General features: G+C 40.8%; 3 protein-coding genes and 1 long non-coding RNA gene across 5 annotated transcripts in view; 3 read left to right on the forward strand and 1 right to left on the reverse strand.

Moving 5' to 3' along the window:
* adora1b (adenosine A1 receptor b) overlaps nucleotides 1-4,456 on the forward strand; it is a 9,437-nt gene extending 4,981 nt beyond the window's left edge. Inside the window, exon 2 of the mRNA XM_086034583.1 lies at nucleotides 1-4,456. This exon is cut by the window's left edge and continues 501 nt beyond it. Within this exon, the coding sequence (XP_085890709.1) occupies nucleotides 1-271 (271 nt within the window). The 3' untranslated portion in view covers nucleotides 272-4,456.
* Nucleotides 1-12,888, reverse strand: part of LOC147153690 (uncharacterized) — an 18,483-nt gene extending 5,595 nt beyond the window's left edge. Inside the window, exons 1-3 of the long non-coding RNA XR_015087300.1 lie at nucleotides 12,682-12,888; nucleotides 8,637-8,736; nucleotides 8,485-8,571 (exon numbers count right to left, since the gene is read on the reverse strand). This is a non-coding gene — a long non-coding RNA (uncharacterized LOC147153690). The remainder of the gene's footprint in view (nucleotides 1-8,484; nucleotides 8,572-8,636; nucleotides 8,737-12,681) is intronic.
* A 10,783-nt stretch (nucleotides 12,889-23,671) lies between these two features.
* On the forward strand, nucleotides 23,672-32,172 carry mmp9 (matrix metallopeptidase 9). The gene is made up of 13 exons (XM_086034604.1): nucleotides 23,672-23,911; nucleotides 25,421-25,659; nucleotides 25,895-26,043; nucleotides 27,110-27,238; nucleotides 27,317-27,490; nucleotides 27,584-27,757; nucleotides 27,895-28,068; nucleotides 29,104-29,259; nucleotides 29,344-29,548; nucleotides 29,630-29,772; nucleotides 29,983-30,133; nucleotides 30,252-30,355; nucleotides 31,559-32,172. Exons 1-13 carry the CDS (start codon nucleotides 23,771-23,773, stop codon nucleotides 31,666-31,668), a joined length of 2,049 nt encoding a protein of 682 aa, XP_085890730.1. The 5' UTR covers nucleotides 23,672-23,770; the 3' UTR covers nucleotides 31,669-32,172.
* A 3,919-nt stretch (nucleotides 32,173-36,091) lies between these two features.
* On the forward strand, nucleotides 36,092-59,927 carry kcnc4 (potassium voltage-gated channel, Shaw-related subfamily, member 4). Of its 2 annotated transcripts, XR_015087306.1 has the most exons (5): nucleotides 36,092-37,061; nucleotides 48,961-49,885; nucleotides 51,568-51,744; nucleotides 55,398-55,580; nucleotides 59,643-59,927. XR_015087306.1 is itself a non-coding variant. In XM_086034615.1 (4 exons), the coding sequence occupies exons 1-4, from the start codon at nucleotides 36,429-36,431 to the stop codon at nucleotides 55,469-55,471; spliced, it is 1,809 nt and encodes a 602-aa protein (XP_085890741.1). In that variant the 5' UTR covers nucleotides 36,092-36,428; the 3' UTR covers nucleotides 55,472-57,868. The 2 variants fall into 2 exon arrangements, 1 of the variants encoding a protein (XP_085890741.1); XM_086034615.1 differs by lacking the exon at nucleotides 59,643-59,927 and having other exon boundaries at nucleotides 55,398-57,868.
* Nucleotides 59,928-72,089: the final 12,162 nt, after the last annotated feature.

Genomic DNA, 72,089 nt, shown 5'->3' on the forward strand with positions numbered 1-72,089 from the left:
CAACCCCATCGTCTACGCCTTCCGCATCAAGAAGTTCCGCGTGGCCTTTCGCAAGATCTGGCAGCAGTATTTCTGCTGCAAGGACACTCCGGCTCTGGAGATGCAACCCAGTGACAGGAAGTGGCAAGGAGTCAATCCCGAGCCGGGTCAGTCGTCGGCCCCGAGGCAAGAGGGCAACCGGATGCCTGACACCATGCAACCTCAGAATGAGAGCAGCGAACCCCTTCAACTGAAAGAACACCCACCCTTATTGGAGCAGAATGCCATTTAGCAAAAGGAATGCGAACCTTTTGGGAGTTAACCTTCAAAGCACAAGAACCCTGGTGCTGAATGTGGTCGACCGCCTCCTATTAGGTGTTCCTGGGAGGTGACCGAGACTGTCCGTCCAAACCGTAGCAAAAGGACTAGTCATTACTCAGAAGGAGCACGCTGATATGCACCTTCTGACCATGATGTCAGAGGTACTTCTGAGTGGCAAAAGGTCAAGCGATATACGATGGCACCACTTGTAAACACACATGTCATTTGACCAAGGCGGAGCGATTGAGGAAACAGGGTAAATGGCTTGAATGATAATTTTATTCTTTTTTTTTTTTAAATTACTGTAGCATAAATGTGGGAAGTGTCAGTCATAAAGATGACGCTACATGTGATAGACTGCTTAAAAGGGAGACCCAACTGTGGAAGAACTTTAGATTTCAATGGCAAGTTGATTAAAAAATACACCTGGAGGAAACTCAGACACAATCATTGAAGGACTGGCTAATCAACGGACTTTTATTGCTCGGATTACTGGCACAAACTTGCTCTTTTGACAGGGGTATGGATCACTCTGTAGCGCTGATGTTAGCTAGCAAATTAGCCACGATGTTTTGCTACATTACCCAAGGACAACCCAATCAAACATTTTTTACATACCTGTGAAAAATTGTACTCCATAAACCTGATGACGAGGTCTATCCCTTTAGACGTGGCTACTACGTCATCAGGCAGTCTTGCCATCTTCTCAGTACAACAATTTATAAGAATTTGATTTCTCCTCTTCAAAGTTTCCGTTAGATTATTTATTATTATTTTTTTTTGAAGGACATTTAATTTCTATCTACCGAATATCTGAACCTTAAGGGGTTTATTTGGCAGTGTAACAAGTTTTTCAGCATCAGAATCGCCTATACAGTATTATTATCATTGTATACAATACAACTAAATTTGTAAACAAAATGTATTGTTTTCAGTTCAAGGCAGCGGTATCGCGTTTCTGCAATCCGCAAGTACCCTGGCGCCTACGTTTACAAACATTATGTAAAGGTCTATGAACTTGCAATAATTTCATAACATGATGACTGTGACCTGGGGTCCATTTCACAAAGCAGGTTTAATGAAAACTCAGAATCTGCTAACTCTGAAATGAGGGAAATTCTGACTTTTCCATTTCAAAAAGGGAGATGAGGGGGAACTCTAGAGACTGGTAACTTAATCTCCCGGTCAGTTACTGCAGTAAGGGACTCTCTGAAAGTAACCTGGTCGGGAGCAGGTTTATCTCAGTGAACCTCGAGTTTCGCTTTGTCTCCGCCTTTTTTCTGAGCCACACACTCCTTTTCATTTCCTCATTCCTTCAGTTTGCCCAGGCGAGTTTTGTCTTAGCGTAGTTCTGCTGTCTGTCATAAAAAAAAATCGGAGTCAATATATGAGAAGTCCATTAGGCACAATATCAACTGAAAAAGGTTTCTGTTGAATTTACTCAATTTTATTTTGTCAAGTGGTTGCACGAAATATAATCATCTGGATTAAGATAATTTTTTTAAGTAGACTATACATCTACTAAATAAATGTATCTGGACCCCGATGATTTTATTTTGTGCAATCGCTTAATGAAATAAAAGTGATCATTTTCAGTGGAGGCGCGGACAAACGTGACATGTCCTTATGATAATGATCCCGCACGTCGATGAAGGTGCAGCATTACTATGCAGAGAATTAAATATTCGTCAGGAGATCAGACCGTGCAGAGATATTTTAGCATTTCCAGAAAGTTATCTGTTTGAGCCGTACCGTTTCACATCCATCATCTACATACACTGAAATAAGTTTCAATTGAATATTTCGTCAATTTTGTTCCTTTAACATGGTTGCCCGAAATATAATCATCTGAATCCAGATACCATTTTTTAAGGAGACTAAACATCTATTTAAAAAATGTATCTGGCTCCAGATGATTTTATTTTGTGCAACCACCTGACGAAATATAATTGAGTAAATTCAACCATCCTTTTTTTCAGTGTACCCCCATAAGATTATGCTGAGGTCTTAACTGTTTGAACATCCATCCATCCATTCATTATCCAATCCGCTTATCCTCACAATGGTCGCTGGCGACTCAGAGTTTGATGAACCTTCTTTGTGAAATAGACCCCTGGTGTCAGTCGTAGTGCTTAAGTCAGGGGTTCTCAAACCTTTTGGTTACGTTGACACCTTACAGAATTTAAAAAATGCTTATTTTCAGGGGAAAATAAGTCTTAATGGTACTTTCTTTTTTTTAAAGAAGGAAAGTAGTGATGGGATGAGAATTAAGTCATTTTTTCAAGAACAAAGACTCTTGTAATATTTCATTTTCTATTCTGGAAAAGACACCTTTATCCTTTAAAAAAATAAGAGTATGTTCTCTGAAAAACATATCTTTTGTTCTTGAAAAGAAAATGACTTTAATCCTTTTGTTAAAAAACAACCGAAGCAACAGTTTTTTTTTATGATTAATGCTCCTGTGATGATATCTATGAATCATATCAGAGCTTTTAATTGACCCAAGCTAGGGTAATGAGAAGTAATTGCTTTATCGTGTTTGATTTTTTTGGCACGCCGGCCTCCATATTTTAATGACACAACATAAGTTATTGCAAAATATTTTTCGGACTCTCTTGCGCACCCTAGTTTGAGAACCACTGGCGTAGAGACATGAAGCTTGAAGCTGTTTATTTCATTTTTGCTGCATCATTTGGTGTAGAATGTGGAATTAAGAAGAACGAAATCAAGGGGAAATGTTCTTCTTCTGTGTATCAGGCTGGATTTACACTGCATCTATCATGTGTAACAATTCAGCTTTGCATCAAGGCAGAACAAAATGCAAATCAGATATCCTCAGGGTTGAAGAGACGTTTACATTGACTGAAAACCTGAAACAGGGGCGTCACACCCGTGGGGGACGTTGACGTTTCAGCGCCCACATTTTTGCCCAATGGGTGTCAAACCAGTGAGGATGTAAGCGTTGTTGTGCGTCAGTCCAAGTGTAATTATTTTGAATAGTGTTGGAAATTGAAAGACTGTGAAGATAATTGAGAGATTTGTTTCTAAATACATAATGCATGTTTGACGGGAATAGCTGACAACGTGTGCAAAGACACAGAACGACTGAATTGTGGCAATACCGCGTTAAACTGTTTTTCACCATTTTTTGGGGGCGGGGGGCGTACCTAAAAAAGATCCCATGGCTTGAGACGTCACTTCCCCACCATACAAAAACTTGAGCACCTTCTGTCCACCATCACCATCGGTTATCCGGGGGAATAGCGCTAGCTATGCCCATACCATAAAATGCATCTTTCCTCCATATAGTCGGCTGGCGTGGTCACTTTAGGGCGCCTCGTTGTCTGCCGCGAGTGTGTGGATGTCAAGTAGGCAGTCGAGCAAGGGCGGGAGAATTGTTTTTTTTAAGTCCGACTTGGCAACCCAGCATGTGGACCGGGGCTTCGGGATGGTATGGCTGCTTTAGAACGCCTTGTTGTAAAAAAAAAAAGCCCTATGATGACACAGTGGGATATACTCCGGCCGCCAGAGACTTTAAAGGTGAAGTCAACACAAACATTTTTTTTCAAGAATATGTTCTATTTAAGCTGTGGCATCACAAGGGGGCGTGTAGCGGAGGGACGCTACCTTCCATTTGAGAGGCCGCTGCCACACGCTAAAATGGCCGACAGTGCAGGCACTACGTTTCCCAGCATGCCTCACAACTCTAACAGGTGTGGCTGCTTAAGCCACTTGATTAAAGCTGGTGTGGCTGGATGGCAGGGAGCAGATATAAAAACCAAGGAGCCGAGAAAATCGGAGAGAAAGAACAGAGAAAGAAGCACGAGGGAGGAACTTACTCAACGTGGAGGAAAGTGAACTTTTGACCTTTGAGAACAGACTTTAGTTGGAACTCTTTGTAATTTATGAAAACCTAAGTTGATACCTTTGCCAACTTGACTTTGTCCACGCACTGGCACGTGACAAAGATAATAAACATTCATTTTGTTGAAACTCTGGTGTAAAAAGACGCCTCTTGCCCTGGTGGACCCTTCGTGCTGTCACAAAGCCCGCTAGTTGAAACTGGGCATTCTGATAAATATTGCGTTCGTGGAATAAGTGTTAATCCATTCGTTTTGAAGCCATCTCTGGGGGCGGCCATTTTGTCTTCTGTCAACTGAAAATGACATCACAACGACCAATCACGGCTCAGACTCAGAAAACAGATCAGCCGTGATTGGTCGTTGCGAGCAGTTGTGATGTCATTTTCAGTCGACAGAAGACAAAATGGCCGCCTCGAAGACATGGCTAAAAACGAGTGCATTTTGCTGATTAACTTACCGGTATAGTCCACAAACGCAATATTAATCAAAATGCAGTGTTTCCACTAGTGGGACTGCTGGGAACATATTCTTGAAAATAATATGTTTGGGTTGACTTCCGCTTTAAGGCAAGGGTGTCCAACTCCAGTCCTCCAACTCACCTCATTCAAATCATCAGCTCGTCAGCAAGCTCTGCAGAAATATGATAATGATGCTGATCATTTGAATCAGGTGTGATGCAGGAGGGAAAATTTCTTCAACATTCAGGACAGGACCGGAGTTGGACACCCCTGCTTTAAGGATATATTTTCATGCCGCCAACATTTTAAGTTCATTTCGAGGATTGGTCTCGAAAAAGAGGGTGGGGTTATTTCTTTGTTTCTTTATGCTGTTCATTTTTATGTTGTCGCTGCCTCAAATTGTCTCGTGTAGTTGTTCATGACTTGAAAACACACTGACCTGCTATGTAAATCCAGCCTTTAATGATCTTTTGACACTGATATATGAATGTAATATAACTGTAAATACCATATGAGGGCAGCTCAGCTATTACACGTCGTGAATCTAAAACAAACACAGCTTTACCTGAAGTCTGCTTAGCTTAATGCTAACAATGCAAAATGCCATACAGGGGCTAACAAATAGCATCTATGTGGTGGTGTTTTAACCAGAGATTGGGGAACTCAAGTCATATCACGTGACTCAAATCATTCTTAGGACCAAATTGCTTGCAAAGAACTTGGGAAAGACTTGACTACTTGGAACTTGGTATTTCAGTGATTCAACTTCACTTAGTCTTGACCTACATGACTTGACAAATCATCTTGTTTATAGTGTGAGATCTGCATTTTAACACAGTTTGCCTTTTAATTAAATTCCGGTAGCGTTTCTAACCAACTATCACCACTAGCACGCCGACCCCCAAACCACCACCCCCACCCCATTGGGCCAAAAATGGGCCTATTTTTTTACGTTTTAAGTGGGCATCCGTCATAGGCGGATAGGCAGTCACATTGGCAGTATGCCCAGCTCTGGTTATTTCTTGGTATAAAGTGGCTACCTAAACACCTAAAGCGATAGGAGCAGCTCCAAAGATCATTAATGTGAATTAGTGGATTATGTTGTCGGTGTCATTGGCAAAAATTGGATGGCAAAATGCATGGTTTACAACTCACAGAATGAAGACAACAACGACTATGTCTAACTTCATTCGTCACTACAAAATAACATCACAGTTTAGCTAGCACTATGAGGACTGGTATTGGAGTGCGTGGTTATAAACATATAACCAAGTAACCGTTTATTACGACTGTTGCAGTTTCGTTCGCAATCTACCCCTCATTTTAAAAAGGTGAAGCGATGTTGGAGGTTGGAAGGTTGGATGAAGACACTTGAGAGTGAAAGTGAAGACACGACATGACTACGCCAGTTTCACTGAAGGCATTTTCTGACTAGGACCTGTGAGGACCCCTGAGCTCCTTCACCTGCCTGCATCGGATCCTAAGCATACAGAATTTGTATACTAGGCATTTTCTGACTAGGACCTGTGAGGACCCCTGAGCTCCTTCACCTGCCTGCATCGGATCTTAAGTATACAGAATTTCTGTCCAACACAAATTGAGCAACATGTAATAATTACAAAAATAAAAACATAGAACCATTTAAGTGGGCTTGGGCGGTCTTTTATAAATCGGCAAAATGTACACAGTGCCCTGATTTACAAGTTTACACATTCAGCAAATTTCAATATTTATCATCATATTAACTGTGTGGCACTCATATATATGTTAGTAAAAAAGCCCCCAAAACATGCATTCTTCTAAATAAAATCAAGTGTATACATTTATAGATATATTCCTAGTGTGCAGCCTTACACACTCATATATATTCGAGTTTTTCGTTAATTTTTAGAGATGTAAATGTTCATTTGAATTTTAGAGGTAATGTATTTTTTGGTGTTAAGATCAGTGAAGTTTTTTTTTTTTTAATCACTCCAGTATATGTTGTGATTGAGCAAGATTTTATGACTTAACCAACTAATGACTTAAATGGACTTTATTGGAATCTCGTGGCGACTCGACTTGACTTGCTTAATTTTTTTCCCCATGTAATTTGGGACTTGCTAGAGTTTACGATTTGAGACTTAAACTTTTGTGATTTACCCCCACCTCTGGTATAATGTTTTTAATAACAGATATTTGAAAACAAACTGTGCAACAACAGGAACAGACAGCCCAAGGCAATGTAGGGCAAATATTTTTTATCTGTATGTATGGCTGTATTTTTCATTTTTATCTTTTGATGAATACTTTTTAAAAATCGGCGATGCACTGAGGCGGCGAAACTCGAACCGCGAAGTGGGGAGGGATTAACTGCATATATATATGTCAATGTAGACAAATCTAAACATTTGAGGTGAGTGTCACTGGTGGGTTGAAAATTATTACTTATGGGTGGTTAACAGCAAAAAAATCTCACACCAAAGGTGTGTAATTTCCTACAGTTGCCACAAGATGGCAGTAAAGCACTTTCCCAATTCGACAAAGCTATGACCTGACTAAATGAAACTCCTCTTCTCAGTTCAACATAGATGCTTGGCGGCAAGATGCAACCAAATGGCGACAAAGCAATATTTTTAGATAAGACATGGCTTTGACAGATAGGTTTCACCAAATACAGTATGCGCGGGTTCACTGTATTATGTTAAAAACCCAAACACCCAATGACGCCTTGAAACACAACTGACCTGACGATGTGACTCACTGGTGGCATTTTCACTTCCATCCCCACTCGGGAAAATTCCTCCAACCTAGTCAAGGTCTGGTGTTGACTAGATACGGGATTGCAGCGCACCTCGATGGACCTTTGCTTTGTGCACACTGGGGACTTTCTTTCTTCCTTAAACATGTCGCAAAAAGTCACAATTGCACAATCATCCAAAAAGACATGCGGAAGGAAGCATTAAGAGTCAGGTCTCAATAATGGATGAGGAGGTGCATCTTCCTGACTTTTGTCATCGTGTCACCAGATGAAAATGTGAGTGTCCTAACTACTCTGTAAAATTAATATTGTGCGTCAGGTTGCATTCAATTATGTTCAATCACACACGAAACAAAAAAATTCACATGTGACCATTGTCGTTTATCTGCATGGGCCTTGGTTGAGGTTGTTCAGGCGCTGAAAACTTAATTAGCTTTAGAGTCTAAACCGAAAACCTATGAAACTAAAACACCAGCTCTGCTTTTAGGACCGCCTCCTTCACTATCCTTGGAAGATGCCGTGGACTGGCTTTGCGTGTCTCCGTCGCTTGGGATGAGCAGGCTTGCCTGGCGCTTAGGTTATTTCATATTCCCCAAAAATGTAATTTTACTGAAAATTGTAACAATTACAACGAGAAAATAACAAAATCAAATGCTGAAAAACAAGTATTACTTTCAAACCTATGAAGAATGAAATAAAGTTTGAATTAAAAGACACAACTTGGACTTTAAGAACTTCAGTATTTGTTGCCCTTTGAGATCATTGGCTGTCCAACTTTTTACACCAAGTACCATGTAAAAATACAAAGCTCTCCAATCACCACCATCATGACCAATATTGAATTACAGTAGCATAGTAAGCCTAAGTGTTCATCAAACGCAAGACAGCAATTTTATATCAAAAACCCTCTATTGTAGTATTATTATAAGCCACTGTAACATGAACACTACGCTTAAATATAGGAAAATGAAAAAAAGTCAAATTAAATATTATTATAGTATTTTCTGTTTAGAATTGCACATGAAAAAAAAAGTACCTTAAAAAGTTTTAAAACAAACAGTTGCTAAAGATTGCATGCAAATATATTGCACTAAAAATTTAAATACAACTAAACTGTACTTACTGTTGATCAAACAGAAGAAACCGAGATTCTCCACCCATGACTTGATGAAGAGCCACTATTTCAAAGAGACTCGAAGGAAGCACTTCACTGTCAAAGGTAAGAAGAGCTGCAGTGTGGGCGTATAATAGCATTAGCTAACAGCAGACACATACCCTGGTGTTGGGCAAAGTTGTCGACATAGGGTTGGGGAGGCGCCGTGTTAGTGTTTGGGGATTGCAGTTGGGTGGCTTGGGGGTGAAGTGCTGCCTCCACCTGAGAAAATAAAATCTTGATGACACTCGCCTACGGGTAGCAGGCAGGTATGGTTAAATTATCGAATGGTTGCAGTATGGGTGCAGAGTGGTGAACATCTCCTGCTCCATCAACATCACAAAAACTCACTCCATTTGTTGCCAATATGTTTTTTGAAAAATAATCGCTAAAGCGTTCGAAACAGTGGCTAAATATAGCCAAAGAGTTGATAACCTGCACATACTCCACTGTCTGACTCAACAACGCTAAGTATAATTAGGCTGCTTGAGGATGAAGTAATGCCTCTACAAGGGAAAATACAATCCAATCGTCATGAGCGCTCAGTTTATGGGGGGGATATGGTTCAATATACAAATAAACACTGAGTCGCCCAAGCGTTACCCGGTCGTCATGGTAACGAAAGCCTAACTTAGATGAGACAGAACCAGTGTTCCAAGTGGATGTTAACTGCACAGTGATTTTTCATCCTTTGTAGAATTTGACCAATCAATGTCAGAGAGCTTTTATTTGGATACGTGGGGACCTGTAAAGATAAAAAGGAGGGGGGGGGGCACCCTTTAATGTTTCTGAGTACCCAGATCGCAAAAGATGTTAAATCAATGTTGAATTAGGGTTAAGAAGGTTGATTTTTGGTTTTAGTTGAAGACTGATGTTTAATCAATGTTGGTTCAACAATATTTTGTCAGCATTGACCTTTGTGATTCAAAGATGCTGTTGAATCCACATTGTACTTTGGTTGAATTAAAAAATTTGAAAGGTCAATGTTTAATTAATGTTAAATCTCTGATATCTACGTTTGCCCTTCTATATTTTTCTACTTCAGCGGAGGGAGGTGGGAAGGGGGCATATTCTGAGGGGGACAGGCCTTTTTCAACCTCAAAAAGTGTGTGTACTGTATCTCTCTCACACTCTCACTCGCTCTCCATATATATATATATATATATTTTATTTTTTATTTTTTTTTTAAACCACTTTTTGCTGACAGTATTCTGATTTCTTCTAATAAATTTTTGAATATTACACATGTTTTCTGTCATAGTTTTTTCTTATATTTGGGTTTATTTTGTTAACAATTTGACGAGGCAGTAAGGGAAAAGCTAACATTTTGTAGTGGACTAAGCCAATGTTTTTGTTGCAGTGGGGTGCCATGGCTCAGTGGTAGAGTGGTGGTTTCCCAACCCGGAGGTTGTGGGTTCAATCCCCAGCCATGGCTACCATGTCAAAGTATCTTGAGCAAGATACTGAACCCTCAGTTGCTCCTGATGCTGCGTCATCAGTAGGTAGATGAGGTACAGTGTAAAGCGCTTTGAGCGCGTTTGTGGAATACAAATTAAGCATCAAAATAATGCATTAACAATGATTGGTCAATATTTGAGTCCTTAGGCACTGTGATGTTTTCAGTCAACAGGAAATGGCAAAATGGCCGCCCCCTGCAGTGGATAAAAACGGGTGGATTTTTGCTGATGAATTCATATTCCACAAAAGTGATGTTAATCAGAATGGTGTGTTAAGACCAGTGGGGGCACATAGAACATATTATTGTAAAGACAATTTGGGGGTTGGTCAATTAACGTAAGTTGGTGAACTCATTAATATTTTTGGCAAATGTTAACTGAACATAGTCTATTTCTGTCGGATGAACGGATTTATGGCAGTTCATTTTTTCAAGGTTTGCCAGGTTTGTCATTCCGTTGCAAGTAAACCAATGTGAATTGATCGTGGTTGAATGTGGTGAAGTTTATGGCACCACTGCATTATGTGCCATTTCAACACTGAGTCTGTTTTTTTCCTATCAGTAGAGGAAGCCATGTTCCACTAGTGGTACACAAACCATACGTTGTGAATTACTGTCTTAACACTCTGCCTTCACAGTTTTCCGAGCTTTTATGATGGGTTTGACCGTATTATTCCGAATCGCCCTCAATAGGAAATGCTATTTGTAAAGTGGCCCAGCGATTGGGCATGTACTGTATGTCAGAGGTGAGGCAGTTAATCCCAGACTGGCATAGTTTTTGCATGTCATCCCACAGAGAAGCAATCAATGATTTTAAAAAAAAAAAAAAAAATGAGGTCATGGAGGCTGACAGCCCGTGCGTTGCATCTTTTGTGAAATGTGACAACCTTGCTGGCACTGACACTAAGATTCCATCTGATTAGCATAGAAACAAGTGAGAGTGACATTTGCATCCGATGGAAAATGTGGACGCAGTGAAGTCGACCTATTAAGATCAAATGTTATGCACCATAATTGCAATTAATGAACACTTGAACTCGTTGCAACTGTTTTCTGTGTCCAGGAAGCTACGCTGGCTTTCTCCAATTACATTTTAGAGTTGTCTGTTCATTAAGGATTCAAAGGTGTCCATAAGTGTCTATACAGTGTCCTGACAGTGACTAATCAATTGTGTTAGTGAATTATAGAGGTGCCATGATTAATGGACAGCTAATATTTGATCATATTCATTTATCAATAATTATTTTTGATAATCGGTTCATCGTTTGATTGTCGAAATCCTCTGAATTTCAGCTTCTCAAAAGTAAATATTTTCAGATTTCTGGAGTCCTTCATGAAAGCAGACCGATTATCTTTGTGTTTTATCAAAATAAGACATTTGGAAAGCACTGTTTCTTTTTTACTTTGTAAAACATTGATCAACACTTTTGCCTGTTTTCCGACATGTTACGGACCAAACCAGCAACTGAATCTTAAAAATCTTTGTACATTTGCTTCCCTGTCAATCTGAAATAATGTCCTGTTTTTTAATAGATAGTCTTAAAACATATTTTTTGTGTCTGATTCATGAAGTAATTCATTAAATAATCGACAGATTAATAGATTATTAAAATAATTGTTACTTGCAACCTTAGTTAGTCTTTTATCGCCGCTTATTCAGTATTTGTTTTTCCCCACTGCAAAAATAAAGGAATGGTGATGGTCCACTGTGTATGTGACCTGACATTAACCGATGACCACTCCAGTTGCGACTACTCCAGAGATGTACAGTATTAGGAATATTCTGAGCAATCAATCGAAACGGGATCTAATGAATACAGTAAAGGACACTCAACCCTGGAGCTTAAAGATCTGCTTCAAATATCAGGTCAAAAAATGACCCGATATTTCCAAATGAGTGGTTCACCCCTGGGGACTGGCTTATTAAAATTCATATTTGCATACCACTTGATAATTTAATGAGTGGCCTCTTGAATATACTAAATATTATTATCATTATTATTATGTGAAATTGATATATATATATATATATATATATATATATATATATATATATATATAAATTACTATTTAAGAAATCTTTCACTGTACGTTCTTTAGTCATTTTAATAAGGTATGTTTTATTTACGTATTTTGTTTTCTTTGTTTTGTTTTTTCTGTTTCTTTTGGTTTTATATTTTGTACTTTAAGTCACGTAAAACACATTGAGCTATTTTGTGTACGAAATGTGCTATATAACTAAAGCTGCCTTCCTTGCCTTTGGTCTTGCTGCCATGCCACTTTTGCTCATACATTTGTAAATCTGTCTCTAATGTCAGTGCAAAGGTGAACCAGGCGTGACCCTCATCACACAACACTTTTCTAAAACAGTTTCTCAACTGGTGGGTCACGGACCACTTTTGGTGGGTCCCAGACAGCTAGTAAAAAAAAGACATGGATTTGTATTCTGAGTTTGTTGAGAACAGTACAGAGGTGTACCAAGTTCTAACAGAGAACATACAATATTGGGTAAGCGCCGGGAAATGCTACTCACTTAATTGTGCTCTAGTAGTCACTAGCTACTCCGTAAATGAACAGAGTGCCGCTCAGCCTTTGTCCCGCAAACATCAAAAATAGCAGTTGTTGTATTAAGTTCATTTTGTCTTCCTTGTTGTCTATATTTTGGTTGATTCATATATAACAGACAATCGTGATTTAGGTCATTTAATTACCTGACATGTTTCGGCGTGTACTTTCGCCTTCATCAGAGAGTGTCTAGGTCATTTAATTACCTGACATGTTTCAGCGTGTACTTCCGCGTTCATCAGGGCGTGTACTTCCGCCTTCATCGGCGAGTCCTCGGGAAACCGTCCAATGTGTACCCCACATGTCATGCAAGGTCAGCTGGCATCGGCTCTTCATCTGCTGAGGGCAAGTGAAGATGGATGGATGGATGGGAGATTTACTAAATGCACAATATTTATTTGTATCAATCATGCATACGACCGTGTCTTTTTTCACAGAGTGAGAATAAAGAGGATAAAAGCATGTGTCAGTCATGACCTCTCTTGTCTGCTTGGGAGCCAGTGCCACCTGCTGGTCAAAAGTATCAAACAAAACAACATGACATGGTGTCGTGTACTGCCGTCATATTTGACATTTCAATATAGACAACTAGCAACTAATTACTCAAGAAAATTGTGCCTAATTGTTTTCGATATGAATTAAACATGAATGAACAATAATAATCATTAATATATTGTTTTGAGGGCATTATTATTGATACGTTTCATTTGCATTCAAGTGTCTCCTTTAAAAGGTCACTGATAGTGTAGTGGTACACATGCCTGAGTTGTGCGCGGGCAGCGTGGGATCGATTCCCAGTCAGTGTCTGTGTCTCCCTACGACTGGCTGGCGACCAGCTTGGGGTGTAGTCTGCCTTCGCCCATTGACGGCTGGGATAGGCTCCAGCACCTCCCGCGACCCTGTATAGGATAAGCGGTTTGGAAGATGACATAATGTCTCCTTTAACAAAAAGGGCAACAAAAAAAAAATGAAAATATGAATAATGATTTGAAAGTTATGTAATTATCATTCAACATCCAAAATAAATAAATATAAAGATATATAAATGTTGCTGAGTAACATTAAAACAATATTTTATCATTTAAATATTTATCGATAATCATTATGTTTAGCCTCCTTTACATGCCTCCAGCAGGAGGTACGGTGGCCCAGTAGAGATTTATCGATAATCGATATAAAATTGCTATAAATTACTTCAAATATGCATCGATGTATTAAAAAAAAAAAAGAATCGACTCGCCAAGGCACATGCGACTACAGTTGGTGATTGGTTGACTAGCAAAATAATCATTTGTTGCAGCTCTGATTGACACGCTTGCGCCAAACATCATTGCGTATTGCGTTTGTGGATGGCTGCAGCACCACACTAGCGCACAGGGAGAAGCAATTCGAATCAAATAGAAAATCAGGAACTAGAAATCGAATCGGGGTTTGTGTGAATCGTTACATTCCTACTACACAGGCAGGTCTGGAACGTATCTGCCGCCCTAAATTTACGCTCACTGCATTTGTATACAACACATTCAAAAGTCGCTTTTACATCATGTCCCTTTTAAGTCTGTTCTTAAATAGCCAGTAAATGTTCAGCAAATATACCCTCGCTCTGCTTCTGCACTTCATGCATCATTTTGCTGCGCAGTGACACGCAGCAGGAGTCATCAACGGATGCATGACCGCAAAAACGCTAATGTCAGGGTTCAAGCAACAACATGACGCGCTGCTACTTTTTCACCCGCGAGAGAAACGTTGCATTTATCCTGCATTCCAAACCCCCAGCAAGGCCCACATAGTGCCAACAGAGTGGCCGAACACACATTAGTGGGAGGCATACAGTAAGTGCCTGCCTCAACAAGTGCTGCCGCTGACTCACTTCCCCTCTGCTATCAGCTGTTTGCCCTCGATCAACACAGGGAAATTCCCATGCCTTATTCCTATTCTGTGAAAGCGTTGAAAAAGACGGACGAATTGACTCACTACGTTCGAGGCCACTGCTGTTGTAGCTGTTCCTCTAGTCAATGAAATAGGCGAGATCGTTTGAGATGGGGTCTGCACATTGTTTTGTACCACAAGTGACACAGTATCGGTTCCATGATCAGGACGGAACACGGCACAAAGAACAGTTACCAGAGATTCAGAAAAGGAGGCTGATACACCAGTTTCAATGATCAACTTGAAATTGGGTAGTCTGTGATAACACGATGCACCAAACAGTCGACAGACCCATGCCCGAAATTGATCGGAAAGTCGGCCATTTTGGTTTGAAGCAATCAGTTTGGGAGAATTTCATCAACGGTGCCCCGTGGAAAGTTTTAAGAATAAGCCCTTGACAGCAATTTCACCAATCAACTTGAAATCAAGTGGACATGTTTATCGTTACATGGTTCGCCAAAAAGTCTCAAAGACCTATGCCATAAATAGAACAGGAACTCAGCCATTTTGGTTTTGAAGCAACCAGTTTGGGCAAATTCCAACAATATTGCCCAGTGGACTTTTTAAAAAAAAATTGCCTTTGACCCCAGTTTCACAGGTGAACACAGAAGTTGGTGGACAAGCCTATTATCATGCACCAAAAACTCTCAATGATCCATAATGAAAAGAAAGTCAGCCATTTTGTTTTGAAGCAGCCAATTTAGGCGAATCCCAACAGTAGTGCCGCCTGGTAAATTTGACAAAATCAGACCCAGCCAGCAGTTTCACCGATTGACTTCAAATTGGGTGGACATGTCTATCATAACAGGATGCACAAAAAACTCACAAGGACAGAACCCAAAACATTTACAGGAACTCAGCAACTTTGGTTTGTACTTGTCAATTGAGTGTTCTTCGAGGTCCGCTGTCCTACCTGTTTTCCATCTTTCCCTGCTGTGACTCATCTGATTCAAATGATCAGATAATCAGTCTGTCGGTCTGCAGGAGCTGGATTTATCTGATCATTTGAATCAGGTGTGTTGCAGCAGGGAGCGATGGAAAACAGGCAGGACAGCGGACCTCGAGGAACAGGATTGAAGACCCTTGCATTATACAGATGAGTACACCGCTAATGTGAGTGGAGCATGGGGTCCAATTTTGAGGATCATTTGGGGGATTGGCCATGCATAACAAAGGGATCCATCTTTTTAATAGTACAAACACTAATGTTTAGAAGTTTGTTGTTACTTAGAAATGTCCATTTCTTACTTAAAAAGAAATACCGTCTATACAGTAAATTGTTGATTTAATTTAGTAAAAAAAAAATTTTTTAAAAAGACATTTTTTTGTGACTCGCACGCATTTGAAGAGCGTGTGTAGTGGTGTGTGTGCGTATGTTTTCATGGGAAAAACTGAAATTGTCTGGGTGACCCCAAACCTTTGTAAATTTGTGTATGCTATTCATTTGGTTCCTTGTGGTGGAAAGAAATTTGGAAAACTGTAACAGGCAGAGGAGTTGCTTCTTTTTTAAACACAATAAAATGACTTTGTACAAGGAGCGTTGCTTCGGTGGCGCTGTCACTGCTTTGCGGTTGTCCTTTGAATGCGAGGGGGTGACGCACCCATAAAGGCTTCTACCCTTCAAGACCGGCAGTAATTGGCTCCTAAGCGTGGCCGTCAAACAACAGGCCGTCGGTAAAGTCAACACGCCTGCCTGGACTTGATGTGAACGGCGGCCCTCGCCACAGCAGACGTACTATTGGCGCGCGTGGCCGGCAGCCAAAGCCACACTCTGCTTCCCACTGCTATTTATAGCAACATGTACATTTTGGAAATAAGAGTCAAATACTGCATAAATGAGGACCTAACAAAGTTAACATAGTGACTACGCAGCAGAACCTCCGCGGATGTTTTCAACCTGGACTCAGTGTTGTTCAGTATTTTGTATTTTGGGTGTGTTAATGTGTTAGCACGTTAGCTTCATTGAGGACTCTAAATTGCCCATATACATTAAAGTGAGTGTGATTTGTTGTTTGTCCATGCATGTCCTGACACCGACAAGTGACCAGTCTGTTGCCTGTGTATATGTTCCCTGCCATTGGCTGGCAACCAGTACATTGTTTGTCTACGTGTGTCCTAGCTGACACTCACTGGCAACCAGTCCCTTGTTTGTGTAGCTAATGTATTTGTGCTCTGTGATTGGCTGGCCACCGGTCCCAGGTGTGATTTAAAGTGGCCCTTGACATCACACCAATGAATGGCCGTCTATGTACACAAGCGCGCTTAGATTCCTGGTCTCAATCCAAGCAGAGCAAACCAATCCAAGCCTCCAGGGTTTGGCTCAGCGTGTTGAGTAAATGCGCACACATACACACCCATACGCTAGCTTTTCAGTCATATTCCGACAACTGTGTATGTAATCTCCACGGTGTTTTTTGTGTGCGCGTGAAATGAGGAGTTTCCCCAACTTTCTCGAAATAAAATGCTGCCTCAAAGTAGGGCCACAATTTGTTCCATGACGCTGGTGACACTTCAAGGTGGTCCACTTCCAAAACAAAATTTCTTACTGAGATGAATTACATTTGAAATAATCCAAACCTTCGCCATCATAAAACCTTTATTAAGTGTACAGGCAATGATTTAAGTAACATTTTCACATTATTACTTTGTAGTTGTCTACAGGGTGCAGAAGCTCCATATTTTAAAATACTTGTTCAAAGACTTCTGCATAAATATTCATTCATTGCCGTTTTGTTTTCTACATTTGGTGTTTTTTTTAATTTTTTTTACACATTTATGAATTTTTACAACAAATGGGTATGAGAAGAAAGTGCTTAGCATGAGGTTTCACTTACAATTCGACATGGGCACCATTACCGGTATTCATTTCCCATCCCCTTGAGACGCCCAGGAATTCTGTTCAAAATTCCACGAGAAACTCTTTTGGGATTGAAGACATTTCATTTCCTGTTGAAACTATCCCTATAAAGTACCTTGGCAGGAGCCGAGCAAGCCTCCGTGTTTAATGCAGGCATGAAAACTAAGGCCTGATCATAAGTCTCATATTCATACCAGCTTTCGATTCGAAAGCAATATTATGCATTTCGGTTTTGATCACCAGTGGCTTACTCCAAGGGGAACATGAGTCACAAATGTGCTGCCCGATGACAACCGTCTCACTCCCGGATTTATTCTTGTCAAACTGGAGGATTTATGACTCATGACACAACGTCGGCAGCGATACTAAAGACCACGGTGTGGTTTACGCCCAATTTATGGCCGCTTACCCTCGGCCAATATAATGTCATGTTTTCATTGCTGTTTGTAAACAAACCCCCCCCCGAATGTCATATTTTTCTTAGGATTGGGACAAGTTGTAGACTGTGGTAGTTGTTTACGTGCATTTTGGGCGCGTGTGGGCATGCGAGTTGTTTTAGGTGTTTAGTCGATGTAAACACAACGGTGATACTGGAAGCGGGTCGTTTGAAAAAGCCATCAAATACACATTTGAATGCAGGCATTATATCCAGTTCAATTCGAGACCTTTTTATTTTCATTGCGCCATTTCCACAACAGACGTTTTCTGAAGGTACTTTCTAAATGGAGCAAGTCTACAATCTGCTTATACGTTAAGAAACCAAGTAAATGATAAAAAATATTGACAAAAATGTGAGTGTATGGGGAGAGAGCAAGAGAGACAGGAAGAGACAGAGATGGTCTCTGGAGTGCCAGACTACAGGGAAGCCAAAAGGTAAGCAGAGCTGCATTGACTTTTGTAAGCTAGTGAACAGCGTTCAGATAAGCGGGACATAGTCAGTGTTGTTTTCGACATTGCGGTCAATGGCGTACTTCCGTTTGTCGATGTGCCACGTGTGCAGGTCCACTACAACAGGCGTGCTCAAGCCGGAAGTCAACCCAAACATTTTTTTTTTTCAAGAATATGATCTATGCAAGGCCACTAGTTGAAACATGGCATTCTGATAAATATTGTGTTGGTGGAAAAATAGTTAATCCACACGTTTTTTAGCCATCTCTTTGGAGCGGCCATTTTGTCACTTTTGTCCACTGAAAATGACATCAAAACTGCTCAGGGCTCGGGTAATGACCAATCACGGCTCACTTGTTTTCTCAAAGAGAGCAGTGATTGATTGTTTTCTGAGCCCTGAGCAGTTGTGATGTCATTTTCAGTCGACAGAAGTGACAAAATGGCCACACCCTGAGATGGCCAAAAGGGGTGGATTTTTCTGCTTAACTCATATTCCACAAACGCAATATTAATCAGAATGCCGTGTTTCAACTATTAGACCTGCTGGGAAGATATTCTTGGAAAAAAAAATTGTTTGGGTTGATTTCCTCCTTTAAGATCCCCCAACAGCCTGTTTTAGATGCATATCCCTACTGCAACACACCTGATTCAAATCATCAGAATCGTTATCAGGCTTTTGAAAACCTTGCTGATGAGCTGATCATTTGAATCAGATGTCTTGGAATAGGGGATACACCTAAAACAGGCTGGATAGGGGCTCTTGAGGACCGGGCTTGGGCACCCCTGCACGGCAATGATTGACAAGTGTAGCTCAGTGGCTTGGTTATGAAATGCTACCTTCACCAGAAAAAAATCAAATCCAATTGATGTTTACTATTTTATCATCACACTCCTTGCTAGTAATGGCCCTTTCCGCGGTGCAACACCAAACTCTGTATTGTGCAAGGGGGTGAGTCAGAAACACCTCCGCCTCCAAAACAGAGCGATTTCAAGCAGAGGGTCCAAGTGGATGTCAAGTGTGCTGTAATTCTTTATTCTTTGTGGATTTTGACGGAAAATGTCACCGTCATTAAGAGCCGGGAGCTGCTTTAAATTACGAACAAAAATGCATAGTATTTCATTTTTTTGGGCAAAATGAAGATATGTTTACTTTTGGGAAAAAAAAAAGACAAAACTAGGGGTGGTGACCGTATGTATCTTTTGTAGTCAACTATAATGAGATGAAAGTCGAGATGAATTAATTCATCGATGACATCATATAATTTTTTTGATAGTAAAGTTGACGTGTGGACTAGTCAACTAATTGGTTCGTATCGCTCAATCGTTCAACAAAACAAAATCATAATGACAGGCAAAGACACAGTGTACCGGAAAGCAACAATAATCGTTTCCCAGAACACAAAGTCAGCATGTTACGTACCGAATAGGCTAACATCAAACACAGTCATGCTGATGTGTGTGTGTGTAGGTGCGTGGGTGTGTGTGCGTGTGTGTGTGTGCATATGTTTGTCCCTGTGTCCCACCACAAATTCAGCATGATTAAAAAAGCATTGCTGAGGAAGAGCGTTGGCAGACAGGAAGTGACTTTGCCTTTTCTCAGTGCTTAATTGTTGCTAAGAAATGGACAACATGAGCGCAATCCCTGATTCAACCAGTCAAGTGATGCAGTTTGGTTCATTTTATTTGATTTAAAATGGCAATTTATATGGAAAATATGTTTTGAATAATGTCATTGTCATTAGCTTTTTGTATAAGTGATGGGTGACAAAAATCGATTAAATCTGAAATTGGATGTCTTATATTAAGGCCATGTTATCAGCCCTATTTCATGTACCGTAATTGGATTGGATTCTGCCCACAAGCCTTTTGAGGAACTTACCCTTCTGCCATGACACTATCCAGCTCTGTTATGACGTCGTTGGCTGCCTACCACTATGTGTATGCGTGTGTTATGACTGAAGCCAATTTTAGGAAGAATGCCCCAGAATTTTTTTTTTTTTTTGTCTTTTTCAAGCTTGTGTTCCAGTCGTATTTTGGGGAGCTAAAAAGCCAAAATCCAGATGACTTTGTTGACATGGAGCCGCATTCATTAAGGCTTTGACGCCGCATCAAATTAGAGTCAGATGTTTTTTAAAGCAGGGTCTGCCTTGCGTGGATGCTGCACGCAGCCTCATAAACTCAAACTGTCTCTGCGGAAGTGGAACAAATATGATGAAGTACAAAGAGCTCACGCTGGAAACAAAAAGTGTCAAAGAAGATCATTTTTTGCATAAACCTTAGCCTGTTAGGAGTCAAGTCTTGACACAAATTAAATTCAAGTAAATTTTTTTTTTTTTTTTTTTTTTTTTTTCTGGAAGTGACCCAAGACCACATGCTGTACTTCAACACTCTTCCACGAAAACAACAAAATCCATTTAAAAGCAGAATGCTTAGCTGCAAAAGAAAAGGGATGGACAGATAGATGTCCACTTTGAATTGGTGCGATATACTGTATTATTGTTTTACCTCAAAATTGTCAGGTTTAAATCATTTTCAAAACAAAAGAAAACAATGACAATAGTTCATAATTTTCAGATTCTTAGTCTCTTGCTACTTGCATCATTTCCAGCCAGATACAAAACGAATGAATGAAAGCATCACTTCAACTCAAACGTTGGGCCGGGAATGAATCAGATCTGTTGTGAAGTGTGCATTAAATGCAAGCAAATCACAACACAAGATTTCATCATCGATGTTGTTTTTCTGGTGCGCAATCACAATGGAGAAATTCTGAACAAATGAAGATGATGTAATTTCTCAGATGTGCGAACAATCTTTTCACACTGATGAATGACGCTCAAGTAATGTGTCAAAATGGGTGCTCAACCACATCAGGAAACTGAAATATAAGGAAGGATATCACACTCATCCAACCACATCCACAGCACTCCTCTTTCACAGGACACTCAGGTACACTTGGTCTTACCATAAAAGGTCACAACTTGATGCTGGAACGCCTCAAAAGTACAATTTGGAATTCTGGCAAAATCTCTGAAAAATATGCCCCAAAGTACGGGAATTCAGGGAAAGATGAAAAATCACTGTCAACGTTCCTTTGCACTTCCTTCCTTTGCAAGTTAGATTGCTGTTTTGCCATATGTTAGCACACCAACTATTAGCATTTTAATGAATTTTTTCATTCGTACTACTGTAGGGCTTGAATACAGGCTAAGATGTAAAACCATAGACAACTGGCAGGAGCGCGTTTGCTATTGTGCTAAATTGGAGCAAGTAGTTAAACAAAAGGCAAAATGTAAAACCATTATCAACTGGTTAAAGTATTTTTGTTCCCTAGAATGCTGTCATGCTATATGTTAGCATACCAACTGTTTGCATTATTGAAATTATTATTAGAACAAGTACCTAAACACAGGACAAAATGTAAAACCATTAACAATTGGCCGTAGCACTTTTGTTACTTGGGATGCTATCATGCTATATGTTAGCATACCAGCTTATTATTTTAGCGTTGCTACAATTGTCATCATTGTCACAGTGAATCCTGTTTTTTTTTTTTTTTATCTGTAATAAAAAGAGACAACATATGCAGTATATAAGCATGTTTATATATAGTTTTTAATCCCTCTCACACACTATAAAGGCACTTAAAACTATTAAAACACATTTTAAAAATATTTCTGATAAGTTGTTCTAACCCTCATTCAGTTTTTCAGGAAAGAGGCAAAGTCTAACTGCTTTAAGAGGTTTGTTACACAGAGTTGAAGTTTACTGTAAAACAGACTAGGAAAACAAAAGTGATGTAAATATTGTATATTGAAACACCAAAATATCCATCCATCCATTATCTGTACCGCTTATCCTCACAAGGGTCGCGGGGAAAGCTGGAGCCTATCCCAGCTGTCTTCGGGCAGTAACACCAAAATATTCAACCCGAAAATATAACTTGTCTGCTGTCTGGGAACAATTATTACTGCAGCTTCTCTGCTTCTCCTTCTATATGGTGAAAAAACAAAAAAACAATCACTAAAAATATACACGACATAGAGAGGGTGATGATATAAAGGGTAAAATGAAACTTTTTTCATTTTCAAAGTCTCACATTCTGTGTGCCATTTCATGTACGTGACAACAAAAAAGATAATTATTCTCTTCTTTTTCTTCAGTTTTGTGTGATCTCTCCAGCATTTAGTTTAGCGGTCACAAGAATAATTCATGTCAATGTTTTGATGTTGGCTCAGTGCAGCAGAACAGCGGCAAGATGGAGAGATCAAAGATGTTAGCAGTGCACTCAATGGAAAAATCTCACCTGCCGCTTTGGTGAGTCATACTCTTGTACACGCACTTAGACATGAACACAACATCAGTTTGTCTGTGAAAACAACGGTGCTGATGCATGGACTGGTCACCATTCATGATTCGAACACTGAACCTCTTAAAATGCGAGGCAGACGTGCTAACCACTAGCACAACAAGCTGCCCCATTGTGTAGAAAGAGTGTAGAAATATTCAGAAATGTCTTCTCAATCCTTTTGAACAGATGAGGCAAGTGTGTTGTTAGCAGCTTGTGTCATTTGGCAATGAAGTCAGGGGACATGTTGCATCAACCTAATGATGAAGCTCATCATTACAAATAAATTACAGAGAAAGAGGAAGAAATATTGCATGAGTTACCCGTAGGACAAAAAAAAAAAAAAGAAATACATTAGCTCCTGTAAACAAACCAACCAAATGTAGTGTTATTGTTAAATATTCCAATATTTGTCATTTGATTTTCGTTTATCTTAATTTTAACATTTTTCATTTCCATATCCAAATTTAGCTGAGCAGGAAATTCATTTCTATTTGTGATCATTTCTATTCACGACATGTGATCCGGACGTGTGGCATGATGAGTGTTCTCTAACCATCAGACAAAACCATTTCTGTAAAATAAAAGTGTGTCAGATGGGCACAGTTTGCACACACCTCCCACACACACCACATTGACATTATTTCTTCATGGTATTTATTAATAGTACTCACTAATTGTCTCAATCTAATGCCACTGTACATCATCTGTCAAGTCGGCAAGGGATACACTCATGAGGCCAGGCACAAAGTTAAAGGGGGCGCAGCCCTCCCGCCACCCCCTCCGAGAACACCACTGGAAAAAAGCGAAAAATGATGTTAGTTTGCCACATTTTTATCTTGTGCAACCAGTGTACATATTCAAATGAAGTAAATTCAACAAACTGTTTTTTTCAGTGTAGTTTTCCACAAGGGTTTTACTACTCCTACCAAATGCCATCCTCATGTTGTTGTTGTAGTAAAGTCAAATGTGAATATTTTGGAAATTCCCTCTGGAGTCAATTGAACTGATAGAATGTGTCGAACGCTTGGAGTGGGAGGGTTGAGGTTGCCGGAGGGTGGGGAATGAGGTCAAGTGACTAAGAAGCAAAGTTGCATAAAAAGCCCCGCAAATCTAAACGAGGACACAAGAGCGGCAAGACGCCAACAAGAGGACACTCGACGGATTGCGCATTTCGATTTGACTTTTTTCCCCCACACAGACGGGCTCGGCCATGAGATCCTGCGCTTTGCTCGTGTGTCTGCTCTGGGGCTTCGGCACCGTGCCGGAAGGATGGAGCCTTCCCCTCAAGTCGGTCCATGTCACGTTTCCAGGAGACATCATCAAAAACATGACTGATATGGAGCTGGCACAAGTGAGTAGCAGATGGTGCATGTTGTCTTGTTAAGAGAGCTTTCACAAAGCAGTCAAGCTGTGTCGGGAAGTGGAAGTGGAAACTAATCATCTGGCGTTAGGACTGTGCAATCTGGCCTTAAAATGAAATCTCACATTTTTCCACAAAACCTGATTTCCAATCTTAATGTATTTTTTTCCCCCCCCTTGCAGAAAAAGTACATCTCAACGGCATTTTTACAAAACAAGCTCTTTGTCCCTCTGTTCTGGAATTTGCATTGTAGCAAAACCAAACAAACATGAGATTTCCAACAATTTAAAAAATTTTTAAAATGATGCCTCAAACTTCATGGCTCGACTGGTCCTTATGGAAGAGTGTCCTTGCGAGGCAAGTTTATTTGTATGGCACGAAAGTTAATCTATGGTGCTTTACAGAGGCAAAAAAAACAGAAACAATTCAACTACAAATAATGTAAAAAGCATTTAAAGAAAAAAAAAACTACCAAGATGACAAAAACACATTTGAAATAACAAAATGACAGCAAGCTGGTGGAATGGTATTTGTAAACGGTGAACAATAAACTTCAAGCACATAACTTAGGTTAAAAAAATAATCATTTAAAAATAATTGTCTTCCACCAGGCTCATTCCTCCTGTCATACAAGAAAAACAATGTGAAAATGATTCTACCAATGTGGTTTGTCTTATCAGATTTAAATTAACTAGTCACATTTTTTTTGTATTCTGTAGGTGTCGGAAAAGTTGCTGTGTCGTCAGCACTGACTAGCTCCTTGTTCGCAGCAATGTTGTTAGTGTAAGCGGTGCGCGTCAGTGAAGATGCACTTTGAACAACAAAAGCTGCTTGAAGAAAATGCCTTGATAAAAAACATCTATGAAATAATAAAAAACAATCAAAAATATATAGCGAGAGTGTCCCAAAACCTTTGGGCTGAGTATTTTTGTTTAATTAAAAAAATGTGATTTTCCTTTTTGTTTTTTGATACTGCAGAGGTGCCTTGAGATAAGAGTGACCTGACTTATGAGTCTTTTGAGTTGCAAGATATGTGCCAATTGAAATGAAGCAAAAAAAAAAAGTGGCAAAAATTGTTCATTTCCTTTACATACTATTGAGTTAAGTCACTACTGTGTGCTTTTATTAAGTGCAATATTTCATTTTTATTCAAATGTTATCTTCCTCTTTTTGAATTTTATTTCCCATTACAAAAAAACGGTTGTTTTACTCTGGGCCCTAATAGATTTCCATTAGGGAAAGAATGAATGAATTAAACACTCAAGGCACCACTTTTTTTAGAGTAAAAAAAATGTTAGGTTCTTTCTTTTTGGATACACCAGTGTAAAGGGAGTATACAATGTTTTTTTTGGGGGGGGGGGGGGGGTTGCCCATTGGTTAAAAGAAAGTTGTCGTGACAAATAACCTGCACTTCATCGCTAAAAGGGAAGAATTACCCTGCCCAGCACATCCTTACTTGCCGCACTGTATTTTCTCTCACCGCTTGGACTCATTCCACAGAGTTACCTGACCAAGTTTGGCTACATGGAGAGCCTGCAGCGCAGCGGCTTCCAGTCCATGGTGTCCACCACCACGGCCCTGAAGAAGATGCAGCATCAAATGGGTCTGGAAGAAACGGGTCAGTTGGACTCGGCCACCCTGGAGACCATGAAGCAGCCGCGCTGTGGCCTTCCCGACGTGGCCAACTACAAAACCTTTGACCAAGACCTCAAATGGGACCACAATGACGTCACCTACAGGTGAGTCGAGGGTCGGCCGTGGATGAACACTTGGGCTTCTATGTTGCTTGATTGTAATGTTGGTCATGATAGTACTTGGAGAGTTGTGCTTTTTTTTTTTTTTTTTTTTTTTTTTGCCGGTGGTGGAGGTACTCAGACACTTTGAAACGCAGACTTTCTTTATGACCAGTATGCGTATTATACCATATTTTGCTGGATCCATTGAGATAAATTTGGTGCTTGGTTCTCCCCACAGGATCTTGAACTACTCTCCAGACTTGGACATCTCCGTGACAGATGACGCTTTTGCCAGAGCTTTCAAGGTTTGGAGTGACGTCACCCCGTTGACGTTCACTCGCCTCTATGAAGGGACGGCGGACATCATGGTGTCGTTTGGAAAAGGCGGTAGGTGACACACGAAGTCACTGGCTTCATCTTTGGGGGCGTTACTGATGAAATGTTGGTCAGATTTGAACAGTTGCAGCTAGGGCTGTTCGATTTTGCCTAATAAGAAAATCCCGATTATTTTCTCTCAAACCCAATTTTACGATTACAATTTCTTTGTAAAATAATGAAAAATGAAGTATTTTTGAATGGCTTTTATTTAAACTTAATTTCTCTTTCTTTGAACTCAAAATGCCAGTCAATTTAAGTACAATAAAGGGTATCGGCCGGCTAAAATGCAGCCTCCTACCAGCCTGACCAGAGCAGGGATGATTCAGAATGGTTCAGTTCTATTCCAGGCAATTTCCAAGTTTCAATCCTGGGCTCCTAGCTCAACATCGACCGGGCCAATTCCGTCAGTTGAGCATACGCTCTACTTCACTTCCTCACTCACTCGGCAGTCGGCTCAGATAGCCGCACACAATCCCCAACATGTGTCACTTTCTTCTCGGCAGGCGGACAATCGCTTCCGCATTTCAGCAATTCGATTGAACGCGCTACTCACGTGACCGCATGACAAACACGGAACTAACCACCGGAAAACAGAGATCTTAATACGAAGAGAAGAGTAACCGAAAGTCCAAATACGAAGAGGTTGTACAAATCGAACACAATACAGAAAGTACAAATGGGCTACACTTAGATATAACAAAATCGAACGTGCCGATTTGAACGTTTTATCCTGAAAATTTGGTTACGGTTCAAAATCGCTTAATCGAGCAGCCCTAGTTGCAGCGATAATCAGAGGTGGGCAAAGTATGGCTACTTTCAACCCCACTCCGTTCTTTACCCCGGCCCATTGAGCATTTTCTTGATCAAGAGTCCTGTAATACAGCCAACCAATATAAGGACATACTATATTTAGACACCCATTGGGCCTGTCGCGATGCAAATTTGGCCAACATTTGAGTAGTGTTACAAGGGAAGCATAAATTCTTGATGGTTAAACATGAAGAGGGTCACATTGACCTTTGGCTATTTTTGGGCATACAAAAAAAACCCCGTAACATTAATTGGCAAATTCCAGACCATGGAGACCCTTACCCCTTTGATGGCAAGGATGGCCTCCTGGCACACGCATACCCCCCCGGAAAGGGGATCCAGGGAGACGCCCACTTCGATGACGATGAAAACTGGACGCTGGGAAAAGGAGCAGGTAGTTGACGTCGTCCCTTTTTGGGCCTCAATCTGCTGCTCTCTCGGGTGAATTGCAATCTCTCCTGTCTCCAAAAAGTGGTGAAGACTCGCTATGGGAACGCCGAGGGTGCCTTTTGCCGCTTCCCCTTCACTTTTGAGGGTAAATCCTACACGACGTGCACCACTGACGGCCGCACGGACAACCTCCCGTGGTGCGCCACCACTTCTGATTTTGGCCGGGACAAAAAATACGGCTTCTGTCCAAGTGAACGTGAGTCCGACAATCCGATAGCTGGATAGATGAAAGTTATCATGTAATGTAATCCAAGATGATATAAAACAATTGTCGCTCCCAAACCAACAGTTCTGTACACTTTTGGAGGGAACGCCGACGCCGCCCCCTGCGTCTTCCCGTTCGTCTTCCAGGGCGAGGAGTACAGCGGCTGCACCACGGAGGGCCGCGACGACAGATACCGTTGGTGTGCCACCACAGACAACTTCGACCAGGACAAGAAATACGGATTCTGTCCCAGTAGAGGTGTGTGTCGATTTGAGCAAAATCGATTAAAATTGCAAATACTGTTTTATTTTTTGGGTGAAAATAAAAATATTTTAAGGCCATGTCGCCAAACCTTATAGCACTCCTTACTAATGTTTGTGTCTCCACCTGAGCAGAAACTGCCGTATCCGGTGGGAATTCGGAGGGGGAGCCATGCCACTTCCCGTTCACCTTCCAGGGTCGGGAATACGACGCATGCACCAGCGAGGGCCGCGGCGATGGCAGGCTGTGGTGCGCCACCACCGCCAGCTACGATAACGACAACAAATGGGGCTTCTGCCGGGATAATGGTGAGAAATGAAAGGACGTATTTTCCTCACGATACATGTCCTCGGGAAGCACAGTTTGGGGTTCAAATCTCAGCTCGACATCCACAAAGAATAAAAACTGCAACACACCTACCTACCCGTAGGTACTTGTATCACTCTTAGGTTTGCGCATTTCTCCAATAAAAGATGATTCGATATGTATCTCGAAACGTGTGGTGCGATACGATTCAAGGACGGTACATTTTAAAGTGGAACGATTCGGTTCGGTTAAGCCAAAACCATTCTCCGATTAAAATCGTTTTTTTGTTACACCCCTAATTACTCGGGTTGAAAGCGTTCGATTCAATTCAAACTTTTCAATTCGGGGGGCAGTTGTGTCTCGTGCAAATGAGCCAATGCTAATGCCCGTTCTACGGGAGCCAATGGGCTTTATCAACCGAGACAGAGCGGGGGTGTTCCAACAAGACATTCTCAAGCATCCTCAAGCAGAATAGAGTCTGAGGAGAAAATCCAGCCCCACGAAGAACAAGCAAAAGTATCAATGTATTTTCGTTGCCGGTGGCAGCACTTCATCACCTTCTTCTCGTACGCTTCCTTTAGAAGAACACAAATACGTCTGCCCGCATGTCATCAACTTGGCTGCTATCACAAGCTAGCTTCTGTCTCGTGCAAATGAGCCACCGCTCAGACCGCCTCCCCTCTTCATTGGGCTGTCCAATAGGCTTTCATCACCGCGACAACCAAGGCAAAGCTAGGGCATTGTGACAAGGCGAGTGTGTGCTTCTTCTAAAGCAGACCGGAGTCTGAAGAGAAAAGCGAACCCTCATAAAGACCAGATAAAATAGTCACTTGTACTTTCGCTGGTGGATGCGGCACTTCATCACACTGCAACTCTTTGTCAGGAAATATGTCAGCTACCAAAAGATTTACTTTGTCTTTTAACTTTACGTTTGATGGTTGCGGACTCCAGACACACAACTATTTAGAAACAACACATTAGAAACTCTCTTTTTTTTTTTTTTGATCCTTTACCTGTTTCATTCCCAAACCACGCAGGTTACAGCCTGTTCCTGGTGGCCGCCCACGAGTTTGGACACGCGCTCGGTCTGGATCACTCCAACATTCGACAGGCACTCATGTACCCCATGTACACCTACGTGGAGAACTTCTCCCTGCACAAAGACGACATTGCGGGCATTCAGTATCTCTACGGTAAGGCAAGCGATACCGCCATCCAAGAAAGTTTGGCTTTCAAAATGATGATCTCCTTATTGAAATACATGCTATTGCTTTCAGGCCGCAGGAAAGGCCCAGATCCCACACCCCCTAGGCCTACCACCACCACCACCACCACCACCACCACCACCACCACCCCAGCTGTCCCTACGACAACTACCACAGAACCAACACCCGTGGACCCGACAACCAAAGACGTTTGCAAAGTCAACAAATTTGACAGCATCACCGTCATTAAAAACAATTTATATTTCTTCAGTGACGGGTAAGGAAAACAACCCGGTGTCCCATTTGAGTCTCGCCACAGTCACGTACGCTCATGTCCTCATGGCCTTTTGCTCATTAGATATTACTGGAAGAAATCCAGCAGAGGTAATAATGGCGAGGTTAAAGGTCCATTTCGAGTTTCTGAGCGTTGGCCGGCACTGCCCACGGTCATCGATGCTGCCTTTGAAGACCTTCTCACCGGGAAACTGTACTTCTTCTCTGGTATGTGGATTCCACGCGTCGTACACGCACGTGCGGAAGCCCGCGTTAATTGTGCCTTCTGCCGTCTCAGGGAAGAGCATGTAATTGTTCTGCCTGTCATTATACATCGCTGGCATCGATAGAGTAACTAACATCCGCCATTTGTAGGCAATCAATCAGTGAAATGGCAACATGTAAGATGTCCCTTCAAATCATTGACGTCCTTTTTAGGGCGCCAGTTCTGGGTGTACACAGGACAGAGCGTTCTGGGCCCACGTAGCATCGACAAGCTCGGCCTCCCTGCCAGCGTGAGGACGGTAGAAGGAGCACTGCAGAAGGGAAAATCCAAAGTTCTGCTTTTCAGTGGGGACCAATACTGGAGGTGAGTTCAAATTCATAAATAAACACACAATTGAGCCGTAACGTTGATCCGACGTTATAGTTATTATTATCATTATCGGTTTGACGATTACGGTCGTTGTTGTCGTGTGTCAATGCAGGCTCGATGTGAAGACGCAGATGGTTGAAAGGGGCTACCCGCGATACATACACAATGCCTTTGGCGGCGTGCCCAGTGAGCCTCACGATGTCTTCCAGTTCAACGGTAAATGACACGCTCACTCAAAAGCGTTGATTGGTGTCAGTGGCATTGCGTCAAAATGGTCAACGTTACACATTGCTACGCACGACTAACTCTGTGGTTAGGGCTCCTTTAACTCATTCAGTGCCAGACATTTTCAGACCCTCTTTTACCCTAATGTTTGGAAAATATTTTAAAATATAAAAATACGTTCCTGGGATTGAATGGCTGGACTGTGAAAAGACAAATAAATATCTCCTTAGCAGTGAAAGAGTTAAATAAATGTTGAGTGTAACTCATTCAATCCCAAAGACATATAAATACGTCCTTGGCACTGAATGAGTTAAGATGACCATTGTTAGTCCAAAAATAGTTTTGATTTCATCTATTCTTGAATTGGTTTTAATCAATTTTCAGACCTGGCCTTAAAGGTACAGTACTCTGAAGTTGATTGTAACTTTCTGTTTGTTGTTTCTGTGTTTACACTACATTTACTGAACTCACTGTAATTTAAACTAATTCAAACTTTACTCAAATAGGTTTTAATGACTTTACAGACTTTTTGAAAATGTATTTTTAACACAGTTTTAATTTCTTTTCAAACTAGTCTTTATTTGCTCTCAATTTGTATTTCTCTATTGGTTTTGATCTACTTTGTCTTGATCTACGTTTAATCAAGACTCAAACTAGTTTTTAAATCTACGTTTATACTTGTCTTAATTTACTTTGAAACTAGTTTTAATCTTGTTTCAAATGGGTCTTAATTATGTTTTATCTTCTTTTTATTCGACGAAACTTGTTTGAATCTGTATAATCTACTTTCAAACAAGTCCTAATTAAACCACATTGAAACTAGTTTTAGTCTACTTTGAAAATGGTTGTAATCTACTCTGAAACTGGTTTGAATCTAATTTCGATCTACTTATTTTCTATAGCGCAAACTACTTTTAACATACTTTCAAACGGTTTTGTCTACTTTAAAGATAATTTTGAGCCTTGTTAAGATTTGTTTTTGATCTCCTTTGAAACTACCAGTAGTTCCAAAATATGACTTTAATCTAAACCAATTGAACATGTTTTAAAATGTGTTTTCTAACTGGTTTTAAGATATTCCTGTATCTGATTTTCTTAATGCTTTACTCGACATTCATTTCCCACACTACGCCACGGACTGAAGAATCGCGAACCTTGCGTTCTATTGTTCAAATTGAAACATGTCTGCTTTAGGTTACACCTACTTCTACTGGGACCGCTTCTACTGGCGCATGACGCCCAGCAAGCAGGTGGACCGCGTGGGCTACGTCAAATACGACCTGCTGGGGTGCTCCGACTCTTGAAGCATACGTGCGCTCGCTCGGGATGGGATCGCAACGCGCTTGGAATCAGGGAGAACGTAAATCAGGTTTTACGTGCAGTGCCTGATGACTTCTTGGGTTATTCTTTGGCCGGCCGTCACTGGTGTGACACAACACACATTGCATTGGCCCTTAAACGCATGTAAACAGCACAGCCATTGATGTGTTCATATGTGAAATTACAGCATAATAATGGCCAGCATTGGATGCCAATCATTCAAGACTTATAAAGGGTCTAATTCCAAGTTGTTTAAATAATTTATATAGCAAGTGTCTGACAGGTGCAGACTTTTTACAGTATTTGATTGTTTTGCCATCTATAGTATTATTATGTTTTGTTTTTAAGAGCTGTCTTTCTTCTTTTTTTTTTTTTTCATGGCTTTGAAGCCAGTATTTGCACTGATTTACAATGCATGGCTCTTTCACTTTAAATTATTTATGTGTTTTCATAACTTTCAGTGAAATAAACATTCAGCTCGACACCAATTTTGATATTACTTCATCATTGCTTTACTAAACAGTTTCAGTATGGAGTATTTTTCTATTGTTGTATCTATTGTTTCTTTTGGGGGGCGGGGGATTGTACTCCGTTTTCAAAATAAAGAGCTCAATCAAAAAGTCTAGAATGCATATTTTTAAGAAATGAAACTTTCAACATTTTTTTTCCCCAAATTTAATCTTAGCAAATAAAATCCTCAATATAATTTTGCACATTTGTGATACAAACGTTTATGCACTTTACAAGAGTCACGTGAACTTAATGCCATGACTAATACTTTCAAACTATTTTGACATGTACTTTCAAACCAGTTTTAATCTACTTTTAAACTTGACTGTACTGGTTGAATCTATCTCCTTTATCTTTCATCTCAAAGAAAATACATGTTTAATTTGTCCTGAATAGAACTTAATAACCTTATTTGTTTATCTCTTCATTCATCGATTCAAATTAATGTGTTCAGTTGTGCTGCATTGCCATCTTGTGGCAAATCTCTTTCTGACAGACAGTGGACATGAAATATCTAAAACTGCAACACATGCTTTAGTTAGAGACTTGGGAGGCTCAGCGTGAATATTAAACAAAAACATTTGTATTACTGAAAAAGACAAAAGACGATGCAAACAGTTCATGCGAGCGATTAAATCTGGTAAACAGTAGAAGAAAAACAACTGGAATGTCATATATATTTTCAGCTGCTCTCTCAATTCGCCTCTATTCCACTTTCACAAGTATGTATATATATATTTTTAAAAAGTATGATGAAACAAAGTTTTTTTTTCCATCCACAAAGTGTCATCTACTATTTACACAATCCCACATAATCTGTCCACGTGGTGGCAGTAAGAGTGCCAAGAACTGCAGTAGAATTAAGATGGTTGTCTCATGATGCTTCTTAAAGCGGAAGTCAACCAAAACATATTTTTTTCAAGAATATGTTCCCAGTAGGCCCACTAGTTGAAACAGGGCATTCTGATAAATATTGCGTTTGTGGAATAAGTGTTAATCCACTCGTTTTTAGCTATCTCCGGGGGCAGCCATTTTGTCTTCTGTCGACTGAAAATGACATCACAACTGCTCACAACGACCAATCGCGCCTGACCTGTTTTCTGAATCTGAGCCGTGATTGGCCGTTGTGAGCAGTTGTGATGTCATTTTCAGTCGACAGAAGACAAAATGGCCGCCCCCGGAGATGGCTAAAAGAAGGATAAGCCCCAGCACGGGCGAACATCAAAACAGGCAAAACACCAAGAGCCCATCAGCACACTCACACACTCTGACCACAGTCTTGTGAGTATTAAGTATTGGATCTGGCAGTGCCTCCAACAGCTAAAAGAAACAAGTCACACATGACTCTTTTTGGTCATACTGACACATACACAAACACAGCCTGAATGGCAAACCTGTTGCTGTTGTTGAGTCTGCATCCTTGACGCATACAGTGCGTCTATGAGACTTGATGGAATCAATGTATATTAGTTCACTGCACTGTTCACAAGCAAATCGTTGATGTTATAACGTAGGATTGAACATTTTAATCCCACTTTCCTACCAAGCGGACCACTCCTATGCACATGGTCTGTACAAGTAAAATGGTGCATAAATTAGTGTCCTTTTGGTATAGTTAAAGTATGAACCTGTAAATTAAAGCGTTAACTAGAAGTATACAACTTGTGTAGTAGTAGTATATAAATGAGTGCACTTGCAGTACACTTCATGAGTATACTTTTATAAACTGAATTTGTTCCAAATTAGTATAAAAAGTACTAAATTAGTATACTTTGTAGTACACCACAAGTACATAGTTCAGAGTACACTTATACTTATACTTAAGTATACTTTATAAAGTATACTTCTTATATACTACTTTTTCATAAGGGGATTCACATATCCTGAGGTTTTTTGGGGGGTTTGTTTTTTTTTCCCTTCAGGGACTTGTTGAATATTTCCAATGCCAATCAAGCTTTATAAGTTTTTTATTGTTGTTCTTTTTTTTGTTTGCTTTTTTTTTTACTCCAACACCCGACACACAAAATTAACTTCAACATAAATAGTGCATTTTTATTGACCGCATCGATAGACATTGCCAATTAGTCCTTTTAAAAAATGAAATGTTGCCCTAAGCAAAAGATTTGCTCATTCTGATTTTGTTTTTAAATAGATGACGCTTTAAACGTTGTTCGCAAAAATGCTCACTAGGTGGCAGTATTGGACTGTGGGTGCGTTGGGAAATACTACCCGTGGTCACACTGCTTCACTCCGACCATTCGGAAACTCAGAGCGTTGTTCAAATGTGCTGTTTGGTTATTCAGTGCCCAAAAAAGGAGTGGCGCAGCGATCTTTAAGCGCTCCAACTGGGTAGTGGGACAGGGTTCGTCCAATGCGCCAGATGGAAATTGGAAACAGTTCAAGCAATGGAGAGGAGCGAGCCCTGCCTTTCCGAACACACATCCATAGGTGGTGTAAAAGTGTAATTTCCCACCCAGTGTGTGGACTTTTTCAAGTGCACTTGAACACCTCACAGCTGCTAGTTGTAAAGTGTTGTAATAATAAATTGGACGGAAATGGTCATAAAATACATCCTGTGTCTGTCTATATTGATAAGCGCTACACTTTAGATTTTTTTCGTTACTTTAATTCTTGTTGAGGCACATATAAGAGAAAATGACAGCTGAAATAGCAAGTGCAACTTGCTTTTTGTGTGTGGCCCTCAGTCTAGTGTACTGAGTGCATTCATGCATTCAAATTGAAGGACATAAGAGGCTGGTGGGGGTAAAATGGGAAGGTTACACAATACTGCTGCCATCTAGTGGACAAGTATTTTTAAATGTCCTGGCTGTCACCGTATGACACTGACATAGATAGATGCGCAAAGATGAATTATTTGCTCTAAACAAAGATACATTTTTCATGAAAATGAAATGGTAAAACAATGACATTTGACAATTTCCTGCGTTACAATGCTTAAATAAAATGGAGTAAATGATGCACAGTATTTTTTTTCAGTTTCTTTCCTATGTTATTTGTTGAAAAACTAAACAGTTTGTTGTTTCCTTGCTCAGGCCAAAGCAATATAAGCATTGCTTGGGAGTGTATATGAGACTGGAAAATATTGCTTTGGCGCTATTTTGTGGCATCTTCATGCCAAGGAAATAAGAGGTACGTGGGCTGCATTTGGACAAAAGTAATGCTCGACTGCCATCATGTGGTGTCTTGGTGCCGAGGAACCACGTTGAAGTGAAATTCACGTGATTCTTTTGGATAAAAGTAGTGCATTCCCACCATCCCGTGGCATCTTGGTACGAAGGAACTATGTTGAAGTGAATCGAGGAGCTGCATTTAGACAAACGTAGTGCTTTGCCGCTTAATTAACTTGTGTCATCTTGGTGCCAAGGGACAATGTTGGAGTGAGTTAAGGGGTTTCATTTCTGCAAAAGTGTTGCTTTGGAACCATCTTGGTGTCGAACTATGTTTAAGTATGTTCAGAAGCTTCGTTTGGACAAGGTTACGACCTTGTCCAAGCAGATAGTGCTTTGCTGACATCTTCAGGCATGCTGTGTTGTGGATCTTTGTGTGCTTCATTTCCACCAAAATGGTGCTTTGGTGCCATGTCGCGGCATCTATTGGCGGTTTGAAACCTCTGAGGCTGGGTTCAGTATGTGAAAAGCAGGTGAATACTGTAATAGAAAAACACATTTAACACTAGCCGGATACTGTTAGGGAACCCAGGCTAATGTAAAGGGTCAGTGCGGGCATCATACGTATATTATGATAATGTATGTAATTATTGTTTGATTAAATTATTATTTTTGGTTAAATTATGTCCGACATCACATGTTCCAGTATAGAGAGGGAGTGGTTGCGTGACCAGCCAGCAGTCAAAGAGTTAAAGCGGCGCCTGTTGTCGAGCTGCTTGGCGTCGCGTCGCTGGGGGAGGAAGAGGCCAACAGCGATTCCCCGCCGGAAAGCTGGCGCACATCTACTCCAACTGTTGAATGTCTCCAAGTTGCACAATCCGGAGGTTTAGAACGAAGGAAAAAGGGCACGGGATCCGAGGTGTCGGCAAGGAGCGCCGAACACGCTCCAGGTGCGGTCGGCGCGCAAGACTGTAAAGTGACCTGAGCTCCATCCACGCTTGCTGGGCAAACAAGTGGTTTCGCTGCGCTTCGGTGCTGCGATGAGGGCGCGCTTGCTGTTTTGACACAAGGAGCTGCCAGCCATCATCCATCGCACCGATTTGACGATGATCAGCTCCGTGTGCGTTTCGTCTTACCGAGGACGCAAGTCCGGCAACAAGCCTCCGTCCAAATCATGCCTGAAGGAGGACATGTCCAGAGGCGAAGACTCGGATAAGATCATCATCAACGTGGGCGGCACCCGGCACGAGACCTACAAGAGCACCCTGCGAACCTTGCCGGGCACCCGCCTGGCGTGGCTGGCCCAGCCGGAGCCGCAGGTGGGCTCCGAGGAGTCGTGCAACTCGCCGCCGCCCAGCAGCAGCGCCGGCGGGGAGTTGTTCTTCGACCGCCACCCGGGCATCTTCGCCTACGTGCTCAACTACTACCGCACGGGCAAACTGCACTGCCCGGCCGACGTGTGCGGGCCGCTCTTCGAGGAGGAGCTGGCCTTCTGGGGCATCGACGAGACGGACGTGGAGCCGTGCTGCTGGATGACTTACCGGCAGCACCGCGACGCCGAGGAGGCCCTGGAGACTTTCGAGCCGCCCGAGCCGGACGACAACGCCGACGACGACGGCGACACGCCGCGCCGCTTCGGCATCGAGGAGTGTCCGGGCAGGTCCAGGGGCTGCTGCGAAGTTTGGCAGCCCAAGATCTGGGCCCTGTTTGATGACCCCTACTCGTCTAAAGCGGCCAGGGTGAGTTTGAGGAGAGGCACATATTGCTGAACAACAGGTTGTTTTTGTTTCTCAGGTTCAGCAATATAATCCCAAAATCAATAACGACCATTTGTATCTACAGTTTTCACGAGGAAAACACTTTTCATGCTTTTTCCTAAAATTGAGACCCCCCCATTCCCACTCCCCCACCCCCATTTCAATAAGCATAATTAATTATACAGTATATAAAATAAATAATAAAAATATAATACCTAGATAATTATTATTATTATTATTATTAGTAGTAGTAGCGTCCACATGCTGCTCAAACAACAGGTGCAACAGGTGGCTTTTTTTCCCACAGTAACAGTAATAATGTCTCATGGGCAATTTGACCTGAGGTATGTGCAATTGTTCAAAAGTGTCAAACAATAGGAATCAAAATCCCATCTAAGATTGTTTATATCTCAGTATTAACCTCATTATAAGTGGATTAAAGCCAGAAAAATTATTAATTGCCTTTACTTCACTTTTAAAGTTTGGAATAAGTTTGATTGTGTACTGTAGTCGCTATGCACAGGTGTGCACGGTGCCAGGCACGGTGCCAGGAGTTTTTCTCCCCCGAAGCTAAGGTGGGGCTTGACCAATATGTATGTGGGCTGAGAACAAAAAAAAAACAATTTTCATGACTTCACTTACTTTAGCAGTTCTCTTAATTTTGCAATAAAGTATGATGCATACCACAAGCATACGGAAGCACAGAACTGCCAATGTGGGGTAAACATTTTGACTGGCAAACTTGACCGAAAGTATTTGTAAAGTACGTTCAAACGGATTGATACGCTAAATGCTAAAAATATAGCATTTGTTCCCATAATGCCAGGGGGTATTGACTTGTGCATGCGCAAGTAAAAAACAAAGCTGTTTTGCGCATTTAGCCTACTCAGGAATGTCCAAACTCTGTCCTCAAGGGCCGGTGTCCTGCCTGTTTCCCATCTATCCCTGCATCCTGCAACGCACCTGATTCAAAAGATCATGATCGTTATCACGCTTCTTCAGAGCTTGCTGATGAGCTGATCATTTAAATCAGGTGTGTTGCAGGAAAGCTGGAAAACAGGCAGGAAAGCGGCCCTTACGGACCGGAGCTGAACATGTTTGGCCTACATTATACCAGTACGTTCAGAAATTACATAAGTAAACATTGTTTATTAGTATTTTTTATGGTTTTATTATTTTGCCTGCAGTGCATAATTTCCATTGATCATTCCCATAATACTAACCCTAATCCTAATGCTAAACCAGAAATGGGCACTTTACCCTGTGACCCTTTGCCGGTCTGTTCGCGACTTGGGTACCCGTTTGTCCTCGTCCCTTTAAAGTGATTCCATCCTTACATTCTGTCTTTCCGTCCCTCCCCCCACCCCCCTGCCGCCACCCCCAAAAAAAAGCATCCGTGCACTCACTAGCTGGGTTTACATGGAGACTTTTTTGTCATTTGGATTGAAATCATTCTGAATGAAGACCTCTGGTCACCTGTTTACATGTGACATGATCTATTCCAATCGACCGTATACTTGCTCCACCCTAATATCAACCCGTTGCCATTCTAACCACCCACGGGTGGTTTTGCAGGTTGTGAACGCGGGACATTCACTACATACTGAACAACTTCAAAGCATTCCTGGGCATGTTATATATGGTTAGAAAACTGAGTTTCCGCAGATTCGAATGATACCAAACATTATAAGATACAATCATACCTGCAGGCTCGGCAAGCATTTAAGTCAAAACAATTGCTAACACACAAAAAATGTGCAACTCACCATTTCATCCTCAAATGTCCGACACAATTTCATAATCCATCATCAATGGTCATATTACGTCGACAAGGGTCCAGTAAAGGTATTCCAGTAATATAGTTAGTCCACAACAAGCCTGACATCCATAAAGCCACGTTATTAGCTACTTCAACCGTTTCATGTTGCTAATCAGATACGCATATTTTGTACATATTTACCATCGTAGATTGAGTTAGCTTCGACGGATTAAGCCCCACAAGACATGGGCTGGACCTTATTGTATGATTGATTGCTTACTTGAGCCAATAAACGAATGTTTCCTGTCTCTTTTGGTCTACGACAGCCAATGAACATACGGTGCATAAAAAGTCCCACCTTTTTTTTTTTTTGTCCATTATTCATTCCAATCAAATCGCAGTTTCCGAGTGATTGACGTATTGAATAGCCAATGAAATTCTGTAAAAAACGATATCCGGGGTGCCTTTTTACTTCCTTTTGAGTAAGTACCTGCTTTATGCGTAAAGTAAACATTTTACCGCTTGCAGTGAAATCATATCAAGTGTGCAAAGCTTTACGCATCATCGTTTGAAACACTTGCCCTGTTTTTCCCCTTACAATATGGCAAGCCGCGTATCGAGGACTTTCACCGTAGACGAAGCCATTGAGCTTTGTTTACGTCGTCAAAGTGACGAATCGTCGGTTGATGTTTCGTCAGATCAAGACGACAGCGACATTTCCTTCTCTGATGGAGAGGCGTCGAATGACGAGGCATCAGCGCGCACTGCTCCCAACAAGTAAGTAGTTACTTATTATTCGAATCATAACTTTGCTTTTCGTGTATATGAATACACTTTTGCTCACCAAAGGTGTGCGTTTACCGTGGTTTCCCCACGTTTATGATGGGCCGTTTTTTTTGGAGGGGGGGGGGGGGGTCGCCAGGCAACAATAGCTTGGCGTTATCTCACGATAACTAAGTTTCGTATTTTTCGACTCATAAATGTTCTTTTTTGTGTACATAGGTACGATCTCAGCTAAAGTGTGTGTGTGTTGTTGTTTTTTTTTTTTTTTACCGTAGCTACCCCACGGGTTTACGGTGGGTGTGTTTTTACCGTGTTTACCTCACGTTTACGGTGGCTGGGTTGGGGGGGTTGGGTCCGAGCAACAATAGCACGGCGTTATCTCACGATAACTAAGTTTATTATTTTTCGACTCATACATTTTCTTTTTTTTGTACATAGGTACAATCTCAGCTAAAGTGTGTGTGTGTTTTTGACCGTAGTTACCCCACCAGTTTACGGTGGATCTGTTCTTACCGTGGTTACCCCACATTTTTATGAGGGGAGCTAGGGGGCGAGGGGGCTTACTGAACATCAATATCAAGAAGATATTATCAGGAAAAAAGGATACTTACTTTTGAAAATTAAATTTCTTTTATTTGTTTCTCCCCCTTAGTTCTTCTGAATCTCCAGATTGAGCAATAGGCCGGGTAACGGAGGGAGCCAGCACCAGCCGCAGTGAAGCCAGGGATTCACAACGTTCACCTGACCAGCCCTGGAATGATACAAGAGTCGAGGACATCTTACCCCCACAGCCCATTTTCAAACCCCTACGCCCCCCTGGTCCTCACATCATTCGTACAGCTTTATACACTGTACTGCAGATTTTTCAGCTATTCTTCACAAAATCCGTACTGATGACCATTACTCAGCATACAAATGAGTATGAGGCTAAACACATTTCACCGCCGAATGACCCATGGGTAGACATCACAATGCTGGACATTTATGGTTTCATTGCGCTGATAATCTACATGTGTTTTTGTAAAATGCTACTCATATCCAGATTATTGGAGAAGAGCCAGTCTGTACAGTTGACCATTTCCCAAAGCGATAATGACTGGTAAAAAATTTCTCAGAATATGCCGGGCCCTGCACATGAGCAACGTAGCAGAGGATGCTGCTAATAATCAACTCAAGGGAACAAGGAATTTTGACCGTCCCTCCAGAATCAAACCGCTCTATGATGATCTGAGGATTGCGAAATAACTATCACCCCAACCAAACCATTTCTGTTGACCAGCGAATGGTTGCATCTAAAGCCCGCATTGGCCTGAAGCAGTATATGAAGCGCAATCCAGTACGATGGGGCGTCAAGCTTTTTGTCCTCGCAGATTCTTCCACGGAGGATTTTTTTGTTTGTTTATGAAGGCAGATCGCAAGAGTGCACTGGAAAAGGACTCAGCTATGATTCAGTGATGCGCCTGGTCAATCCACAATCACTGGGCACCGGTCACAAACTGTAGACGACTTCTACGCAAGTCCGTTACTTTTCAGGGATCTGCTTCAAAAAAAGAAGTGGACAGGTGGGACCATTCGCACAAACCGAATCGGCTATCCCAAAAGCACCTCGAACATCTTGAACTCCTTCTCTTTGTCCAGTGGAAAGACACACGCGATGTCTTTCTCTGCTCCACGGTGCACACAGCCCACGGCGAGGACACAGTCAAGCGCAGGATCAAAGGTGAAGATGGGAAGTGGACAGTGAAGATCATCCCTGTTCCACCGGCAATACACGATTACAACAGGTATGTATTGTATATTCAAGTGTTATTTTATGAATTTGGGATTGTAATAATTTGTGCTTGGGTATGTTTTCATGTTTTTTGTTCACTCGCTCTATGCACTGATAGGCTACTATCCTGCACAAAACAAGGAAGTGGTACAAGACCTTTTTTTCCACTTCTTGGACATTGCCATTGTGAACGCCTTTATAATACACGATGCGAAGCACCAGAAGGCGTTGAGGGAGACCTTGGCTTTGGGGTTGGCCGGGATGGTGTCTCCCACCAGAGCAGCACCCAGCCCATCAAGTTCCTCTCACCACAGGCATGTCTATATAGCAGGAAGCAGCTCAATTGGACGCTCAAAAACACCCGTCAAGTGTGCCATTTGTGATGTGCCACTGTGCTTCATGCCAGCTAGGGACTGTCATAATGACTGGCATGTTGAGAATAATTTGTAATATTGCCGCTTGTGTTGTGCTTCATGCCAACTACAGACTGCTTGGATGACTGTCATGTTGCCAATTTGTAAATATTGTCAGTAGGGTTAGGCTTACTTTTGGAAATTGTTTGTGCTTAATTGTGTTAATTTTTTTTTCTATAAAGTTGTCCACTTTACACCAAAAGACTTGTTTGTACTTTTTATTCTATGCATAAACCGTTCATTTTTAGAAAACATGTTTATGCTTCTGTTTCGCTTTTTAAGATAAGATAGCCCCAAATCTTACCCTTCATTAGAGCCCAAGATCATTTTTGTATGTTGAAGCATTCCAGAATAGCAGCCTTTTTCCCCCCATGTGACCATTGGTTCCAAAGGGTCACCCAAACGGCACACTTTTGGTTCGCCTGGACCTCTCCTTAGGAAAACGTGTGTTGTTGTTGTTATCCTTTCGGCTTTTTCCCCTCGGGGGTCGCCACGGCGAATCTAGTGCACGCACGATTGATTTTGGCAAACCGTTTTACGCCGGATGCCCTTCCTGACGCAACCCTATGAGCAGGGCACACACACAGACACCATCACTGAGCGGGAATCGATCCCACGCTGCCCACACACAACTCTTAGGAAAACGTGTGTAAAATGCTCATTTTTTTTGTCGTATTGTAGTCAAATTTGAAATGGAGCTGGGGAAGCCTTTGAGTTGTAATCCTGCTGTGTTATTCAGTTCCCCCACACTGCTACATTAATTTTCCTGGCAGGTTTTTGGAGAAAAAAAATTGGCGGACATTTTTTTTGTTCAGTAATGTTGCTGGATACTGTTTTCCTATTGGATGGCGACGCACATTTAAGATTGCGTCTGATTGATCAAAGTCATATAAAAGCATACAATGCAACCTATTGCACGTCTTTGAGATACACATATTGCACGGGACATTGTTGCAATGACAATATTTTTTCGATAGATCGTGCATCCTTAATAGGCTCCGTCTCACCCCTTGACCGTAATGAGAATAAGCACATTAGAAAATGGTTGGAAGGAAAAAAAACGAATCATTTCTGTTTTTCCTTTATTATTGTGATACTGACAAAAACATGTCACAAAAACATGAGGACATTTTTTAGAATGTAAAAAACTAAATGCACAATATGTCTCATTTACCGCTAGCTTGAGCTGAGATTTCACTGTCATCATTTTGAGTGAGATCAGCAAAAAGGAAACAGCGTTTTCAGAGTGCAGACGAAAGGCCCACGTTCTTGTAGCACTTTTATGGTGTATACATTCATGTGTAAATAGAATCTAATGTACACGCTAATGGCAGAAGGGCTAAGCGAGCTTTTAGTGGACTTCTTTGTCAGCAACCTTGTACTTGTTCACATTAAAGGCGTCGCCTTTTTAGACCAATGATTCAGAAATAAGAATGTTGGACTACCTTAACACAAAAGATACAAATTAAAAAGTCTACCTTTTAAACAAATAATGATGAGTAGCCTATACTGTATGACCGCTAGGGAGAAGCTAACTTAGCAGTCTATATACTCAGTCAGCAGTCTGTGCACCTACTGTGCACCATATTTACATCATATTTAACGGCCTGTGCGCCTCTAATGTAGCATAATTTTCAGTAATACTTCTTGTGACTGCTGTGGTGTACTTTTGATGCTTGACAAGAAGGAGCACCGAGTGCACATGTCGGCTGCTACGTTAGCTTCTCAGCCTAGCTGCCAAGTATTTGTCACGAGCGCTCAAAAGGTGCAGTGTTGCAAATACGGTGCGTTAGAGATGTGTGGACCATTAAATATGATGTAAACATGTAATGTTGGAGGGTACACAGACCGTTAAATTTGATGTAAACATGCTGGGGTGTGCAGAACACTAAATATGACGACGATTCGCATTGCCCTGGCGCTATACCTGCTATTTGAACGCAGCAAGTGTATGATGAAGCACGTCTGCATCAGATCCACGGCCTCAGCGGACAAATGGAAAGAGGCCTGTGTGTGTGTGTGTGTGTATGTGTGTGCTTGCTTATGTTTGTGTGTGTGGTGGCAACAAAGCTCCGCGGTGGTCATTCTTAATAAATCTCTTCAACATGTTTAAAGTTTCCACGGGTGACGTGTGATCACTCTCTCGCTCTCGCTCACACGTACACACATGCACACATGCCAGACCCGCGTTCAAGAGAGGCAGGCCTACATATAATAATGATTATGTATAATTCTTCTCCATTTTAGTTCTCCGGTCTGTGTTTTATATTTGTTTTCTTTTTGGAACCAATAATGGCAACGATTCAAAATCGAAGAGACAAACAGCGAAAGTACTCCACATCGTGACTACAGCATGTATATTAAATCAAATACACTTACTTTGTCACTTGAGGGAATAGTAGTAGTCGTTTGTGATAACAATTTGCTTGTACCTCTGCTGAAGAAATTGGTGTTCGGCTTGCGACGTGTGGTCTCTCTGATCAGGCACCGTAGTGCACGTGCTTCAAAATGCACACACTTTGAGCTTAGGTCGTTGCATTCTAATAGGTCACCACTAGATGCAGGGGATGGGCACTTAACCCGTTTTTGCCGATCCGTCCTCCGTTCACAACCTGGGTATCATTCCATCCTCGTCCCTCCGTCTTTTTCCATGAAAATAATCGTCCTCTGACCCCGTTCGTCCTCATCCTTTTAAAGCATTTCCATCCTTACTGCCCAGAAAAAAAGAAACTAAAATCTGCGTCGTGATGTGGTGATGATGATGATGATGAGGATAATGCGGACCAGAGCAAGCCAGGCGACATCATGAGAATATTTAAGATGGCGTAATAACACAATACTATTGTGTTTTAACGCAAGATGTTTTCACTATTTAATTGCATTTCGCAATAAAAATAATTATTGCAAAATAACCCAATGAATGTTGAATGTTATGAGTTGGCGGCACGGTGGTCGACTGGTTAGCACGTCCGCCTCACAGTTCAGAGGTCGTGGGTTCGATCCTGTCTCTGGCCTCCCTGTGTGGAGTTTGAATGTTCTCGTGCCTGCGTGGGTTTTCTCCGGGTACTCCGGTTTCCTCCCACATTCCAAAAACACGCATGGTAAGTTGATTGGACACTCTAAATTTCCCCCTCGGTGTGAGTGTGAGTGTGGATGTGTGTTTGTCTCTGTGTGCCCTGCGATTGGCTGGCAACCAATTCAGGGTGTCCCCCGCCTAATGCCCGAAAACAGCTGGGATAGGCTCTAGCACGCCCGCGACCCTTGTGAGGATAAGCGGTATGGATAATGGATGGATGTATGTTATGAGTTTAGAATATTGCAGCATTTTGATAAAACGGTTTCAAACATGATTGTATTCCGATATAGATCTCAATTCCAATTAAGTTTTGGCAGAATTATGCTTAGCAATTTCATTAGTAGTTACCTTTTGAATAATAAAGAAATTCTCTGTAAACTGCTGGCTGGGGCTGAACGATTAACGTTGTCTATTTTGTGATGTGTCATAACGCGCAGCCGTTAATTTCGATTTACGTGTGTTCGAAGTTTGAGCACACAGACACAGACGTGAGTGTGCGGCTACTTGAGCCGCGACAAATAAAAACACATCCATGCAAGATTTTCAAGCGGTCAAATATTAAGAGGATAAATTCGGTCGTATGTTTCGAACAAAAAGACAGACGAAGAGATGTTTAATGATGAGACGCCCCCGAGTGTTGCTAATGTCCGCTGGCGCTTGAGATGACGTCATAAGTGGGTTTTATCTTCCTTTTTTAGCGGGTGCCGTGTATGATTTTACTAACGGGAGATTGGGTAAGCTTTATATTTATACATGTATGTTTTATTTATTTATCCGTCTATACGTTAAGTTGAGTGCAGTAATTTAAGAAGTGCAGTCCACAATTACATATCACATTTCATGAAATAAAGTGTCGTGTCGGGAGTGCCACTGAATTATTGTTTATCGGTCTACAGTACATAAGACGTTGAGCGATTAAGAAGTGCAGTCCATATTTATGTCATGTTTTATGCAACAAAGTGATATGTAGGAAGGGGCAAAACTACTGATTTGTTTACATGATTGTTGTAATCTGCACTTGAATTTGTATCCTTGTGTTTACACCACAGCTGTGCGGGTGAGTTATGTTGTCGTGGAGAACGCTTACCAAAGTGCACATCAAAATATTTAGGAACTATATGCCTTTAATTGGAGTAGATAAACTGTCTTTCATATGAATTGATGCTTCATTTGCTTTCACCTCAGTATTATATAATGCACAACAGATATAATATTGTTTGTTGTAATAAATATTAATTGCTGAAAAATACATTAGAAAAGGAACTCGAAATTTTTTGGGAAAAAAAAAAATCACAATAAGATTATATTCCATAATCGTTCAGCCCTACCGCTGGCCATAATGTTCATTATGGCCAAATGTTATGTGTGTAAAAAGAATGACGATTAGATTGCTTACATTTTTTTTTAATGTGTGGCTGCATTTATGCGCACAAACACGCGCGCGCGCACACGCACACACACACACACACACGCTTGACCTAACTTGACTCAAAAGCGGTGGTAGAGTTTCATCCTAAAAGGGAGATGAGATGGTTCACGATGTGTAAACACATGCATGGAATACACACACACACACACACACACATACACACACAGTAGACTTATTTATCCAGCTGTGGGATTATTTATTTAGCGAGGGTGATATAATTTGCTCAGCCTTTTAGTAAACAATCAAGACAGGCTGCTTACGATGTAAAGGCAAACGTGTCCATTCATACTTCTGACCGCCTGCCATATTATCCATTGAAAAAGGGACGCTATGACAAGCTCTTTGTTTCTCATTCTTTGCATGATGTTACACACTATTCATTGTTCAGGATGCTCACTGTATGATGCCCTCACTTATATACAGTAGTGGAACCTGAGAAATATTCTATGTACTGTATTGATCAAATATCCACCTCTAACTTAACATGTTTACGTTATATATGTAACAGTCCATCCACCTGTTCACCATGACGTCACACGTGTTTCACCAACTCTTCTATGTCATTAGGCCAAGTTAGAGTGACCGAGAAAACAAAGTCAACGGCTTGAATGAATGAACTGTTTTCGCCTTCTTTTCTACCGCTGCAGTTTGAATATGAGAAGTATCAGTTCAAAAGACGTTACATTACATTACTATTTACTTTTAACTAAGTATTCAGACCCTTTGCAAAGAACCTTCATATTTAACTTACATGCTGTCCATTTTCTTCTGAGCTTCCTTGAGATGGTTCTGCTTCTTTATTGGAGTCCAGCTGTGTTTAATTCAACTGATTGGACTTGATTAGGAAAGGCCCACACCTGTCTATAAAAGACCATACAGCTCACAGTGCATGTCAGAGCAAATGAGAATCATGAGGTCGAAGGAACTGTCCAAGGTGATATATACAGAATTGTGGCAAGGCACAGATCTGGCCACGGTTACAAAAGAATTTCTGCAGCACACAAGGTTCCTAAGAGCACAGTGGCCTCCATAATCCTCAAATGGAAGAAGTTTGGGACGACCACAACTCTTCCTCCAGCTGGCCGTGCAGCCAAATTGAGCAATTGTGGGAGAAGAGCCTTGGGGAGAGAGGTAAAGAAGAACCCAAAGATCACTGTGGCTGAGCTCCAGAAGTGCTGTACGGAGATGGGAGAAAGTTCCACAAAGTCAATCACTGCAGCCCTCCACCGGTCGGGGCTTTACGGCAGAGTGGCCCGACGGAAGCCTCGTCCGCATAGAGTTTGCCCAAAAACACACGAAGGACTCCCGGACTATGAGAAACAAGATTCTCTGGTCTAATGAGACCAAGATTGAATTTTTGGGTGTTAATTCTAAGCGGTATGTGTGGAGAAAAACAGGCACTGCTCATTTCCTGCGCAATGCAATCCCTACAGTGAAACGTGGTGGGAGCATCATGTTGTGGGGGTGTTTTTTCGGCTGCAGGGACAGGACGACCGGTTGCAGTTGAAGGAAAGATGAATGTGGCCAAGTACAGAGATATCCTGGAGGAAAACCTCCTCCAGAGTGCTCCTGACCTCAGACTGGGCCCAAGGTTCACCTTTCAAAAGGACAATGACCCGAAGCACACAGCTAAAATAACAAAGGAGTGGCTTCAGAAAAACTCTGTGACCGTTCTTGACTGGCCCAGCCAGATCCCTGAGCTAAAGCCGATTGAGCATCTCTGGAGAGACCTGAAAATGGCTGTCCGCCAACGTTCACCATCCAACCTGACAGAACTGGAGAGGCTCTGCAAGGAAGAATGGCATCGGATCCCCAAATCCAGGTGTGAAAACCTTGTTGCATCATTCCCAAGAAAACTCATGGCTGTACTTGCTCAAAAGGGTGCGTCTAATCAATATGTGAGAATATTTGTGACCATATGATATTTCAGGTTTTCTTTTTTTAATAAATTTGCAAAAATGTCTACTTTTCTGATTTTTTTCTTTCAAGATGGGGGGGTGGAGTGTCCATGTAAAATGAACTTTTTATATATATATATAATATTACTGTATAAAATGAAGCAGTTTCTTCCAAATTGCCGCCTTTGCGATTTGAACATTTCATTCTACCATATTGCGATGCCAATTTGAGCTTGATTAATTGTTGAGCCCTACATTGCAGTTTACACAGGGGGTTCTAATTGTCTCATTTTTACGGACAAGTATCTGCTCTCTCTTTAGGGCCCCTCTGGATGTTAACAGTGTGCTTAAATATAGGGGGAAAATGTCCTTTAATAGTGATTCAATTCAAATGTATTGCACATAAAATTTGGGCCTCACAAAAGGTTTGAAAACAAACAATTCTAAAAGATGAAATGCTCATTTTATGAAACGTTAAATACAACTGAACTCTACAAATATACCCTTCCGGGTAAAATGTTTGACCCACTATTACAATATGCTCAGTTTGAATATTTAATTTTTATTTTTTTTTTAGCAAATGAACCAGGCATGCTACTATTATACTAGTAGCGCTAAAGTTTGAGAATCGCTGCCTGCGTTGCCCACCCGTTGGCGGCATCTCTGACCCTAGCGCCTATTGTTTACAAACATTCTGGAAAGGTCTTTGTGATACAATGCTGAAGAACTCTCGCCCGATGTATTCTCACCAGGGAGTGGCGCTGGCGTCCCTATTCTTCATCTTGGTTTCCATCACCACCTTCTGCCTGGAGACCCATGAGGCCTTCAACGAGCTCCAGAACCGTACGGAGGTGGTGCTGGTGGGCAACGTGACGCGAACCGAGGAGCGCTTGGAGATGGTGACCAAGCCCGTCCTCACCTTAGTGGAGGGCGTGTGCGTGCTGTGGTTCACTTTTGAGTTCCTGGTGCGGATCGCGTGCTGCCCGGACAAGCTGCTCTTCGTCAAGAACTCGCTGAACATCATCGACTTTGTGGCCATCCTGCCCTTCTACTTGGAGATGGGTCTGAGCGGCCTGTCGTCCAAGGCGGCCAACGACGTCCTGGGTTTCCTGCGGGTGGTCCGCTTCGTGCGCATCCTTCGGATCTTCAAGCTGACCCGACACTTTGTGGGTCTGCGAGTTCTCGGTCACACGCTAAGGGCGAGCGTCAACGAGTTCCTGCTGCTCATCATCTTCTTGGCTTTGGGAGTTCTTATCTTCGCCACCATGATTTACTACGCCGAGCGGATCGGAGCCAGCCCGCATGACCCCACGGGTGCCAACCACACGCACTTCAAGAACATCCCCATCAGCTTCTGGTGGGCCGTGGTTACCATGACCACGCTAGGCTACGGAGACATGTACCCGCAGACGTGGCTGGGCATGATGGTGGGTGCCTTGTGCGCCCTGGCTGGGGTGCTGACCATCGCCATGCCCGTGCCAGTCATCGTCAACAACTTCGGGATGTACTACTCACTGGCTATGGCCAAGCAAAAGCTGCCCAAGAAGAAGAATAAGCACAACCCCAATCCCGAGGCGCAGACCGACTCGGCGTCACTTGGGAAGTCAGACAGCAACTCGTGCAGGGAGAGCACTCAGAGCGACACGTGTCCACTGGCGGCCGACGACAGCCGAACAGGTCAGACCGCTTCTCCCCGTGAGGAGGAAACTGTAATTTTCGGACCATCCTACATACCAATTTCTTTGTAAAGCATTTTATGTCAAATTGTTTATTGTAATTGCACCAAACTGTTTACAGTATTTGATAGCTAGGTTCAGACCGGACACAAAATATCGGCTCGCTCAGCATGTCTCACGACACGGGGGGTTGCTTCAAGAGGAGAAGGGGAGGGGCTCCTCCGACAGTCGAAAAAAAAAAGTTTGAACACTCGCTAGTCAATCTGGTGACCGGTGGTTGTGTTATTACTTTGGCTGCGAAATGTTTTCTTGGTTGACAGTTTAGCAGCTGGAAACAAGTCAATACGCTCACCAGATACGCCAGCTTAGTCGCTCGCCATTATCCAAGCCTGCTCCTTTTTTGCTCTGTCCCAGCAGCTATTGGAAACACGCTGTGTTGTTGGACTACATTTCCCATAATTCATTGACACGTAAGTAGGAAGTACTTGTAGTTCCAGTATGGCGAATACATGTATGCCTGCTAGCGATTAAATGCGTGAAAGTAACTAAGAATGAATTTGAATTAAAGACTACGACCTGAAAAGCCGGCATCAATACATAAAGCGCATCGGATTACAAGGTGCACTGTCAACGTTTGGGAAAATTAAAGTATTTTAAGTGTGTCCTATGGTCCGAAAAATATGGTATCATTAAAAAATGTAAGATGGAAATCCATACTTTCGCATTAACGCAAATAAAATGGTTAAAAAAAGGAAGTGAGTTTGATGACACAAATGGCCAGCATAGAGCCCAAAGGGTTTTATATATGAAGTATAAATGGTACATTAGAGCTGCACAGACCATTCATTATAATGTCAGTTGTTATGTTAGAGTTACACGGACCATTATATACTGTACATAATGTAAATATGTGACAGTAGATGTGCACAGATCATTGAATATGATATGATAGAGTTGCGGAGACCATTATGGACATGATCTAAATAATACAGTGAAGGTGAACAGACAATATAATGTGACATAAATAGGGCGCATTAGAGGTGCCCCAACCATTAAATATGATGTCCATGTGTCACGTTAGAAGTGTGCAGACCATTATATATATGATGTGAATATGCTACCGTAAAGGTGCATCAAAAATTACATAGGTGCACCAAACATTAAATATGTTTTACAATAGCCATAAAGTAGAAGTGAAGAGACATGATAAAATGCACCAACAATTAAATAGGACGTCAATATGTTACGTACATTACTCCATTTTCCTTTTTATTGGAGGTGCACAGACCAATAAACATAATAAAATACAATAATAATATTAAATAGATATAAAAAATACTATTTTACAGTATCAGTTAGAAGGGTAGACCAATTTTGAAAACGAATCTAATTACAAAATGTTTTGGGGCCTCAATACTGCGATTAATTAATTATGTATAGAAAGAGGCCGATGTGTGGCTTAAAAAAAAAAAGTATTTCACATATTTGAAATAAAAGTGCGCAAACCATTAAATATGATACCAATATGCTATGTAGAGGTGTTCTCAATATGTTGCAGAAAGAGGTTTGCTCTCAGACAGGTTTCATGCAGTAATCACTTGTTGTCAGGCCCTGCGGGGGCAGTGGCTAAAAGCTTTGGCATTTATCAGACCTTTTTCTTTTTTTTTTTTGTGGTGCTGTCAGACTCCAAACAGAACGGCGACGCAAACGTGGCCCTCTCCGAGGAAGAAGGCTGCAGCCTGACCCAGCCGCTGTCCCCCAGTGAAAAATGGTCCCTGCGCTGCCCTCGGGGGAGAGATCGGACCAAGAAAGAAGCAACCTGCTTTCTGCTCACCCCTGGAGAGCCCAGCGTCCACTATGGTGACTTACTGCACCACATAGCACAAATTCTGGGAGGTGATACAAGAATCACCTTCATATATCACATCCGAATGTCACACTACCGGCCATGTAAATACCAGAGCTGGGCATTCCGTCTATCTGACGGACCGGTCCGTCCTTTCGTCACTGACGGATGCCCATTTTGCTGACGGTCGACAAATTTTAAAATAGTTCCTCGTCGTCCGTTGTGGTGTGTCTTCAATGACCGCTCTGTAATTTCAAACGCATGCATGCTAGCGAGAGGGAGGGCTGCGCTGCTGTGGTAGTAGTCACACCTGACTTCACTCATGGCCAATCAAAACAGCTGTTTTGGCCCCCGCCATAGTTGTGATTTAAAAAAAATCTCACACAATGGTCAAGAGAGTTTGCTGTTCCCATATTTAGGGATGAAATACATTGTACCAGCTGTCTACCCTGCGCCGGTGTTAGATTTGGTCCAAGCAGACATAAGCTTTAGATCAACTTTCTGCCACCAAATTTTCACTCAGCCAGGCATGTCTCCAACGCATTCCTTCTGTTGTGCCGTCCTGAGCAGTTTAGTGGCAACCATTTTGCCAAATTGGCAGAAAGCGAACCTTGTGCTGATATGGAAATCAGGATCCACCGCAATTGGTGCCACAGCACAAATGCTGTCTATAAAAATGGAACCCATCTTCTAAAATGATACAGTGGAGATGCACAGATAACTTTATGAGGTTAAATTATTTTACACGAGAGGTGCACAGACCGTTATGTATGGTCTAAAATGTTACACGAAAGGTGCATGGATCAGGAAATAATGCATAAATATTTTACATTAGAGGTGCACAGACCATTAGATGTATCGTGTTGGCAAGCCAATAAAAAGTCAGTACTGTAGTGCTTTCCACACTCCCTCTCCCCCCAAAAAAGCTTGTGTAGAAGCTCTATATTTGGCAACCAGTCCAGACTTTCCCAGCTCCAGGCAGACCACTCGACATTCGCCAAATCATTTCACTGCAAAAATGCTCTTTGTCCAGATAATTTTCCTCATGAAACCCATTAAAACGTTAAGGAAAAACAACACACAAATGGGCCACTTACTGTAGTTTGGAGTCGGTGAGACTTCTTATAGATGATTTTTTTTTTTTTTTCTTTTACTCGTATTATCTATTACAAGTCAATGCTTCCTAAAAGCCCTTAGATATGTTGAGTGTCACTTTTGCGGAAATGAAAAAGGGCCTCTTTGTGGACATGTCAAACATATTTGTCAAATAACATGCTCACAAGCAAAAGCCATAGAAAGCAGAACAATAGCACAACATCTCAAAATTCAATCTTAGAGAGGGGGAGGAGGGGTTAATTCAATTTCTGAGCCATATGCGCGCCGTCCATGATGCCCATTATAGTCAGTGTTGAGAGTAACGTGCTACTAAAGTAGCACATTTACTACGCCATTTCTGTACGAGCCATCCATCCAACCATTTTCTTGTCCTCATTCGGGGCACGATAAATAATTGGGTCAATAAAACACCAAATAAATATGTAGTACTGGAATATTTTTTTAATTAATTGAACTAGAATTACTAATTCACCAATATTTCATAATATATATATATTTTTTAACTGTTGTTGAATTAACTAACCAATTGGGAAAGGTTGATTTTTAAAACCAAGATAAGTCATTCTTTGATGAGGTAAGCTAGAAGTAAAAAAAGTGCAAATAAAATACTGTCGTTTAATTTAATAATTAATTAAAACGGTTTCATGTCATTAATAAGAATACATTTAATTATAATAAATTCAACTATGTAATAAAATAAATTAACATGTGGAAGGTATACATTTTAGTAATGCTCTGTTAATTTTAGAAAATATTTGAAATTGTTCATTTTTTTTACTCATTAATTAGCTTTTAATAAATTCCATAATTATTTATTAAGATAAATGTCTAATTCATTTAATGAGGTAATGTTTAAAAATAGATTTAAAAAAGTTAATAAATATCTATTAAGTGAATTTTATGGAAAGAAAATACAATTATTGCAACAATTATTACAGCCTTCTTCGTAATGTTAAAGCTCGGTGGACCAGATTAAAGTTTAAAGTTGTTATACTGTTATTTATTATTTTTATTATTGATAATAAAATAATTGTAATCATAATATTCAAAATAATCAAAAAATACAAATAGTTAGTATTTTATATAAAATTGTTTATTTTAACAAAATAATTTCTATTCATGCTCATTTTTTAAAAATTGATTATTTATGTATATTTCTTTATTAATAAACCAATAATATAATAAAAAAACGAATATTGTTTTGTTTTTGTTTTTTGTATTTACAAGAACTCAGTTAACCAATTATTTAGTGACAAAATTAACAAATAAATTGAAAATAGGACAAAATAAATTAATGCAAGAAATAGTAGATGATTCGATAATGCCTGGTGGGCTGGTTTGAAGAACAGAGCAGGGATATTTGTGGGCTGTGCGCCATACCTTACCCACCCCTGCTCTAAATCATTCCTGCAAGTGTGGAATTGTGTCATTGCGCACAAATGCAAACCTGTCGCTGGATGAAAGAAGAACTTATTATACAAGTAGAGGGAGAACCGCCCAGCGTGTTTCCTAACAAAAGCCATCATGAGAGCAACAAGCAACAAGCTCTCGAGTGTTGCTAAGAGCTGCGTGAACCTCAACAACTTTCCATATCCTCAAGTGACTGCGCTCGCATGTTTGCCACTAAAAGGTCTTCATTAACGAATGGCGGGGAAACACTCCCTTTTACATTCATCTCCATCATTTTTCCACTGCTCCTGACTAAGGATCAAAATCAAACCTTTGTGTTTTTGTTGTCTTTTTGTTTCTATCTTGTTAGCATAGCATTAATTTGATCATTAAAGTAAGTATCATTAATCACAATTTTTGTTCTCATGTTGCTGTCATGATGCATGTTAGCATACTATTTGATGGCATTTTATCAAGTACCATTAAACATTTTTTTTGTTCTTGTGTTGCTATCTTGCCATGTATTAGCTAAACATTTGTTAGCAATGTTATCAAGTTGACCCACCATTTAAAATAGAACCTGACTGCATGACATAATGCAACCGGGAGCACTTTTTGTACTGAGGTTGCTATCATGTTACATGTTAGCAGGTTAGCATTTTATCAATTACCATTGAACACATATTTTTGTCCTCATGTTGCCATCTTACTACATGTCAGCATAGCTTTTGGTCACGTTAGAATTTTATCAAGTACCACTGAACAATATTTTTTGTCCTCAAGTTGCCATCTTATGTTAGTATTTGCTCTAGCACCATAAAAAAATCCCTTTGTTTCTATCTTTTTGTTGTTTTGTTACCGTCTGTTGGCATGTTATTAAATACCAATTAAAATAGATGCTGACTAGAGTAGATGTAAAATCAATCCGTCGTAGCACTTTTTTGTTGTCAGGTTGTTATCTTGCGATATGTTAGCATAGCATTCATTAGCATTATGTCAACTTTTCTTTGAAATACTCTATTACCTGACTACAAGGTATTATCTAAAATCCTAATCAATCTACATTAGCATTATATTTTTTTCTTTATGATGCTATATAGCTATGTTAGCCCAGAATTTGTGAGCTGTCTTGCTCAAAGATGTTCTTTTTGTGTCTTAACAGAGACTTGTAAAGACAAGATGGCAACCCCTGCAAACTACACTAAGCCGGATGTCACCTCACTGACCGGATGCTGATTGACTAGGATAAGGGGAAATAAAGCATGAACTCAACTTTTTTCCCCCTTTTCCTGAAGGATTCTAGACTCAATTCTTCAGGTTTTTGTTCCCCTCCATACATACTAAGGTGAATATGAGTTGCGTCTTTTACCATGTAAATAGCACATGTTTTAAAGCATGTATTGCATGATCTAGTGTTATACGAGCTGGTCATTATTTTACTAATGTAGCAACATTTGCATTTAATATTACATGCTACATTTATGTTTGCCTACCTCTGCTTTATAGTCTTTTTTTTTAACTATGCAGCTATTTTCCCCATTTGAATTACAGTAACTGTTAACCTTTATCTATGACTGCAACACAAAATACAAACACTAAATCAAATGCAATACTGTCCTGAACTCAACGTAGTAACACCGCTCAGTGCTGTGCTGTGATTTGCCAGTGGGCGTTTTTGTACAGCGTGTCAGTAACTGTGAACTTGGAAGTATGGTTTTATCTTTTGGGTTTAAGGTAAAAATTTGGGAATAGCCTATTGTCTTCATCACGCACAACACAGCATTTGTAAAGTTATCCACCTTTGTACACTTTGATTTGATTTGACTCAAGAAAAAAAATGTATGTGGTGCAATATTGTCTGCCTGTGAAATTCACTATACCGACGCTGGTTGAGTCAGGACCAAATGTGCACTCACGCGGCAGAAAACAACAACCCCAAGGCTGGATTTACTCTGCATGCTTCAAGTCCAGTGACAAATCCCATGTTTTGCCACCAAATCGCACCATTGCAATATGTGTCACGGCAGTGTAAAAAAAGGAGAAAAAAAGAATCAGATACCTTCAGTTCGGAATCAGGCATCTTCAAATGTAGTGTAAATACAATAATAAGAAAAAAAGTCTACACACCCCTGTTCAAATGCCAGATTTTTGTGATATTAAAAAAATGAGGTCAAGACAAATAATTTCTGACCTTATTTCACCATTAATGTGACTAATAACTTGTACAACTCCATGATTGTTGTTGTTTTTTTTTTTTTAAACTAAATCTCCCAAACACATGTGAGAAAATGTGTTAGAGTCCACTGAAACTAGGTTGAACTGTTTGACTATAGTTCCAAATGGCATGTTTGGTGCAAACACAACACTGCTTATCAGCACAAAAACACCAAATTTACAGGGAAGCGCGGCTGCTGTTGTTTGGGCTGTTTTTCTTCTGCTGGAATTGGGGCATTAGTCAACGTGGAAGGAATTGCAAATAGTTCAATATAGCCAATAGAATTTGCACAAAACCTTCAGGCTACTGATAGGAAGCAAAGTAAAAAAAAGTCAGGAAAAGCCAAATTTTATAAAACAAGTTTGAAGGTGATTGGTTAATTCGGAACACCACCACATCTCCTTATAAGACGACGTGGTCTCATTTTTTTTACATCACAAAAATATGGCATTTTAACAGGGTTGTGTAGACTTTTTATATCCACTGTATGATTTGAAATAAATGTCCTACATTCAAGCTGTATATACTGTACATTAAATATGCTCCATTAGCGGTGTAGAGAACATTAAATGAGTGATGTAAACATGCTACACTACAGGGATGTAAACATTAAGTCGGGAAAAATACTGAGGAAGTTCCCTCATTTAAATCAAGCAGAAGCGTCACATCACGTCAACTGAACTCCATGTTACATTTAATCATTTGTATTATGTATTTATTATTGCTTTCTTCCATGCTCTTAACTGCTCGCTTTTAGAGTTTAGTTGTTCTGATGCAATTTGTGTGTTTCCTGTGTTCCGTCACTGCAAACAGTCGGATGGGACATTGGAAATATACAATAAAAAAAAATAAATAAACAGGCAAAATATGCCTTGAAGTTTGGTGTAAATCCAGCCTCTGTGTCCATTCATGCGCTCGTTCCATTGAGGCCTCACGTGGAGTAATGCAGCTGGACTTTGTGCTGTAACGTAATTGGCTTACTTCCTGTGTCGCAAACCAGCTGTTGTTGACAATTGCATTCCACATTGTATACAGTAGTCCTCCTCACAGTCTACCATAGTGGCCTTATGTTTATTACAAGTTCATTTAAATCCATGTGTAGACATTAATTATAATAAGCACAGTTGTACTCTTTGTACAGTCTGGAGCACAGTCCCATATTCTTTATCTTTTTTGGTTTTGTAACTCTTCTGTATATATATAACACATGTATGTACCATGAATGAAGAATGTATTATTTTGATAATGACAAAGAAGCACATCTGTTGTTGTATGCCGCGTGTGTGCGCGCGCGTGTGTGTGTGCGTGTGCGTGTGTGGGTATCATGTAGTCTTGTGTCTCTATGCACATATGAATTAAATAGACCCCCCTTTAAGCGCAGTGTCGCATTTAAAAATAAAAAGAATGTTTTCTTTCCATATGGAATCGAATTCATGTTGTTTTTTTTCAACAGATAAACATACATTACTATGGCGATAGAGTGGTGCTTTGAGACTGACAACACTGACATCTTATTTCATCGTTGCCTACTGAAATGAATGAAAATGCAATTAATCTCTTCCAGAGCCCCCCAAAAACTTTTCATGAGAAAATTTGCACTTTGCAATTTGTATTGTAATAACATTTGCTGTCCTTCCACTGGAAGGAAGCCAATGCGAATTGACGCTGGCCAGATGTTGTCAAGTTTGCTGCGGCCATCTTGCAGTGGCGGTCAAGACAAAAAAAATTGTCCAGGTGATATCTTTTATCTTCACCAAAAAAAAGTTATCTCAAGGCAAATGTATTTGGCAAATGATAAGATCACGATACAGTGATTTTACGATAATGAAATATTGGAAGAAAATCAGCTATCCGATACATCACAATGCAGATGAAGAAAATACAGTAAGAAGAAATCGATAGCAACCCGTCCCTTGTTTGTCTTATGTGTCCTGCTATTGACTGGAGACACGTTTTCTCTATATGTGTAATGAAAGACTGGTGACCAGATTTTTTTGCAAGTATGTGCCCTGATATTGACGGTTGATGGGCACTATTGATATATCCGATGTTGATGTATCAATATTAGATTGCTACCCATGCAGTTTTGAACCTGTGCATGCAGGATTGTGCAGTGAAAGTGTAGAAGGTGTACAGAGAACAGCGCCATGGAGATTTGAAATGGCAGGCAACACTAATTACTGCTCACCCCCCCCCCCCCCCCCCCCCACACACAAACACATAGAAAAAGCCACAATGAATATGTTTCCTCTCAATTAATTTGATAATGTCACTAAATGAATTTAATGGACGGCTAATCTATTTTCTTGCCGACATGTGGCGGTATAATTAATGCAAGTGCGCGTGTGTTGTGCGCTCACTTCAGTACAAAACAATACAATGAATACAATGGAGATGAATGGCATTATCCATCAGCAAAGCGCAGGGGGTGAGAAAGTGGCTTTTGTCTTGTGTTGCTTCATGATTTTGAATGGAAGCTAAGATGGCGTTAACATGCTACAAAGGGAGTTAGCAGTTTTTTTTTTATTGACTCCTAAATTGTTGAATAGATATCTTAAGTCTAAAATGCTTACCAATCAAACCAATAGTATGCAATAATTTCACCTCCAAATCATCTCATATAGTGTTCAAAATATCCACTTTGGTCATCTGTACTATTAGTGGACCGGCCAGGACAACCTTTTTTCTGGTGTTAGCCAGAGCTGGACATTCCGTCCCAGAGACATAACGGTCCGTCTGTCCGTCCCGGTTGGATGCCCATTTTTTGGACGGACGGACGGAGGACAAAAAGTATTTTAAAAAGGACGGACTAAGCAAGGATGAAAGTGAGTTTTCATCCGTCCCTCTATTCATCCCTAATCAGGTCAAGTACAGACTGAACATGTTGTTTTGGGGTCTTTCAGAAAGCAAGACCACTGTCCTCTGACCACGGCGCCGCCTTCATTAATTGCCTGTGCAACGCCTTTCATGTGATTCCCAGCAGTCACTTTGCACATAACATAGTCTGCCCTCTAGTGGTTTAACACATGTAATACAATGGATATCGCCACAGGAGTCAGGACGCCATTTCACTGACTGACAGAAACACGCCCAGCCTGTCTTGTGTGTGTAATCCGGGATAGCAATTTTGTTTTGTTAACTAATTGTTAACATTTAGTACCTTATCCCTGTCATGATTCTGGTCTGTTGCAGGCAGCGGCAGAATTGGAGGGCGTGTCTTCTGATGCCGCACCTGTTGTTCATGAGCAATCAAGGACTTTAAAAGGACTGCTACCACGACAGCCCGTTGTCTGATTATTTCATCCTTGCTTGCCACCGTTGCTCCAAGTGATTGATTTTTCTAGACGCTATAGACCATGTTCCTAGTTCTTTCTGATGGCGAGTTTTTGCCGTGTATTGGGTGTTTTTTTTTTTTTTATTATTCTGTCGTGTTTTGTTTCTTGTATTTGGAGTTTCCTTCTTCTGACAGGTGATTTTGCGTTGTTTAGTCTCCTTGCCTATTGTAAGCATTTTTTGTTGTTCGTTGTCTCCTGGCGGGTTACGCCAGCGACCTCGGTTGTACTTTAACGTTTGTATTTTTTTTCTGTAATTAAATTTTTTGACATCTACTTTTTCTCCTTGTTTATGGGATCGACCCCCTTCCAGTTTCTACTGGAAACCGTGACAATCCCTTTGCGTGCGAAGTATGTCTTTGTGTGGGACATCTTTAGACCGTAAAAATCGCAGATCAGCAGAATGTAAGGATGGAAGCGCTTTAAAAGAATGAGGACGGACGGGGTCGGAGGACGATTATTCTTATGAATAAGGACAAAGAGACGAGGACAGAAGGGTATCCAGGTTGCGGACGGAGACGGAGCGGCATAAAAGGGTAAAGTGGCCAGCTCTGGTGTTAGCATTAGCTTCTGTGCTATCTAGCTAGCTAGCTATGTGACTGTCTGTCTGTCCGTCCATCCATCTGTCTGTCTCTCATCCATCCATATCTCTTCGATGACCAACCATCATGCATGTATCTCTCTGGCATCATCATCCATCCGTCTCTCTAATCATCATCCATCTATCCGGCCCCCGTATAGCTAGCCTCCATCCATCTAGTCATCATCTCAGCCATCTATCTATGATGCTCCCATCTATCACCATCCATCCATCTATTTAGCATCATCCATCCATCTATCATCCACGCATCCACCTATCTTTCTTGCTATCATCCATCCAAGAATGAGTGAGGACTATGACCGCATCTGACCACATAGCTTCGTCCGGCGCCTGCATTCACCTGTGTTCGTTATGTTTTTTGGAAAGTGAACACAAAGGAAAAAAAGGAGCAAAACCATATCCACTATGCGTCATTGTGCACCTCCGTCGCGTGCTATGCTGTGATTGGCCCATCGGGTCTTCATTACTTGAATGAAATGTATAGCGTGACGAGGATAATCGTGTAGCTACCGTTTCTAAATTATAAAAGAAATCAGCCGCTCCCTGAGGGTTTTGCACCCAAGTGACTGAGATGATTCTTAAAATCAGACGAGCTCAGGAAGAGGAAGAGGAGGCAGAATGTGCGAACTGTCAACCTTGATTGCAAGCTTTTATTGTTTTCCCCTCTTTTCACGGCTTTGTGCTCTTCTTCCCAGTTGACGGTTGTCATGACAATAGGGAACACAGTTTCCATGGTGAGGGGCTCAGCCGGAGCCGCGGCGCCGTTCGCTCCGTCGGTGTGACGCCGCATCTGAAAAAAGGACCGTGATGACTTCTTGTGGAATGATTTTTTTTTTTTTTTTTTTTACCCTTTATGGTTTGACGAGGAGAGGATTCATCAGCTATTTAAAGCAGCTGTTCTCAAGTGGTAATAACACGCATTTGTCCATTTTATTTAGCGCATAAAGAGCACATAGGGACAAACAATGGACTCGTCACCGGTCAGGCACATAAAAATTTGGGGCCGGTAGTGCTCCCAGTGCTCGTTTGGTAGCGCAGAAAAAAACGGTTGTGTGCACTCCGCCATGGTGCGAATGTCATTGCACAACTGGAGAGTCACATTTAAAGGGAATGAAAGGAGCCACTTTGGCCATGATTGGAGTCAGCTGTGATCATCCCCAAAGAGGAGCACACCTTCCTCTCTCAGATCTGCCTGCCTACGATCATTTGCGAAATTATCCTAAACGCTAACTCGCGTTACAGAGTTGCCAGTCAATGTCAGGGCACATATAGACGAACAACGTTTTTCCCTGTAGGTTTGGCTTATTTCTTGATATAGAAATTCTCTAAACTAAAAAATAATTTGGCCAAACACTCTAACAGTTTAGCAATGTACAGTATCAAAACTGCATTCCTTTCTCATATAAATAGTCAGCGCCCCCAAAATACATTGTCCCTTATCATTGTGTAAGCACTGCAAGTCAAAATGCGGGGACGTTTGTCCACTATGGCAGAGGTCTAGCTTACAGAATACAACTGAAACTGAAGGGGGGAAAGGAATTGCATGCTTAAAAAAAAAAAAAAAAAAACAGCACATAGTAACTTGGTTTTGTTGTGTAATAATTCTGGTCTTGCTGGTGTGTTGTTGTCGTTGTTTTTTTCTCCAAAGTTTGACGTCACACACACTGCATTCATACTGCCAGGGGAATTGTAACCATTTTTATTCACGCACAAAGTAACCAAAACATTTTTTTTTCAAGAATATGTCCAAGCAGGCCCACTAGTTGAAACACGGCATTCTGATAAACATTTCCTTTGTGGAATAAGAGTGACGCAGAAAAATCCACCCATTTTTAGCCATCTCAGGGTAACGGCCATTTTGTCATTTCTGTCGACTGAAAATGACATCACAACTACTCGGGGCTCAGGTAACGACCAATCACGGCTCGGCTTCGGAAAACAGGTCAGCCGTGAGCGCACACACACACACACAAAATACTGCTCCACTTTAATTTAATCTGTAATCAAACACTTGTTTAATACCAGCGGGGCACACAATATCAACATAGTACACAGCAGGCTTCAAACATGCTGCCAAAGTACTTCACCATGAGCTAAAAAGCCCGCTGACCATAATAACAACTGCAGCCAAGATCAAAAAACAAAAGAAATCAATGTGGCTCTGTGAATGGTAATGGAGATGTAACGATCTGTGAAGCACACAAGAATTATTCCTCACTGGACGTTTAACCGAAAGGGAGGTCCCCCCCCCCCACCACCACCACCACAAAAGCATCATATGCTCTTTGGAAGGCTAATGGACGCCACTCTCTTACCGCGCATGTGTGTTAGTGTGTGCGTGTGTGTGGTGTGTGTGAGCATTTGTGTCACTTTATTCCATGATGGTTTTAGCGTCGGCATTTAGCACTAACTTTGCATGTGAGTGCGTAGCTTGTTGTCCATCCTACTAAGGGGACATTACAGTGTCTATCTATCTATCTATCTATCTATCTATCTATCTATCTATCTATCTATCTATCTATCTATCTATCTATCTATCTATCTATCTATCTATCTATCTATCTATCTATCTATCTATCTATCTCTGTTTCACAGGACAGAAGGGAAAAGAGATGACACGATCTTCTTCATTCTAGAATCATTTGGAAAGTATGCACATCTGGGTTATGGGATGTGGAATTTTGCATGACGCGCTTGCATGTTTTCCAAAAGCTCATTTCTAATGGTACGAGTGGAAAAAGCCAGACCTGAAATGAAAGGAGCAGACACACATGCAGTTTAAAATGTTTAATTTTTTTTTTTTAAATACATGTAATTATGAAACATTTTTTCCTTTATGACAGGGAACCCTGCATACTTGCAGCTCAGCACCTGCGGACTCACCTATTCACTGATTTTTTTTCAATATTTTATTATTATTATTTTATTAATAATATTTCTTTTATTTGACCTTTTTTTGTTTTGGGGGGGTTTGGGAGGTAAACGTTTTTCACAGAAAGTATATATAGGAGGTTCATCAGCGTTTTTGAAGAATTTTGGGGGTTTACCAAAAAAAAAACCAACAAAAAAAAACCCATGGATTTCAATAGGTGTCAATTATGTGGATTTTCACAATATGCAGGCTTTTTTTTTCTTTTTCTCTTGCAATGATAGGGTCCACTGGATAGTTTGAAGTTGTATTATCACCACACACCACTAGGTGGCACACATCACTCAGTCCCATTTGCACTGCATTTTATGTTGCTCTTTACTACAACGTGTGTAGGCCTTTTCATTTTGTGTGGATTTAGAATTACATGTAGCACAAAAACAGCACTTCAATGTTATTAACATTTTGAATGAGGTGGTTTTTGTAAAAAAAATGTTTTAAAAATGCACATAATGAGTTTTTGCATTTTGGATGATGCATGTTGGTTTGCTGCTCAGCAGTTTTGTGCCATCCTTGAATGGTAAATGGAAAAATCAAATCACAGTGTGTGGTTATTTTGTTGATTGTTCAAACCATTTGTTGTTGAAGTCTGGACCTTTTATACATGCATTGAGAAGCGAATCATGAAAACTTCTACATATGGTATTAAGATGCTGTGATGTACGTTGGTTCAGTTAAACAAAAAACAACATGCACATATTTTTTCCATATATAAAATGGAATTTTTGTTGATGGAAAAAAAAAGCGTTGATGAAAAGCTGCGTGCCTTCCATCATTTAAATTGCCCAACTCAAATGTTTTCAAAGGTTATTATGTTTCAACAAGTTATCACACTGCTGTTACCCAGAGAATTTGAATGCGAGTGTATTTTTTTCCTGATTACAAAACCACAAGCTAAACATATCTACATATGGTAATGCTAACTAGATTTGTTCCGCTGGGTGCATTCCTATATTACACTGTCATTTAACAATATGTTCATGGTTCATTCCAGAATTGAAGAAAAAATAATTACGGTTGTGCAATCCCTACAACTAACTCACATGGAAAGTTGCCAAAACTTTCACGTGAACCTTGACTACCTAAAAGCCTCTGCTGAGCTCTTGGCCGACGTTTAGCAAAGTCTTATTAGCGAGCGCCGAGATGGTCTTCTGTCTAGAGAGAGAGCGAGAGAGAGCGAGCTCGGCCATTACGAATCTGCCGGCAAATAAACCGACCATTAGCACGCACATTTTCCTCTGCCTCTGAAGTCCCTGAAATAGTGCCTCGTCCATTTGGATGCTCATTTCCTGACACGTTGAAAGGAATCAATTAAAAACGGATAATAGACGTGAACAGCTCATGAATATTAATCACCTCCATTTGCCTTCTGTCAGGAACTCATCTTGATCTGCAGAAAACACGAAAAACTGGGACTTCTCTTCGCCATCACTCTTGCACAGTCCTTCCTACAGTATAATGAACAGTGGCGGGAGTTACATAGGATTATTAAAGTAACAGATACAGTAACTAGTGCTTTTGTAGCTATAAAACCAAATATATGAAATACGAGTGGCCCTACTTTTGAGGTTTTCAAGACGCGAATTGACATTTGCCTGATTGTTTTGCCTTAACTTGTATGCGAAACACTATTATAAAATATGAGCAATGTATGATGGCAGTGAGCTCAACTTCACAAAAAGCATTAGTTTGGCAGCTAGCTTAATGCCAATACAGCATACAATATATATATATACAATGTATACAAAACACACAGCAGATAGACAATATAACAATACTCACAGGCATATGTACTTTATCCTCTGTGAAAAACAGCTGATGTTGCGGCAGATTACTGAGTCACGTACAGTAGTTGAGTGAAACGCTTCTTCATTTGTCTGTGTGACTGAATTATACACTCTAAAAACAGTTAAAAACGGACCGATACTTGGGTCAATTCGACCCAACTTTCTGGGTTATTTTGCAGAAAACACCCCCCAAAAATTGCTTCTTTTGTCCAAAACAACCCCAAAAATTGGGCTATTTTGTACAAAGCAACTCAAGAAGGTGGGTCAAATTGACCCGATTTGTGGATCGGTCCATTTTTGACACAAAATTGTGTTATTTTTAACATAACTCTTTTTAGACTACTGCGATACACAAACTAGAAGGAGCAGCAAGGAATTAATCATGACAAATTATTATTATTTTTTTTACATTTTATTGAATTATGTGCCTGACAGATGGATTTTTTAAAAATATGGATTTTTTTTCAGGTAAATTATAATAGACCCCTTTCTATATTTGTAAACAAAGGTGACGTTATCAGAATGCATGCACATTGTCCTTGCGGAATGGCGGTGTTTGAGAACACACACAAGCAGACTAACTGTAAAGCATCGTGAAAACTACCTTAGAAACCCGACATTATTAGATGGAAAACAACTTTCTGATCCTTCCAGGACTACAGAGTGGGAGGAAGATGTTTCAAAGTGGTCCATTGGCCAGATATTCATCTGTACTTAGTGGAGACATCCAGTGTTTACACGACAGAGAGACTGCGATCCCACACGTCTTTGGATGCTTACAAATATGTGATGTGTGGCCATGTACGGACCATAAAACATCACGATTTAGATTCAGAGTTTTATGTTTTGAGTGCTAAAGTTTTGCCCCCGTCTGCCTGTTGTTTATTTGGCTACCGAAAGGCTGGCTTATCGATGCAAGCCTCCCCTGCGTCTCCCTCCGATTCATGGTTAGGCGACATAAATTTTGGCACCATATCATTTTCTTCTGCATGGAACAAATGTGACGAAATGTCGTCTGTGTGTCTCCAAATACACTCCAAATTAGGCTTCGTAGGTCAATAAAAGAAAGCAAGCTAGCGTTCAACACTTTTGGGCCGATTAAAAATGAGTTATACCACTGTGAGTGCGATAAACCTAGAAATACTGCATGAATATCATCAAATTGAAAACGAGGCGACAGAGGAGATCCCACGGGACATCATAGCTAAAAATATACGCGGGAAACACATTTTTAACAAAGCAGAGTGCATTTTCTTCTGAGAGAAACGATGACGTGATCACAGGAAAATGGCCTCACGAAAAATGTCGGAAACTAGTCAATTGTCACATAAATACACATAAGCCAAACATCACCAACTAGCCACTTTTTTTTGTTGCTGGGGTGTTCTTGGGTGCCCAGGGGAAAGTGGCTAAGCTAATCAGCTAAAAAGTTAAAAGTCAAAAGTAAGTCTTAAGTCCCAACCTTCAAGTCTCAAGCAAGTCCCAAGTCACTGTGGGAAAAAAATCAAGCAAATCAAGTCAAATCGCCACCAAATTTCAAGAAAGTCAAGTCAAGTCATTACTTGGTTGAAACAAGTCGCAAGTCAAGTAATAAAATCTTGCTCGGCCACAACATATATTTGAGTAATAATATTTTTTTTCACTGATCATACGACAAAAACTTTATTATTACCTAAAAAAAATTAATAAACATTTACATATCTAAAAAATGTTACTTATTATTATCAACTTATGAAATGAATGTAGCCTATACACTTAAATTATTTAGAAGAACACGTTATTTTTTCATACAAACGTTTATGGGTGGTAAATGTGGTGATACATATTGAAATGTGCTCCCGGTTCTGACACTTTTCACAAACCATCTCACCCCTAGTTACATTACTTAGCTGAACTCAAATGTTCACAATCACATATTTTTTACTGGTCCCAAACCATATCGCTAACTGTGACATTAGCTTACATTAGCTTCTGTGAATTTTGTAATGACGAATGAAGTTCGACATTGCCGTTGTTGCGTCTTCATTCCGCGAGGCGCAAAGTGAAAACCACGTGTTTTGCTATCCTATTTTTGCCAACATCATCAACAAAATAATCCATTTATTGAAATTAATGAGCTTCTAATGCTGTAGGTGTTCAGGTCGCCACTTCACACCAACAAGTGATGCTGACTGGGTTGCCAGGTTGGCGTGAATGAAACAAAAACCCCCTTTTTTCTTTCCTTCTTGATTTTCTTCCTAAAAAGGCAAACTGTGTTAAAAATGCAGATTTAAAACCATAAACAAGATGAATGGTCGGGTCATGTAGTTCATGTCGAAGTCAAGTCGAGTCACTTCGATTCCAAGTCAAGTCAAGTCAAGTCGTTCCCAAGTTTTTGGCCAGCAAGTAGCAAGTCCTAAAAATAGCAACTCGAGTCTGGCTCGAGTCAAGTCATACGACTCGAGTCCCCCATCTCTGCTAAAACTCGTCAATTTTTGTCGAATAACTTATAAGTAGCATGTTTTTAATGGAATACATTGTGGACTACATGACTGCTTCTTGCTCTGCAAATTGTCATTACACTACCTTGGGTCCATGGGTGCAATCATCTTTGGGGCCATTAAACTGCTAATCCATTAATAATGAGACCCTCACCCCTCACTCCCACACACCCACTGCTACCCCCCCCAACCACATTTTACCACAGGTTTGTGGGAAATCAGTCAGGCGCCAGGCCAACGCCGTTCATCAAGGAATGATGTACTGTACTAACTTCAGCTGCTCTATAGAGACCACGCTCCTGTTAAATATTTAACATGCCCTCCTAAATGTAGCGCAATCCACTAACCACTGCGATCCCATCCTTGTGTCTTTAGTAGTTGAACTTGAAAGGCACTTAGGCATAAATACTACAAGCGCAATGCAATGTTATAATTATATTTGGACTACGATAATATGTGACCCACCATAGCAGAATGAGTCACAGTAACCCATATTTCCAAAATGGACTTTTGGCATAATCAAAAAGAGAATGATCTCAGCTTTAAAGTCATATATGAACTTTTGCCGGACGGCGTTTCATCTCCGAGATGTCGCAATTTGAAGTTGGGTGGTCTGGTCACCTGGGAGTTTCAGAATTAGAAGAAAATGGATTTGGAATTTTTGAAACAATCCTTCACTTGTCCTTAGCAACCAGCATGTTAGAGGAGACGGACAACCACCAAATTTGGCTCATACTGAGGACATACTGAGAAACAAATACTTAATTTTAATGAATTTCATTCAAATTCTGAAAGTAATTTTGAAACTGTGTAATTTACCTCAAACAGCATGAATGCAGGAGTAAGCAGAATCCAGAGTCTGGTTAAATCTACCTAAAATGCTCCTGGGGGGCGGGGGGGGGGGTCGTGTTACTTTGTTTAAAGGGACAATGTGTCGAATGTTTAGATTTTTTAAATCTTTTTCTAAATGAGCATTTAGTTAATAAATCGGGCCAAAGTAGATCTGTAGTGTGGAAACGGACAATGACCAAAACAATCCCCGGTGCAAAGTGTGTTTGAAATCAGTTGCGGTGAAGGATTCAAACACGAGCAACTTTATTTATTCGTTTTTGGTTTATGAAGAGCAGAGAAACCTGACGTCTATTGTCCAGATGAGATGCTCATAATCCCAAGAGATCATTTTGTTTGTTACCTTCGCTGGCATTACGGATGCGTATGTGTTTTTTCAGACAAGGTGATTGTCACATTGCATATTGTTATTATTTAGTGACAGTTTTGAACTAATCATTGATTTATGTTTAAGTAAGACCAGAGAGAAAGGTGAAGCCACCTCGAGCCGGCTGCCAACCAATCTCACCTGATTGACTGACTGACTTGATTGACTTGATTGACTTGATTGACTGACTAGTTGGTTGGCAAAATGACTTGCTGACAGAATGTTTGGTTTACAGACTGACTTTCTCTCATGTTTGATTTCGTTTCAGATGGTACATGCACTTTCTTCTTTCATTATTGGTTTCATTAAGACCAGATCTGAAGTCTGTTGTACAAGTAAAATGTTGTTATTCCCAAGGGATTGTTCTGTGTGTATTAAATTAAATTCAATGGCATTTTGAGTTCAAAGAAAGAAAGATTAAGTTTAAATAAAAGACATTCCAAATACTTTATTTTTCATTATTTTTTTTTTATTTTTTTTTTTACAAAGGAATCGTAATCGTTCTCGGAAAATCGGGTTTGAGAGAACATAATCTGGATTTTCTTGTTAGGTAAAATCGAACAGCCCTAAAATGGATTATTCATCTGTTGGACCTTTTTTTTCTGACTGGCGTATCTTCGATGTTTGACGTAAATGCGGTTAAAATAACATCACGGACTGACCAATAGACGATTACAGTTTGGTCCGGCTTGAAAAATAGACGGATTGATGGATGACGGACTGGCCAATTTTAGTAAAAATGCCCACCTCTGCTCAATTGTGCGGATGGAACAAATTATTTACACAACAGAATGCAGTTCATCCAAATCTTCCACTAGATGTGCGGTCCGATGGGGGGGGATGGGGGATGATGGGGGGGGGGGCTGCCTCTGACTAATGGCCAGTCAACGTCAGGGCTCATATTCAAAAACTGACATCTAGTGGAAGAACATTTAATTGTTCTGCCTGCAACCAAAGATCAGGGGCATAGAGTAAATGAACAAGGATACATTTGTAGTAAATAAATAATAACTTTCAGACCAATTAAGTGAAATTGGACACAAGTGATGATCTCATGGTACACTAATGTGCAACAGTACAGAATTTGTGAAATCTTTCCTCCGGAAGCTTCTTGAGGAAAGGAAACGTGAGGCCTGCCGCACTCCCTGCGGGATAACGGCATTCTTTTTCCAGGTCGCAAGCCTGATTAGTGAGATCGATTTTAACAAGATCAAGTGACAAGGCGGCCTGCCGCGCTCAAGGCTGTCGGAGAGGGTTTGGTTTCGTGAGACTTTTGTGACAGTCTTTGGGGTCGGGAGTGACATAAGACGCGTGACTCTCAGGACATTTGTGTGACTGTCAAAACATGAGATGAATATTATGGATGGTATCCCTCCTCATTGTAGATTCAAGTTTGAAATGAGCTGGTTAACGTCTTGTTGTTACACATTTTGGACCATAAGTAAGTAATAAGTAATAAGTAAGTGCTCACATGACTAAAATAGAATAGAATAGAATAATTTTTTAAAGGGGAATGCAGTGGTGTCTTTACCGCTCTTGATCAAATTATATGGAAATGACCCAAATGTGGGCGGCACGGTGGTCCACTGGTTAGCACGTCCGCCTCACAGTTCAGATGTCGTGGGTTCTCCCCGTGCCTGCGCGGGTTTTCTGCGGGTGCTCCGGTTTCCTCCCACATTCCAAAAACATGCTCGGTAGGTTAATTGGACTTTCTAAATTGCCCCTAGGTGTGATTGTGAGTGTGGATGTTTGTCTTTGTGTGCCCTGCGATTGGCTGGCAACCGATTCGGGGTGTCCCCCGCCTACTGCCCGAAGACGAAGGGGATAGGCTCCGGCACTCCCCGCGACCCTTGTGAGGATAAGCGGTATAGATAATGAATGGATGACCCAAATATCTCCCAGGTTGCTTACCCAGGGCATGAAGTGGGAGACGTGGCAAATGAGGGATGATAAACGGAAGCAAAAGCGTGGAAAAGCAAACATCCGATTGAAGGATGAGACGCGGTGCAGCTGCTCTCATCCCTCCATCTGCTGCTTGCGAGAGTGGCTTGAGACATTTGAAACCATTTTTTTCACATCATGTCGTCTCAGTAACTGAAAAAGAATATAACAGCTCTGTACTCTCATCATGTACCGACTGACCGTCTCACACATCTTCCAACACATCATGGCTCCCGTTTTGACGCAAATGGGTTTTCTTTGACTCGGTTGGACTCTCAAAGCCGACTGCTAAAGAAAGCGTGGCTTCACTGTGAATAAGCGATTGTTTGTGTGCAGGATGTCATTGTACATGAAACAGTATTTTGAAAGGTTCTTTCTTCTTTGAAACCCTACCTTGAAAGACTTTGAAAGCCTATTCTGAAACCTAAACCTGAGTTAAAACCAAAATTTGAAGCCCGAACCCTACTTTGAAACCCTAAACTGACTTTGAAACCCTACTCTGAAATTCTACTCTGAAACCAAAACCTTAATTCAAAACCCCAATTTGAAACCCTAACCCTAGTTTTATACACTATACTTTGAAATTCCAACCCTACCTTGAAACCCTAACCTTAGTTTGAAACCCTACTTTTGAAACACCAACCCTAGTTTGAAAGAAACCCTACTCTGAAATCATTTTTTTGAAATCCCTACTTTGAAACACTAACCCTAGTTTGAAACCCTACTTTGGAACCCCAACCCTACTTTGAAACTCTTCTCTGAACCAAGACTTGGTTTAAACCCTTATTTCAAACCCTAACCCTACTTTGAAACTCTACTCTGAAATCAAAACCCTTGTTTAAAACCTTACTTTGGAACCCTAACGGTTAGGGTTTAGGGCCTAACCCTATTCTGACACCCTTTCCCGAAACCGAAATTTGGTTTAAAACCCTTATTTCAAACCCTAAACCTAATTTGAAACCCTACTCTGAAATCTTTTTTATTTTAATCCCTACTTTGAAACACTAACCCTAGTTTGAAACCCTACTTTGAAACCCCAACCCTACTTTGAAACCCTTCTCTGAACCAAGACTTGGTTTAAACCCTTATTTCAAACCCTAACCCTACTTTGAAACCCTACTCTGAAATCAAAACCCTTGTTTAAAACCCTACTTTGGAACCCTAACGGTCAGGGTTTAGGGCTTAACCCTATTCTGACACCCTTTCCCGAAACCGAAATTTAGTTTCAAACCCTTATTTCAAACCCTAAACCTAATTTGAAACCCTACTCTGAAATCAAAACCCTTGTTTAAAACCCTAATTTGAAACCCTAACTATGATTTGAAACCTTCATTTGAAACCTCAATTCTTGGT

This window comes from Filicampus tigris, chromosome 1 (genome assembly GCF_054856515.1).
Source record: "Filicampus tigris isolate MCC_2025a chromosome 1, RoL_Ftig_1.0, whole genome shotgun sequence".
Classification (NCBI taxonomy): domain Eukaryota; kingdom Metazoa; phylum Chordata; class Actinopteri; order Syngnathiformes; family Syngnathidae; genus Filicampus; species Filicampus tigris.

Excerpts from the sequence above, each read along its gene's own strand:
- kcnc4 (XM_086034615.1), top strand. The coding sequence starts at position 36,429 with ATGATCAGCTCCGTGTGCGTTTCGTCTTACCGAGGACGCAAGTCCGGC. Across the intron at positions 37,062-48,960 it reads ACTCGTCTAAAGCGGCCAGG|GGAGTGGCGCTGGCGTCCCT; the intron begins GTGAGTTTGAGG and ends TATTCTCACCAG. Across the intron at positions 51,745-55,397 it reads AGAGCCCAGCGTCCACTATG|AGACTTGTAAAGACAAGATG; the intron begins GTGACTTACTGC and ends GTGTCTTAACAG.
- mmp9 (XM_086034604.1), top strand. The coding sequence starts at position 23,771 with ATGAGATCCTGCGCTTTGCTCGTGTGTCTGCTCTGGGGCTTCGGCACC. Across the intron at positions 29,260-29,343 it reads GGGCATTCAGTATCTCTACG|GCCGCAGGAAAGGCCCAGAT; the intron begins GTAAGGCAAGCG and ends TATTGCTTTCAG. Across the intron at positions 30,134-30,251 it reads AGTGGGGACCAATACTGGAG|GCTCGATGTGAAGACGCAGA; the intron begins GTGAGTTCAAAT and ends GTGTCAATGCAG.